Consider the following 72,089-nt stretch of genomic DNA (forward strand, 5'->3'; position numbering starts at 1 on the left):
GGTCCCACCACCTTCCTGGTATTCACTCTTTTAAATACTCTTCTCACATCACTCTCCGTGATGATGAGAGGGCGCTGTTCTATGGTGGGCTCTGCGCATACGCTGTTGGCTGTGCCGATAGCACCAGTAGTGTTGTTAGCGCTAGTGCTGTTAGCATTAGCACTGTTAGCATTAGCGCTGCTAGGTGTAGCCTCGAAGCGAGCAAAGAACGTGTTTAGCTCATTCACCAGAGACTCATCCTCATTCATTACTCTGGAGGGTGGGCTCCTGTAGTCTGTGATTCTCTGTAGTCCCTGCCACAGGGATCTACAGCCACTCTGCTGTAACTGTGACTCTAGTTTCCTCCCGTAGCACTCCGTATTACCGCCCTGCACACTCCGTATGCCGCAGACTTGTACTCATCCATGTTCCCACTGATGATCCCTGCGTTGTAGGCAGCAGTGCGAGAGTTCAGAGCCTCGCGGATAGTTTTATCAACCTAGGGCTTCTGGTTGGGAAACTTCTTAATGGTGGCTCTTGGAATCGTATCGTCGACCAGTTTCCCAATAAACCCCACTACTGCCTCCGTAAACTCACTACACATCATTAGTGCTGTGCCAGAACATATCCCAGTCTGCGTCATCCAGAGCGTCTTGCAGAGCGGCCACCAATTGGTCTGTCCAGCGCGCGACCTCCCTCTGAACCGGAGCTTCACGTTTCAGCCTTTGTTTATATTTTGATTTGAGGAACATGGCAGCATGGTCCGACTTACGAAATGGTGGATGAGCTAGTGCCTTATAGCTGTCCTTGTATGGTGTGTAGCAGTGGTCAAGTGTCCTATTTCCCCTGCTGGGGAGGGTTACATGCTGGTAAAGGTTGGGCACCACACGCTTGAGGTTAGCGCTGTTGAAATCCCCAGCCGCAATAAGTGCAGCATCCCAGTGTTGTGCCTGAAACTGTGTGAGAGCCTCATGTAGTTCACAAAGTGCAGTGTCTGTGTTGGCCTGGGGTGGCATGTACACAGTGTTGACGATGACCGAAGTGAACTCCCGAGGAAGATAGAAAGGACGAAACTTGAGGGCAAGCAGCTCCAGGTTGCAAACTGACATTCAACACCCACACCAGTTGTAACCAGTTACCACCGCATTCCAAGAAAAGAATTCTCATACCTTGTTTTTCTATACCATCCTGAGCCTGGTGGAGAGGTCATATATCTTACCCTGAGGTCCACCAAAGCCTACCCAGGATCCTTTGCTGAAGCCTGTAGAGGCCTCTACAGAGGCCCTGTATGCAAATCATTCTAAAAGGACAAAGACTGTCTATACTCCTTTATGTTTTACTTTATTAATATGTGTAATGCAATGTTAGGCCTGTTTGCCTGTTAACACTCTTTTATTACCTCAGTATCCTGCAATACCTTCCAGAAAACTCTTTTCCACTGGAAACTCCTCCAATGCAATCCCCAGCTACAATGCTTCAAATGACTTGAAACGACTCCACAAAAAAACGTGTGATTTACATTATCATCTCCTTTGGAGGAGTATGTGTTTTTTTATTTCACTTCTTTCCAGTAACTGATAAGTAAGGGGCATGTGATATTAATGTGTGTTACCCTTGCTTTATAGATACAGCTTGCTGAAGGTCACCAGTCAGATTGGCCATCAAGCATTTGAGACTGCCATGAAACACCTGCTGATAAGGGAAAAGTGGCAAGCACAGCCACTGCAGATCAACACCTTTGCATGCAGCAGACTGAGGTTGTTGTTGAATAGCATGGTTCTGATCCAGAGCATTGCTGACACATTTTTGAGTCATTGTTTGCATGTTACCATTCACACCCATTGTGATTGGAAGATTTGTATTTTTTGTTCTGGTGGTGGGCAAAGCAGACCGCACAAGGGAAAGCAGACCGCACTGGAGCTGGTTGTTCTCACATGGACAACCAAGAAGCCTATGACTTGCTGATTAAGTCACATCCAGTGACGGTGGATGGAGCTCCTTCTGCGCAGTCTTTGTACATGGCTGTGACAGTGGTGCATGCAGCATGAGCTCTGTGAATAATTTACACATATTTCTGACTGCTATATCCTTATTGCTGTAGTTAATATCTGAGCTTATGGACTAATTTTTTTTCATTGTCTACAAAGAGCATTTTAGCTGCCAGATACTCACAGAGTCCAGAGGTGTGGAGCACCAATGCCCCAGATGTGCTCTGTTGCTCAGGAAGTGGCAGACTGCTGGGGGAGGTTGACATTGCCCTGGATAATTCTGACCTCCAGAAGCTGGACTGTGTCTGGTGACATCCAGAAGTGGAAGTGTCTGGTGGTGTTAGAAATTGAAGTGAAGGGAAGAAGAGTTGTTACCACCAGGATATTCCATGAAGAGGAGATGTCCTGGAAGGAGGGCCTGAGTATCTCTAGGTCCACTGCTGACTCTGAGAATGGATACATGTTCTTTTACAAAGTTTGGCAGGGCAAATTAATTGCTGCCCATCGGGAGGGAGGTGCCTGCCATCCAGGTAAGCCTACCTTTCGTAGGCTTATAAACTACAAGATTGCTAAACTAAGGCCTTGGATTGTCACATCAAGTAGAAGGGATCTCATTCCTTTTATTGTACTGAGACCTCAAGAACAAGGAACCAAAATTCAGCCATGGCATTAAACAGAAGTCCTTTGCTGGGGATTTGCAGTAGCTGTGAATCTGCATAATTTCAATTTTGCAAAGAAATTGTGCGTAGATTATGTTGCGGGTTTTTTGAGTAAAATATAAAATGGCTGGTTTGCTGAGATTTGTGTTGCTGTGCTTTTCATTGGAGCATTTTGGGCTGTTATAGGCATGTGGTATTTGCACCCGTAGATCTTATGCTTGTTTCATATTTCTGATTTAAAGCAGTCAGGAAACTATGTCTTGGTCAACAAATAACCCCAAGTAGAATAAATGGTGAGTAGACATGCTGTGTAAGAACTTGCCCCTGTTCTATTTGGCTTAAGAGTTCTTGAGTGTAACAAGTCATCAATCCAACCCCAACTGGCAGATTGAGAAGGTGAGCCTGAAATCCACCATATGCCTGATGCATTTTAATAATTGGATGTATGAGGATCTTTAGGGGGAGAGATTGAAAAGGCATGTTCTTATACCAACTGGTTGTTGGACTCAATCTTATTTATATGATGTGAATTGTGTTTAAAAGGGAGTTTAAATGACAAATTATTTGTTAAAGGAAACAATGTGTTGTCCTGAAAGACAAAAATATCATTATTCATTATGAAACCATCCCAGTTGTAATACATTTGACATGATTAAAATATATGGGAATTGGACACTCACTTTGATATTTGTCATGAGTGCGATCCCTATCCCTATTTTACTTATGCCACTTGTAATATATTTGACATAGTATAAATATATTGTAATTGAGATGCCTAAATATAAAAGTGGGATGGCCTATGTCAAATTTGGGATTGAATCCCAAATCCAATATATTAAATCTAAATCAAATATATTACACATGGGTTTTGTCTCAATGCCAATATATTTAGAATCCCATTAAATTATGCTGAAGAAAAAATAGATTTGCAACGAATCATTAAAAATAAATTTAAAATGTTTATTAACGTATTTTAAACACACACAAATGAACATCAATTTAAAAATGAACATCAACTTAAAAAACAGTGAGCTTTAAGAAGTATATACAAGTTAATTGTAATACACAGAATTGATTGAAAATAAATTTCAAATGTTTTACATTTTTAAAAAGAATGAGCTTTAATAACTATATAAAAGTTAATTGTAATTGTAATGCAACTGCCCCCAGTGCATGACTACAACTTCCATCTTCCCTGGCGCAACATTATCAGATCCTCATCAGTTTACTAGTGTCACTTGTATCACATCTTTGCTATGCTATTTAGTCTCCCCTGCTCCGTTCATTCCCTGCGAAGTATTATCACTTTTCAATCGCAAGTACTGAGCACATCCCACTGAGCATGTCCCTGATATATCTCTGGCTATTACACTCACTTATTTCAGTTTACGATTCTTGCTTGATTTACTATAAAATAAACCCGGTTATCCGCAAGCATCTGGCCTGGTCTCAGATGTCACAGTAATACACAGAAGAATTGTAACACAATAAACCACACAAGAAACTATTAACATCAATAACCTATAAAAGTAAGGCTATGAAAGCAAAATATATTCGGCAACTAGGTGGAACTGCTCAAATAGGTTGTTTGTTTGGTATGAAACAGAGTTTATTTTGTTTTTATCTAGTGTGCATAGTGTCTGTTAGGGTTAAAATAAATATACAAATGATTTGAGCAGAGCTTGCCTCACAGTCTGTGTAGTCTTATGGGGTTGTTGTTGTTTTTGTTGGTTTTTTTGCTTTTTGTTTGGCTGTGTTCATTAGTCCCAGTCTTATTGTTGATGCCACTGTCACATTTATGGATGAAATCAATACAGTACCAATACACATTTAGGGGTGAAATCAATAATAATAATAAAATAAAAAATATATGTATATATATATATATATGGGGTTGGTGCCAGGCTGAGGCCCCCGCCAGCCTCCAGAGGGAAGCCTCGAATCAAGCACACCACTAATCAGGCTTAACACCCAACAGCCGGGCTAGAGCTTATATAAGCCCAGTGACCCAGCCATTCAGTGTTGGGTCTTTGCTAAAGTTTTGAGTCAAGCTCCTAGCTGGTAACTTCAGGTATTGAGGTCTGCGAGCCCTCGTACTACACCTCACTTTTTGCCTGCAAAGGTGTTTGTGTTTTTACACGTCCCCTCCCCTCTTCAGTTTTCCCTCTCGAGTCTGTCTCTCTCCCGAGGCTTCCCTTAGCCATTTAAGTTCCTCCCCGTTTTCTGGTTTTGTTTGGGAAGTTTTAGTTTGGTTTTCTGCAGTGCATCAGGGTTGCCATTTCTTCTCGTGGCGTCCTTTGTTCTCCCTTTTTCCACGCTCGGTGTGGTGTTTTTAGTTTTTTCCTTTTGTTTTACCTGATTCAAGATCTAACTGTTCTGCACACAGGCCCGCCATTGTTAGAGTGTGGTTGCTCACCCAATAGGCTGTTGGTGTCATCAACTAGCTGACCTTGTTTGAGCCCACCTTATTCTCTCTCTCTCTCTCTCCCCCTCTCTCTCTCTCTCTCTCTCTCTCTCTCTCTCTCTCTCTCTCTCTCTCTATATATATATATATATATATATATATATATATATATATATAAAATTATACACTGCCTGGCCAAAAAAAAGGTCACACACTCTAATATTTTGTTGGACCACCTTTAGCTTTGATTACGGCATGCATTCACTGTGGCATCATTTCCAGAAGCTTCTGCAATGTCACATTTATTTCTGTCCAGAGTTGCGTTAATTTTTCACCAAGATCTTGTATTGATGATGGGAGATTTGGACCACTGTGCAAAGTCTTCCCCGGCACATCCCAAAGATTCACAATGGGGTTCAGGCCTGGACTCTGTGGTGGCCAATCCATATGTGAAAATGATGTCTCATGCTTCCTGAACCACTCTTTCACAGTTTGAACCCAATGAATCCTGGCATTGTCATCTTGGAATATGCCCGTGCCATCAGGGAAGAAAAAATCCATTGATGGAATAACCTGGTCGTTCAGTATATTCAAGTAGTCAGCTGGCCTCGTTCTTTGGGCACATAACGTTGCTAAACCTAGACCTGACCAACTGCAGCAACCCCAGATCATTGCACTGCCCCCACAGGCTTGTACGGTAGGCACTAGGCATGATGGGTGCATCACTTCAGCCGCCTCTCTTCTTACCCTGATGCGCCCATCACTTTGGAACAGGGTAAATCTGGACTCATCAGACCACATGGCTTTCTTCCATTGCTCCAGAGTCCAATCTTTTTGCTCATTGAAGCCGTTTTTGCCGGTTAGCCTCACTGACAAGTGTTTTTTTTAAGGCTACACAGCTGTTTAGTCCCAATCCCTTGAGTTCCCTTTTCATTGTGCGTGTGGAAATGCTCTTACTTTTACAATTAAACATATCCCTGAGTTCTACTGTTGTTTTTCTACGATTTGATTTCACCACACGTTTAATGTGATCATTCAAGATTTTTTTTTTACCACATTCCTTCCTCGAAGATGATATTTCCCCACTGTCCTTCCACTTTTTAATAATGCATTGGGCAGTTCTTAACCAGATTTTAATAGTTTCAGCAATCTCCTTAGATGTTTTCTCTGCTTGATGCATGCCAATAATTTGACCCTTCTGAAACAGAATAACATCTTTTCTGCGACCACAGGATGTGTCTTTCCACATGGTTGTTTAACAAATGAGAAGCTGCTCACCGTATCAGTTAGGGTTCAATAACTTGTTGCCAGCTGAAACATAATCACCCATGCAGTAATTATCCAGTGGGAGGCTCTTCTTTGCTTAGTTAAATCCAGGTGGTGACCTTTTTTTTGGCCAGGCAGTGTATATTAGAGAGTTCGAGTAAATTTTTATATTTACATGTAGTGCAGCAGTAGAACATGCCACTGAACCACTTTCCTGAATTTCTATGTCCTCTTTGCTTGTCTCTTCTTCCAGATTTGCTCTTTTTTGGTCTGTATTTCTTTTTTCCACCTTCTTTTTCTTCTTTCTCAGATACTGATTCCTCCTCTTCTGCCCTCTGTACAAAGCATTCAGATATAGCCCTGTATATAGCTGCATTTTGACATTAAAATTTAGAGCATTAACTTTGTTGGATGTTGATGTGTCATGGCACATGAAATGTCAAAGCATTTCCCTTTCTTGTGGCCCCAAGGTATTCTTAGCCTGCAAAGGAGATCAAAATAAATCTGTCCAAAAGTGAATAATGTGCCAATACTATACACACATCGCAACACATACGTGGGTGGCAAAGGAACTCCTAATGTCTGTATATCTGGGCTTCCCTGGTATCTGCATCTTCTTCCATGCCTTGTGCAAATATTCATTGAGATTTTTGCATGAGGATTGCATTTGGGATTGAGTCTGAAAAGAAAAATGTAGAGATAGTGCCACCTATTAGCCTTTTCCTCATCTGCAGAAACTTCCTCATCCACCCTGATTCTTTGGCTGTGAGGAGAAGCTGGGCACCGAACGCCTTGTTCGTTTTATGAAACTAAATCTGTTTAAATGATAATGGACAAAACAAAAACAACGCATAATAAATTAGTACCTCTGAGGAAGAAACAATGGACTCCATTGTCAGAAGTATATCAATGCAGCATTGACTTTGCAGGTCTAATGTACTAATAGAATTAGAGGAAATAAACAAATGCTCTTTTATTTGACAAGCAGTAAAAAAAAAACAAGCAAACAGAACCAAATAAAAATTACATTTTGCATCATTTGAAGTGCAGAAAAGGGCATTAAACTGGTATATATCACCGTAAATCTCTGTGATTCTGGTGATGCTTCTGATTCAGATGCTGCAGGGACAAATCATAAGAAAACATTAGACATTATACATATTGGACAGAGGATTAGAGTAGTCAAATGTTTGACATTCAGTGGGATCTCTTTTAAATTTTCAAAGTTAAATATCATGCCATCTTACATCAGGCATAAACTTCTGTTCCTGAGGAGTTCTTGGGACGTAAGGCATGCTCCGTAATGCCTTTTTCTGAAGTTGTGTGTGTTCTGTCATCTGCTAAGCTCCACAGAAATGTCGATATATTTTTTATTGTGCCTTCCTTTGGCATGCAGCATTTTGGCATGGCTCCTCTTCTTCCTCCACTTCCTCCTCCTCCTCGGGGCATGTGGCAGCACCAAATTCAATATCCTTTAATTCTTCCTTCCGCTGCTGCTCCAAGTTGACAACAATAGAACAACTGGATTTGATACCCGGAGCTCAGCCAACTTTGCAATCATATGGGTTTTTTTTAGCTCATCTATGGCTTCCTTCTGCTGATCTTTAGAAAGCTCGCTGTGTGATTTTAGGTGCTGTTCCTTCAGGTTCATCCACCCTTATTGACACCAGCTTTAAAAGAATAGGCCTTTCTTCTTTGTGGGCTACACCATGGCAAACCTTAATGTGCTGTCTAACTGAACTTCTGACATATAGGCCATGCTTCTATAGCCATTGTGGAATATGAATCAGAAAGGGGACTGAAAATTGTTGGAGATGCATATTCAATGCTGTGCTATTCCATTATTATCCTCTACAAACAATAAAACATCCCAAAAGCAATATACGTGGCCTTCATATATGGACACTGGTATATCACATCCAGTATATAAAAACAAGTTCTACTATATGTAAATTGTTCGACTATAAAGTAAATATCTACTATATGTAAAGAGAGAAAATAAAAGATAAACTTGACAAAAGTCAACTTTGCCTCCATACATATAAATATAATGGGATCTTAGAGCCTGGGGAATAGAGAGTGCACACATTTCCTCCTCCCTTTTGAGATTTTCATGCGAGGGTCAGTAGATACTGTGGCTGCCCAGCATCAGCCTGGACAGTAATGGTTAGATGTAAAAATCACCAAGAACCACCACCACCACCACCATGTCCAAATTGAACAAAAATGTTTTGTCTGTGCTGGTTTGTACCCCTGAAAGAAACGTTTGTGCTATTATATTTCTCAAGTTATAAAGTGGTAATGCCTTGACAAGTGATGTCATACCACCATCACTAATGTTAAAACGCACCAAAATAGTCTCATTTGTGTTTCGTTTGTGCTATTATATTTCTCAAGTTATAGGTTAAACAATTATTAATAAATGATTGACATAATCCACCATCAACATGCAAATCATGCCAAAATACTCTAGTTCGTTTGTAATACATTTGTACTTATTTGTGCCATTTATTTTCACAAGAACATATAATATTTTTAAAAATAAAAGTTTTATTGAGAGTGATGAAATATTCCTCCCACGCAACTGCGTGAAAACACAGGTCTCAGGAGGCGGTGAGATACATCAGAATGGGCAAAACAAGCAGCTAACATGATCAAAACAAATCTTAGCAATCTATAGGCTTGAAATCCCTAATTGATGACCTGGAGGTTAAGGTTTAGAATACATTTGTTTTTTAATTGATTTCATGTATCCCTAGGTGAATATCATTATTTTATTTATATAAAATCATTTAAAAGATTAGTACCCCAATTAACCAATTATGACTTTGGATGAATGCATGGGAACATTTCTATAAGACAATTTACCTGTATCGGTGTTTCTTAATCCTGCTACTGGGGAGGTTAGGTTGCTTGGATACTGTACTGCCCTGTATGTATGTGTGTGTCTGTGCAGTGATGGTTGGTGCTCTGTCGTGCTCTTAACCTCCTCCCCTTCACCTGGTGCAGCCCCCAGGGGGCTGTGGTTTCTGATTGAGAGTATGCTGTGTGTAAATTGGCTGCTGCTTCTCATCAGGTGTGTGTGTGTTTGTAAAAAATTAAATTAAATTTAAAAAAAGCAGATATATGCCTGTAAAGTGTCCTTGAGTTTGAGAAAGGTGATATATAAATGTAACTAATACTAATATGATACTGCATGTGGTGGGCCATACCTTGTGGAAAGGGGAATGTACTGCCACACATGGTTTTTTAAGTTTCTCAGACAGCCGTATATGATTTGATTTTCTAGTGTAAAGTACCAAGATAAGTTGGAGTACCAAGATAAGTTAACCCATTAGAAACACTGTTTGGTACAATTGTACCCTCTTGAAACTAATTGTAAATGATGGGTTCCTATCTTTTCCTTGAGGATATATTTAAAAATCCATACAGAAAACAGGGTATTCTAAAGAAACTCTAGTCAGAATCCACTTGACAACACTTCCCATCCCACTGGGAATAGCCATATTTTGTGAAGATGAAGCCACAGGAGCACACAAGATTGGTTTAGCCTAATGTCACCCAGATTTTAGACTGATACCCATAATCAGACTGGTTTTTCATCTGTTTTTTGTCAATTTCCATTTTATAGTGTCTTCTTTGTTTCATCTAAATAATTAATACACTGTTCATATTTCAAAACATACTTAACATTTATGCTTGAATTTGTAATGAAGTGTGATGTTAACCCTTGAAGTGACTAGGCAGAGTCTGATCTGATGTTGGGCTCATACTTTATTAGAATTTCTTGGTTTATTAATTTGACCTAGATATTTTTAGTAGATTTTTTTTTTTCAATAAACATCGGTATTGATATTTTGTGTGTCTATCTCGGATTCCATTTTGGTGAGAACATACACCTGTGGGTGATATCAACCCCAGAAAAAAAATCTAATTCCACATATCTGACTCAAAATAGCAATATTTATTATAATTCATATTTCTAAGTGGAATGGATAACAGGTGCGACTAAGATGGAGGGAAACTTTTGATTATGAGCAGGCAGACAGTGGTAACTCTGTCTAAATTGCACACTGATTTCTTCAAAAAATGAATCTTTTCCAGGTAAATCCATGCTTAAAATAATATAAGCTTAACATGCAATATGACATAATACATTTGACATGTTTATACATTTAAGACTTTGTAGTCATTTTATAGTGAGAAATCTTTGTAAGTTTTTTTTGTATTATATTATTTTATTTATTAGTTTATAATTGTAGACTCAACATCAGAAGGAGTGATACAGAAGAGTACTGTTTACTATATAAAAATAACAAACATACATTAAAATATATAGAATGAATATTTGGTTTGAAAAAATGGTTAATGATCAGTACATGAACGGCTAGCCTGAGGGAAAAATTGGAAATGTATCAGATTGAGGCATCATATCAGGATCAGGGCTCATTGACACTGTATGTGTCAGTCATAGCAAAACAATTCACCAAGTCGCCCCTTTGAGTACACAAATTAATATAAAGGAAAAAGAAAACCTTACCCATATAAAATATCCTACATCCCACCCATGAAATTGTGTTACCCTATGAGATCAGGAAACCTACTTCCTCTTCCTTTATGGATAACCCTAACCCCAAGGCTTAGGTTTCAGGGGCCTGAACACCAGCCCTACAACCTGGATGTCCCAATCTTGGCAAGTTTACATTAGACCTAAATAAGATAACGTGTACCGAGATTGAAGTCTCTAGGTCAAAAGGTCTGCATATTCTGAATATTTCCATATGCTCCAATAGACAATGCATTTGAATAGGAATGGCTTAACTAACATTTCATGGGCCTAAACACTAGCTGTATAATGTAGGAGCCCCAAACTAAGCTGACTTAGATGAGGCCTTAGTGAGATGGAATATACCAGGTTTAAGTCTCTAGATCAAAAGCTCAGCATTCAGCAAACCCTTAAGTATTCTTGAATAGTCAATGCATTTGAATAGGAAAAGTCAAATAAACATGAGGGGGGACTATTCACCAGCTGTACAACATAGCTGGCCCATAGCTGCCCCAAAGGTCAGAGTTACACAATCACAGCATCATGATCCCACCAGGAACAGACAGAGGTAGAATGCAAATGCAGGAGGCCGTTTATTAAATAAGGAAACACGAACGGTAAAACAAATCGAGGCAAAGGGGTAACACTGAGAGTAAAGTAACACGCGACAGAAGTAAACCAAAGTAATGACGACAACAGTAACACGAGTATAACGCAAACCTGACAGAAGGACATAATTTACCACAGTAATCAACAACCAGAAGACAAAACCACAGGGCTTAAATAAGCAAGACAATCAGACACTAAACAGATACAGGTGAACATGAGAACAGCAAAAACTAAAACAAGGGGTGGAGTTGAGGAACAGACGGTGGCGGAGAAAACCAAAACTAAGGCATGGAACCAGGGAGTGCCGGAAGACCGGGAAACCGTGACATCAGGGACGTGAGGAGGGTGGCCATACATGACACACAGTAATAAGTATGGACACATCCCATTTGCCACATATTTATACTATGTCAACTATATTTATACTTTATGAGAGGGATCCCAGTCCAAATATATTTGGGTTATGCCAAATATATTGCAAGTGGGATGATATCTGAGCTATCATTTAATGGTTCTCCCACCATCCCACCAGTGAATATTTAAGACTCTATAAGGTGTATCTTACTAGAACACAGTTTGTGTTTGTGGTGGTATGTAGCTGATTTGATGGTTTGTCCATTGCTTTGTAACACAGACCAGTTCAATGTTTTTTATGGTTGTGATTTTTGATTTTTTAAAGGCATCAAATGCTAACCATACGATCTATCTGAATCCCCATTCAAAATGAAAGAGATCATTTCAGCCATGCAATGTCAGTTTTAGATAATGAGCCAGCGTTTTGAGTGAAAGGGCCATTTCCCTTTCACTAAGATAATCACTAAGATAAGTAGTTCTCTCAGCAAAACATCTGGTGTTGTAAATCAAGTGATCTGAGCCTATCCTGCTGTGAAACCCTTGAAGTTACAGGAGGGGCAAACCAAGAAACCCATCCTCTGCTATAATTATACAATGACATAATAGAAGACAGAAAGAAAAGGCAAGAACATAGAAATAAAAGTAAAGAAAACAACGGCAGGGCTTGAACCAGCAACCTATCAATTACAAGTTAAGTACCTTAACCACTGAGCTACCACTGTCCCCTTAACTGCACATCACATATCTGTATCTGCTGATCAAAGGGAAACAGCTGCTAATGTCAATCCATAGCTATTTTATATTGTCTACAAAAGCCTGCTTTATTTAAAATACTTCCTTACTTGAGCTATTACACTTAGATACTAATACCATGTCATTGAAGCATTTACTGAATGCGTTTATGGAAGCAGTTGTGGGATCTGTTGGAAAACCGGTAGACAATACGATTCCTGAAATCACCGTTAAGATGTTTCTCAGTCAGAAGCCATGGGTGGATAAAACCACAAAGCTTTAAAATCTCACATAGCTACCTACAAGGCAGGGTTCATCACCAGGAACATAGACAAGTACAAGGCTGCAGAATGTGAAGGAGGTGAAGCAAAACTACAGGAGGTAATCACACCTACAGCAGAGTGGCTGTAGAACCCTTTGGCAAGGGCTGCAAATGATGACTGATTACAAAATCCCACCCTCAAGACTGTTGAGTGCAGATGAGTCTCTGGAGAATGAGCTGAACACTTTCTACTTTTGCTTCAAGGCTGCAGTCGGCAGCACTAACAGTGCTAATGGCGATAACAGCGCTAACAGCACTGGGCAGCCAGTGGCGTATGCGCAACACTCATCAGAGGGTAGCACTCCCTCCCCAACACAGAGAGAGACATGAGGAAAACATTCAAGGGAGTGAACACCAGGAAGACTGAATGGGATCTGCAGTCGAGTTCTCAAAGCCCGCCCAGCCCAGCTTGCCCCAGTATTCACAGACATTTTTAACCTTTCCCTGTCATTGGGCATCGTTCCAACATGTTTAAACCAGGGCCAGCCTGCATAAATGACTACCACCCAGTAGCCCTTACATCAGTCACGATGAAGTGCTTTGAAAAGCTGGTTAGCGACTTAATCACCTCTTCATTGCCAGACTCCGCGGGCCCACCACCATAACCGCTCCACTGATGACGGTGTCACAAATCTGCTCCACACAACACTGACTCACCTGGATTCTGGATGTCTTTTTCATCACAGCTATAAAAAGCCATTTAGGATCCATTTCCGTTTTTAGGAATGAAATGTTATATAAATCGGGATATGAATGATATATGAACAAATCCCTCTTTAAAAAACATTCAGAATATGGACAGGAATAAAACTAAAGTTTGGTGTATGTAAGTGCTACTAAAGTGGTCATTTCTGGCTCAGTGTATGAAAAAAAAACAACTAATTTTGAGAAAACTGCCTTTTAAGATATGCATCGAAGTTGAAATGTACAGACTCAAATAGACAAATAGAGTAGTGTAGTAAAATAACCACTAAATTGTGTATTTTAACATTTTCTTCCCTGTCTGAAAGAATACATGTTATAGAAGCAAAATAATCCAAAATTGACCAGTGCCTGAAAAAACAATCTTTTTGCCTGCAGTGTCGTGCCTTAAGTTGCCAACAAGCTGTTAGGGAGAGCTCACATACCACATAGCCTGAGGACCCAGTCAGCATTTTAATTTGCTCAGTGCACACAACTTTTTCACATAAACAACTACAGTGGCCTCTGCCAGAAAGAGGGAGTAGACATCTGGAACCAACAAAACAGGTAATTACATTCATACAGGTAAAAAAGAGTATGCAGAGGATTCTATGCTACCTCTTTAAATTGTTCTAGCAAAAAAAAAAAAAAATGCAATGCAACATAGAAGTTACTCATTACTCTTTATTTTTTAATCGCAGAAAACCGAAACTGAAAAGCACAACCTTCCTTCTTTCCCGTTGTTCTGACTTCACTTGATTTCTTCACCAGAAAACAATGAATTCAGAATTATTTTTTAAGAAATAAATGCTGAATTTGTGTCAGAAGTGAACACAGCCCATCCCGTATCCAGATCCCACATGTCAATCACAACACTCAGCCACCCTCCCTATCCCCGTCAGCAGCCTTTCAAATCTTTACATGCACCTGTGCCTTATTTTCTGTCACAGAACGCACCCCCCCACGAGTCACGGTGGTACGGCCCACCACGAGCTACGTCTGTTTGTGGCCACGCCCTCTGTAAGGACACACCTGTATGGGGTTTATCGTTACGTTTTTGTCTGTCTATTTAAACCCCAGTTAGTGTGTGCCTTGGTGTGGGTCATTGTACGTGTAGATGTTGTTGTTAAGTGTTAATGTTTTGTATGATCACTGCTACTGTTACTTAGCCTTTGTCATCGTTATTAATGTTCATGTTGTTAATGTAATAATGTTCACAGTTACTGTTTTTTGTGTGAGTGCCATCGTTGTCTTGCATATTTTATGTCATTAATTGTCTTTCAACATCGAGGGGGTCCGTGTGTCCTGTTCTGCGCCCTACAGCACTCGGGCCGTCACATTTTCCCTTATTTCCCCTTCTCCTATCGCCCCTATTTATTTATTTAAACCCCAGAGATGCCATGATACTTGTTTTTCTGGGTTCACATCGGCCACAAGAGCACTGTCTTCCAAGGACTACATTACCCACAAACCCCCTGTTCGTTCCCAGTCACCAGATTATTAGTCTCACCTGTATCTCATCATTATGTGTCTCTGTATATAAACCCTCTATGTTAATTCAGTCTTTGAGTTAATTCATGTTTGCCTGGCTAACCTTTCTGAGCATTTTGGATCGTTATATGGTTTCCCTGGTTACTCTGATCTTTATCTGTATTGTTGGATTGCCCTTTTTGCTTGTTCCCTTTTGAAATTGTTTGACTTTGGTTATTTACTACTGCCTGTTTTTGACTATGACTTAGATTTCCCTTATCGGATTAAATTACTCTGTATAACTGCATTCGACTCTGCCTCTTTTCACCTAATGCTACACATGTCAGTGGTATGAAACCATTTCTCAAAAATACACATTTGCAAACCTTTTTATTTATTTATCTGATATTTAAATATGGGGTGCATCATCAAAACCCTTTAAACCATCAGGTTTTGAACCATCACAACAGGCATGCTGGCTCCCATTGAATACTTGGTCGAGTGTTTCCTTACTTTAATTTTCTGTTTTTGTGCAAGACCTTTTACTTAGGTGGCTCTCTACGGCTGCATTTTTTAAACTGAAATGCTGATCTCGCTTATTTTGTTAATATTGTTATCATGACACGCCCAATGCAGCTGGCCACCGCAGCCGTGCGCGCAGACCCGCCAGTATCTGCTGCGCCTCCGGGCCCGCCGCCGCTGAACGCCGCAGCCGTGCCTCCGGACACACCCCCAGCTGACTGCCGCGTCCCTGGACCCACCGCCGGTCGCCGCAGCCACGCCCGAGGATCTGTCGCTGACCGTTGCGCCCTCGGACCCACGGCTGGTCGACACGGCCGTGCCCGCAGACCTGCCACTGACTGCTGCACTCCAGTATCGACCACATAATGTCACAGCAGCATCTCCAGTCCAGCCAGGTCCTGCTTCTGATGCTACGGACACCTCAAGACCTGGTCCTCCTCACGGAGCGGACGTAGCCAGGCCTGTCCCCATGGTTGCTCCTCGAAACTCCCCTGTGGCTCCTGTGGCCGCTACAGGTGTGCCTCCAAGGACGTTTGGGACTCCCTCAGCCACGCCTCGTGGTGAGCCAGTGGCCCCGTCGGCCTCCCGGACCCCTACAAACTCTTTGTTTATGCCAGGTGTCACTTTCGAAACTCCTCTGCTCCCTGAGGCTGCTGCGCCAGCCCCCATTACTGCTCCCTGGTCTGCGTCAGTGTCTCCAGTTCCTGTATTGCCTGCTCCTGTTCCCAGTTTTGTCTCTGTTCCTATCTATACATCCATGCCTGTTCATTTCAACCTGGTTAGACCTGTTACCCTGCCTTGTGGCATTAGTGTTTCCTTGCCCGTCCCAGTGTCTGTATCCATGCCGGTCGTGTATTTTGTTCCTGTTCCTTTATCTGTTCTACTGAGAATACTTTCCTCGGCTCTTGCTTCTGTCCCTGTCCCCATAACTATTCCAAAGTCCGGCGTTCCTCACCTTTCCTCTCTTGTCTCCGTACCCGTCCCCTGTCCCGGCCATGTCTCAGATCCCGCTCCTTTTCCCCATCGTGTTCCAGTCCCTCAGTCGGTCCCTGCTCCCGTGCCTGTCAGTGACACAGCCCCTGGTCTCGTACCTGCTCCCGGACCCATCTCGGCTCCTTTGCTTGCTCCTGGTGCCCCGGATTCTGTGTCTACTTTTGAGTCTCCTGTTTCTTTGCCTGTTCCTTTGTCTTGTCTGGTTCCTGTCCTTGCTCCTCATCTGGTCTGCTCTGTTCCTGTTAGTGTACCTTGTCCTGCTGTTCCAGCTCCTGGGTTCTTTTCCGCGCTTGGGGAGTCTCACGTTAAGGGGGGGGGGGGGGCTACTGTCACGCCCGCAGATCTGGGCATTCCCCGTTGTCATGGCAACCTTCCGGGTTTTCATTCGTCTCCGTGGTTCCCTGTCTCCTCCCCTGTCACGCCAGCTATTTCGAGTTTTTCCGATTGTAGTGTTATAAAAACCCCATCCCCATGTATCCTGTTTGTCAGTCATAGAGTGTCTTTCATGGTTTCTGGTCAGTTTTCATTTGTTCTCCATCATTGTGTTTCTAGTTAGATCTCGTTTGTTCTGTGTTTAGTTACCCTTGCTGCATGTTGCTTTCCTTGTTTAGTTCTGTTACCTGTATCTTCGTCGTCAATACTGTTTGTTCATCTTACGTAGCCCGGTTCTATGTTATTCCCGTTTGTCTTTATGCTCATCGTTATATTTATTATTGTTCTCTGTTAGTCTTCGCTAAGTGTACGCCCCTTTTTTCCGGTTCACTTACTCGCCTTGTTAGCCTGTTGTTCTGTCTGTCCTTTGTTTTGCTTTTGGTTTGCACGCTTATGTTATTAAACCTAATATTAATTATATTCTTAGTCACGTTCATTAAGGCATCACTCATTAGTTCCGCTTCACATGCCATCCAGCGCGTCGGCACTTCGCAAGCGCGTTCGCACGTCACCCTCCCGCGTTACATCATGTTTTGTGCAAAGCCATACAGTCTTTAAATTACAGCAGTATCATTCATTTCTGTTGCTCTTCAGATGATTTCTAGCAGCTTTGGTACCCAAAACATTTTCCTTGCAGCTAGTATATCTTCTATTTCTTCAGAAGTGTCTATGAAGAAAGTATTCTATTGTGAGTTGTTTTTTTTGTTTGTTTGTTTTTTTCCATATTGAATGCCGCATCTAGAATGAAACTAGTAGGTCAGTATTTAAGTTGTCTTGTAATTATAATGCTGGCCCACAATTTACACTGAAGTCCTTGTTAATTAAAGGTTTTGTCAGCGCAATTGTGGCATTTTGTCCAAGGCTAACTGTACAGAAATATTTTTAATGATATGATCCTCAGATTCCTTATTATAAGAATTGAACACAAAAAGACAAAGCATTGGATGCTGTTGTATCAGCTTTTGATACAGAAGGTAAGTATTTTTTGAGTCTACTTCTAGCCTAGCAAATATATGGTTATTTCTGGCAGAGCCTGTTGTACCGCTCTGCAGTGTGAATGGTGAACACGCGCGAGCAGCATCAGTCTATGGAAAGACAAAGTAGCCAACCTCAAACCAAATGCGCTTTATTTATGAAATGATGGGAAAAGTGGAGATTTTGAGGTTTTTACACACCAAAATAAGCAGTTGTAATTCACTAAACCATAAAATATGCATTTTTTTCAACGCTTTTGTGTCCCCTCAATGGCATTAAAAGCGCTGCTTCATAACAAGGTAATAAGCTCCTCCTGACAGTTTGACAGCCAATAGCGTTGTACTTTCTTCACCCAATGCTCATAAACACGCTCAGACCAGACCAGTTCACTACTAATTTTATTGTCTGATAAACCAGTGTTTAATAATTGGTTATTGAAATTAGGAAACTTTAATGTGAAAAGATGGACCCCGGAAGATCTATCTATAGCAGGACAACTAAAAAGATAGAGCTAGAGGGAAACACAGGCATGAGGGCACCCTGGAACATCAGCACTCTACAAACAAACCTGACAAAAAAGAGGTGAAGTGGCAACATCATAATACTCCAGTTTACCATAACTCTCAATGCCTGTGGACCCCCAGATCTACACCTTTACCTAAGATGGGAAGTATTTAATAAAATGCCTCACTATACAGCTATGTTTTCTCCCTAGCCTTCCATATTGAGACTGTGTCTGAGCCTCAAACATCAACAGGAAGGTTATTCCAAACTGTGGGAGCTTTATAGGAATTAGTGGATACTATTAGTGGATATTCATGCTAGATACCAACATGTTGGTAATCTGGATACTGAGCCCATCTTGCAAGATGTAACATGCAAAAATTTGGAATAAACAAATAAAAGGAATGTATGTATGACTATTAAACCAACATACAAAACAAAAATAGTAGCTAGTGCTAAACTACCTGTAACATGGAGCAATCACAAGGTGGACGCATTCGCTGAGAAGAGCAAAATTTATTAGGGGCAAAACCAAAATCAGGGTCGACAGAACGGTCCAAGGTCAGGTAACCAACATGACAAGTATGGGAATACCTTGTAAAACATGACAGAAAATAGGCTAACAAAAGAATTACTTACATAAGCAGCGATATGAACACAACTAAGACAAGCAAACATGAACATGGTCTGGATTAACAATGACCAGCAATGAAACTTAAACACAGTGTATATATGCATGTACTAACACGAAATAAACAAGACACAGGTAAAACTCATGATGGGTGGAGAAATCGATACTAAGGAAGGCACCCAAAACAAGGACATGGAAGCACATGGAAAAGTAAACAGGGACATTAGAAAAGGTTGCCATGGTGACAGGGATGTTAGGGACAATCATGACACTACCATGCATTCCTGCCAAGAAACAGAAATATAATATAAGAATTTCTTTTCATGGTTTTACAAATGATGAAATCCTAGCATTACTTCCTGAATTGCATGGGACTGTCCTAAGAAAACACAAAACTGATGTAACTGAGATGTCAGCATGCATTCAACAGCAACTTCAAACCTCTGGTCAGTGTCATGGATTTAGATGGATGCACCAAAAATGTTGGCTCAGTAGTATTGTAACTGATAGGAAAATGGTTTGTGTTCTGCTGTGGTTACCAGATGGTGAAGGAGTTGACCTGAGTTCAAAAAAATCCATTGTGGAGGCAAGTTTATCAAACCTGTGATCCTAACTACATTTGGCATATTGATGGCTTTGATAAGCTTTAGCCATTTAGAATTGGAATAAGTGGACGTATAGATGGCTTTTCCAAGAGCCTTATAGCTAGCAGTTGCCATGAAAGACTGAGATTAGATTTAGTTTGCACTCTACAGAGGATCAACTGCAACACAGTTTACCTTTTTGTGCAAACACTGGAATCCGGTGTATTGAAAGATGTTAGCCTAGCTTGCATAGCCAATGTATCCAGGATACTTCTTATATACCTTTTTGGACAAATCACTGGTCCAGTTGTTTTCTTCTCAGAATCCAGGTGATCTTAATTTAATAACTGCCTAGTAGACATACACACTGAGTATGTGTTTCTTTCATAAATTTCACAGGAGACATTATATAACTTGTTTCAAATAATGAATTAATATCTTAAAAGGATGACAAGATACAAAGTTTATTTATATGACCTATCTTTGACCTATCAAGTTCAGAAATAATGGAGAATGACATGAATTAATTTTCAGTCAGCTATTGTATTATTTGCTTTCAGTTATGTAAAAGACCCCAGTGCAATGAAACCTTATACACTGCCTGGCCAAAAAAAAAAGGTCACACAGTCTAATATTTCGTTGGAGCGGCTTTAGGTTTGATTATGGAACGCATTTACTGTGGCATTGTTTCCACAAGCTTCTGCAATGTCACAACATTTATTTCTGTCCAGAGTTGCATTAATTTTTCCCCAAGATCTTGTATTGATGATGGGAGATTTGGACCACTGTGCAAAGTCTTCTCCAGCACATCCCAAAGATTCTCAATGGGGTTCAGGTCTGGATTCTGTGGTGGCCAATCCATGTGTGAAAATGATGTCTCATGCTCCCTGAACCACTCTTTCACAATTTGAGCTCAATGAATCCTGCCATTGTCATCTTGGAAAATGCCCATGCCATCAGGGAAGAAAAAATGCATTGATGGAATAACCTGGTCATTCAGTATATTCAGGTAATCAGCTGAACTCATTCTTTGGGCACATAACGTTGCTGAACCTAGACCTGACCAACTGCAGTAACCCCAGATCATAGCACTGCCCCCACAGGCTTGTATGGTAGGCATGATGGGTGCATCACTTCAGCCGCCTCTCTTCTTACTGTGATGCACCCATCACTCTAGAACAGGGTAAATCAGGACTCATCAGACCATATGACTTTCTTCCATTGCTCCAGAGTCTAATCTTTATGCTCCTTAGCAAATTGAAGCCATTTTTGCCAGTTAGCCTCTCTGACAAGTGGTTTTCTTAAGGCTACACAGCTGTTTAGTCCCAATCCCTTGAGTTCCCTTTTCATTGTGCGTGTGGAAATGCTCTTACATTCACTATTAAACATACCCATGAGTTCTACTCGTTTTTCTACGATTTGATTTCACCACACGTTTAAGTGATCGCCGATCATGATAACTTTTTTCCGACCACATTCCTTCCTCGAAGATGATGTTTCCCCACTGTCCTTCCACTTTTTAATAATGTGTTGGACAGTTCTTAACCCGATTTTAGTAGTTTCAGCACTCTCCTTAGATGTTTTCTCTGCTGATGCACGCCAATAATTTGACCCTTCTGAAACAGATTAACATCTTTTTCTACGACCACAGGATGTGTCTTTCGACATGCTTGTTTAACAAAGGAAAAGCTACTCACTGCATCAGTTAGGGTTAAATAACTTGTTGCCATCTGAAACATAATCACCCATGCAGTAATTATCCAATGAGAGGCTCTTACCTATTTGCTTAGTTAAATCCAGGTGGTGACCTTTTTTTTGGCCAGGCAGTGTATACATTTAATATACAGTATATCATATATCTTGATTGACTGGTAGTGTGTTAGAACATGTGAGTGAATTAGCCAGTGTGTAGTGTAGACTGAGTTCAGAGTTGGTAGACTAAGCACACCTAAATCATGGCTGTGGGACAAAATGTGCCTTGGGGGTAATCTTAGCTCCTTGTATTTACATGAAATCAAAATGTACAGTGGTGCTTGAACGTTTGTGAACCCTTAGATTTTTCTATATTTCTGCATAAATTTGACCTAAAACATCAGCAGATTTTCACACAAGGCCCCAAATTAGATAAAGAGTACCAAATCAAATGATCAGATAATTCAGAGATTGTAGTTTTTTTGTTTATTTGTTCGTTTTTTTTTGACAAATCAGGTGTTGTCAATGGATTTAATGAGTGGGTACACTGTTTTATTTATTTATTTATTTATTTAAACTGTAAAAAAAAAAACAGCAAAAATTAATAATTTAATGAATAATTTGAATTTTAAATAGAAAATATGTTGAGCTAGACTTGGTTAATATATAGTTATTCAGGCAATCAGACATATTTAATACACATTGACAAATGGCTCAATTTACCCTAATCTGTTGGAAAAATGTACACGTAACATGGGGCAAGTTGAGCCAAAATACTACTTTTTTGGGATCCCATATTTTGTTTTCTGTTTGAGTTAGGTACACTGCCAAGGTTTCAGTGGACACCACACATCCTGAACTTGTGTTGTATTCATTAGTTTTTATTCCTGTCTCATATTCTGTTGAATACAGGTCTACTTAAGTTTAAAAAAAAAAAAAAAAAAAAAAAAAAAAAAGACTAATCTTACCCCACTGTCCCCTATAGAGCGGTTAGAAATCATCCAATAGCAGATAGCGTGGCACATATTTTTTGGTGTAAAAATAATGGTCACATACAAAATGTACATGCTGTATATTAAAATAATGGTGGTGAATTAAGACTGAATGATGAATGTGAAGGGTGCAAGGAAGTAAAATTATTTAACTCCCCCACACCAAAGTCAGAGAAATCCAGATTAATCTTCAGTAAAAGTTTTAATAAAGAAGGTTTTTCTGCTGCACCTTGTTACTAACTGGTCTTTTTGGAGGGTTGCCCGTTCTTTCCTCCGATTAACGAGCTACGCTTGCTTACTGAGAACACAACGTGCACGCCATTGTCAGCTAATTTTTACATTCTGCAGGAAAGCCAATATGTGTATGCCATTTATATAATTACAGGACAAAAGTCACGATGAAAAAAACATTAAAAAAAAACATTAATTACGTCGAACGTAAGATCGACAGCAAGGCTGTATAGACTTACGGAAGAGAAACAGAGCGCGACACATGAGCCTGCGCATGCGCAGAGATGCTAAGTAGCACATGATGGATAGCACAACTTGACAAAACACCGGTTATTAAAAAACAAGCCTGATGCTGGCGTTAACATGCTAATCCCTCCATGTACCGAGAACTGTAGCTAAAATGGTTATTGGCAAACCAAAATCTGGTTGTACACGTCTATGACACCGAAACAAATAAAATATGATACGTTGATTAGATTAACTTTTTTAGAATAACTTTTACTTGAAACCGATTAAGGTGCGCTACTTCTAAACAACAAAGCATTGCCTCCGTGGCTAACGAAGCATTCAAATCTATCTTGATATTCGGCCAAAAATAAGGTGTCTAGTTAGGCAGCATATTTAAGGTATGTAAGAACTGAAACAGCCTTCATGTCAGGGGCGTGCATTCTAAGATGTAAAATACTTTCTATGTAGAGGGGTCAGTAGGTATTGAGACAGCCCTGATATGTCCATTATGTTTTTGTTTTTTTAAATCTAACATAAATACAAAAGGCCAGTAATCAAGCATACTACAGAATCCTTTAGCATGTAAAATACAGCTCCCAAGAGCCTTTGCGATTGGAGCGACTAGTGTCTACTAATTTTTTATATCTATATCTACATGTATACATACATACACTAACACTAACATTTTGCTTTCGATTTCTTCGAATATATCATACTATATTGTATATTAATAAGATAGTTTTTATTTCGTGCATGCAAAATTCAACAAATCAGATCCCAACATGGGTAGCTAGGCAACACCCTATCGGCTGCTTCATTGCCGAGGACATAAGGCTCTTGTGGGCACAGGGCACTGGATTTCCCCGATAACCAGTAGCATTAAATGAAGTTTACAAGTGTTTCTGAGCTTAGATTCAGGGAAACATGACATACTGCCTACCAGAGAGTCCATGGGAAAGGGATGTGTCGGAGAATCTGAAGACGGGATACTTGAAGATGTGCCGATGAAAACAAACCATCAAGAGAATGATTTCTCGATACACAAGAAGGCCTATATCACACAACTTAGAGATGTGAGTTACGAAAGGGGAACCTAACCTAGATGCGGATTATAATACCATTGATAAACGTTATCTTATATTTTATAGCTACGATAGATAATGTCAGAATGCTAGACGCTGACTTTAGGTTGATAGCTAGCTAACTTAGCAAGCTGTCGTAATCGCTGGCTAGCTAGATAACCTAGCTAGCTTCAACTTAACTGAAGGTCAATAGTTAACGATACCACAGGTCAGAATGAACTATTTCTGCTCTCCTAATCCATTTGTCATGCTATGTTTTGGCAATGAAAATTCAATGAGCAATAGGCAATTCATATATCTGCGATGTAAACCTGTCGTGGCTGGTCGATTCCCTCTCCTCATATAGTCGTGGGATATCCCGCAGTAGCCTGGACCACCGCCCGCTTCCCGAAAAGCCAGGCGATGATTCCATACTCCACCAGACAACCCTTCATGATCCACAGGAGGCTATACGTACCTGTAATAGGTAAGAGCATTGGGACTATACTTTAGTTTGTGTGTTTGGTGTATATTTCTACTTTGATTTCATTAGCTAGCTAATTAGCTTAACACATACCAATGCTCTCTGGATGCATGGGCTTTAAAATCTCTCCCTCTCTGTGTGTGTGTGTGTCTCTCTCTCTCTCTCTCTCTTTCACTCACTCACTCACTCACTCACTCTCTGTCTGACTTTCTCATTATTCATCATCTCTTTCTTTCTATCTCTCTTTTTCTCTCAGCTCAGCGGCATCTTCCATTACGTCTCCCATATCACACTGTCCATTAGTCACCACTGGGGATATGACCAGGTCCTGGTCTGGTATTCATAGCTACACGGGCACAGAGATCTCCACTGAGCCAAGCTCAGTCTTCTCCTGGGGATATGATGTAAGTGTGGCAGCCAGTTGCCCTCCCTTTTGTGGCTAAACAACAACATTGCCAGTAGTGGAGTGTAACACAGCAACTTTAAAATCATAAAATCCTATGACAAAAGAATAACTCCACTGCATTATTTGGAAGAATAGCATTTTAAATATGTGAGGGGAAGCTCATTTCAATAGATGTGTCTGCACTTTTTCACACTGCATTTGAACACATTAATTTGCATTTGGCACTGACACATTGCATAGCAGCTGAGGCAAATGAGTAGGCTTGTGTGGATCTGCCGGCTCTTGGATTATGCGAATAATTCACAGATCTCCTAGCATTTAGACCATGTTTGATTGTGCTGTATCCTGTGGCAGCTGTCCCAAGGAAAGAAGCATGAACAGTATTTAAATACCAGCCTGGCCTTGCACTACTGGCCATGAATAATACTTCTAGAGACTTGGCAATGACGCAACAAATCACAGTTACTGGCTCATGCATTAGGATAGCTACAGCTCATCATTCTGCCTTTCTCTGCAGTTACACAGGAGCTTTAATCACTCTCCGTAAACCTCAGTGCTGATCATGGTTTGGCTATGTCTTCACATGTGTATGTATGTATGTATGTGTGGGTGTGTGTGTGTGTGTGTGTGTGTGTGTGTGGATTACACTTGAAACCATACTGTGCAGAATCTAAACATTTTTATTAAAGCCATTTATCAGTGCAGTAAGTGTAGTCCAAAAGTACTGTGAATTCTTCTACTCTAAAGTTTCTTCTATCTTTGGCTGCTTTTTGTTCTTTTCCCTGACCAAGATGTCCCATAGTGCTTTAGATATGCTGAAGACAGGGCTCTGTTCTGCCCCGTCTGAATCTGTTTTGGAGATATGTATGTCTGAAAGAAGTCTTTTGCCAGTTAAAACACTGAGGTGTAGTTCTAGTCAAATTTATTTATACAGCGCTTTTTACAACAAATTTTGTCACAAAGCAGCTTTACAAATGTTTGAGTCCAAGCCCCCAGTGAGCAAGCAAAGGGCAACAGTGGCAAGGAAAAACTCCCTAGAGCATGAGGAAGAAACCCTGAGAGGAACCGAGATTCAAGGGTTAGGGCATCCTTCTCTGGCCGACCACGGTCTCCACAATATTAACAGTATAGACAATAAGGAGCAGAATAAATCCTAAAAGAGAAAAATAAATAATCTAATGAAAAAAATAAGCAATTAATATCTAGTCCAGTTTTCTAGAAGCCCTAGTCTGATGGTGTGTGTGTCCGAAACCCATGCCGCACAAGAATGTCCATCAAGGGCAACAGAGAAGTAGTTGGCTGGGGTGGAGGTGTGGTGGGCTACAACAGGGGACATCGGGGTTGGTGGGAGTAGCCATGGCAGCTGAGATGGAATGAGGCTCAGTAACATCATGACATCGGGTACGTGTACCTCAGCAGAAAGAGAGAAAAAACTAATGAGCATGTTTAGGCACGAGGGTGTGTAAATTGGGGCACTAAAATGTGCAAAGATGGACTGCAGCAGATCTAGCTATGGCAGCATAGCTAAAAGGATAGAGCCAGAAGAACGCTCAGGCATGAGGGCACCCTGGGACATCAGCACTACGCCACTTTCAGTCAACAAACTTGAGTGACCAAAGAGAGGCGAATTGACAGCATCATAACATCCCAGTTTACCATAACTCTCAATGCCCATGAACCCCCAGATCTACACCTTCACCTAAGGTGCCTCAAACATCAACAGGAAGGTTATTTCAGTGTGGGATCTTTATAGGAAAAGGCAGTTCTAGCCATCTTGCAAGATATCAATAGCTGTTCAGTTTTTCTTGCAGTTTTTAAATGCAAATATCTTAACCAATAAGGAACTATAAACTTTATCATTTTGTGGGAGGCCTAATATGTTTGCCCAGTACTGTATATGTGTTAAATATTAAAGATTACACATTATTGTTTCCTTCTTCCTCCTTGTTCCACATTTTCTCTCATTTTCTCTTTGTAGGAGTTTGATAAGGCTGCCTCCTGCCAGGTGCAGCATATGTTTGAAGAGATTGATGAGGAGCTCTATGAAGGCAATGTAGGAGTTCAGCACAGAACCTGGCAGGACGAGTGCAACCAGTGGGCATCGCGATTTCCTCACCTAAGGTAAACACGTAGTGACATGGTGCCTGAATCCCGTGCAATACCCAATCTGACAGCATAGCTGTATTGTTTAATAAATCTCAAGTATATATCATATATTTGAAGCAACCTCTCTCATAGGCAAAGTCTGCTTCCAGTTGGTGTATGTAGTGTACACACTGGAGAGAAATTTAAGTCAACGCATTTTGTTTTTGTGTGTATCAGAGTTCTTGGCAAGCAGTTGCTGTGTCCCACAGATGAAGGGTTTCGGTGGTATGCCACTTCATCCCAGAGTGTCAGCTCTGCCAACCCTGTCCAGGGGAAGGACAAGACTTGCAAAGAGTGAGTCTCTCTCCTCTGTGTGGGTGTGTGAGAAATGTTTAACGAGGATGAGTTGTTTCCTTGTACTTTGCAATCTCCTGCTGTAGAACACAGAAATGTGTGTTGTAGAACATGCATTTGTCAGCTGATGTGCAAATACATTTGCCTTGTTGGAGTGGTAGTTATGTTCCCTTCTTCTCTTCTGTGTCCACTGACATTTTGTAGCTCTGTGTGTGTGTGTCAGATTGTGTGTGGAGGGTTATAGAGCGGTGCTGTGTCCCCTGTCTTTGGACTTGCCAAACACTTCTGACCCACCCTGTTATTTGCACGGAGACGAGGTACCCAAAGTGATAGAGGCAGAAGGGTTGGTGGAGGAGTATCTGGCTTTTGACTGCACAGACCGGTGAGTGAGCATGTATGTTTGTGTGTGTGTATAACAGACAATAGATCAGAGCAGAGGACCATTGTACCTGCATTTCTATAATATACTCTGTTCTTTTTTTTTTTATCTTGTATCATCAATAATAGTCTTAAATAGTTATTAAGAAGAAGAATAAATATGTTGCAAATGAAACAGAATAAAAAATACAATTAGCTGTTCTTCTGTTTTGCTAGCAGTGTGTGTTCAGTAATTTCAAAATGCTTAGTTATACACGACTAGTTAAATGACCTTCATATGTGGTGAGTACTTTTGTAGTTAAATTTATGAAACAATATTCAATATGCATCACTAGGCCTCAGTGCATTTATTGGGCTTACAATTTTCTACATACATTCTTGAGCACTCTAAGCATTCTCAGTTATTTTGCAGTTATATGGCTAGGTCTATGATTCAACACTTGTAGTCACTATAGAAGTAGATTCTTCTTTAAAGAAGTATCACCATCTTCTAGTAGTGTTGGTGATTTGACATGTTGGTGTAAAGGCAGAACAAATGTGTGTGAACTCCTAAAGGAGACAGTACAGATGTAGTGTGTGTTGGGGGGGGGCTGTGTAAATATGCAGGGATGAGGAGAGGGAGCGAGAATGTGTGAGTAGGCAGAGATGCTGCTTGCCACCCATCTCCCCATATCGCTGTTGGCGGGAGGCGGTGCTTGATCTGCTGTTTGATGACGTATGGCGTGAGCTGATTGGCTGGATGGAGGAACTGGTTCGCAGGTTTTGGGAGGGCTGTGTGTCAGGTATGAATTGCTATCATTTGTTTATTTCATTTTTTGTGAATATATTTTTAATAAATATTTCAATAATGGACAGCAACAAATCACATAAACTACATCACAAAAATTACTGGGAGGAGACCAGATTAGTCAAACCTGGATGGTGAAATATCTGGATATTGTTGATACAGGTAAAACAGATAAAGGTAAAAATATTTTGAACATGATTTGTTATAATTTTATGTGCAATTTCAATATTTATTGTACGTTTTCACAAAAGAAAAGGTGTTGAACCAATTTTGTATGGTGGCTGAATGGGTTGATGCATTTTAGCAGTGGCTCTCTCCAGAACAAAATGTCCAAATAAAAGTGTGAAAACATGTTGGCCTGAAAGCAGAAGTCTAAAATCGCCTTCTTGACAATTCTAGTAGATTTTTTCTGTTTACATTCATGTGTGGAATCATTGCAAGTTAACAGTAAAACTAGATGTAAAAGAACAAGTTTATTCAACAAAATGAACAATATTTCAGCTGCACATTCTCAAAGACTAATTTACTGTAATTCACTGCCAAAACAAGTGCATAAATATGCCAATTGCACCTGACAACCATTTGGAGCTAAATTTATCATTGTTTAAGAATGTGCAGTGGGAAATGATATACATTCTGTGAGCAGACGTATACATATGTTGTGATTTGAAGATGGCCATGATGATGCTGATGAGGAATTGCTTTGTGATTTCATGTTCACCAGATGAGGAGAAGTGTGCTGTGGCGTTGAGTCCCACCCAGCCCCATTCCCACAATCCTCTGGTGCTGCTGTCCAGTATCCCGGCAGCACAGCTGCACCTGAGCCTGGCTCCCCACCGAGCTCAGCAGTTCCCCGGGACCTTACAGCCCCAGGTCAGTGGTCCAGTTATTCCTGCAACCTGGGTTAAGGAACCACCACCATGATTTAAATAAACAAGCTCAGCAACAATTCATGAGGAAAATAATTTGTGAAAATTATGATGATAAACATTCTGAATTCTGATTTGAGTCCCTATTTGATCCATGTTTATGTATTGACCTAATAATTTCTGCAAATCATGGGAGGTCAGTAACATTTATTACATAGTTGCATAAGAAGAAAAGAAAAATGCATCTAACATGTACATGGAGCAGCGTGTCAAGCTCACCAGGGGTCTAGAACTTGTCCTTTTCCATCTTTCTTGATGATCCATAGTAGATTGGTTGGTGTTTGACCTTCACTGCTTCTTGCCCTCTCTGTACACACATGTTGCTGATGTCATTTTCACTGCTGTCAATATATGTCTTGTCATCCTTTTTCCAGGATCTCAGTTCTTTAACCTTCTTTCTCTCCTTCTTGTTTTTCTGTTGTCTTCCTTTCTGATCTTCTGTAACATCACCACCTTGTTCCACCTCTTTTTCTATCCATTTCCTGCACCATCTTTCTCTATATCTCTGTTCTTTTCTGTCTCTGTTGCTCCATTCCTTCCCCCCCTTCTCCCCAAAGAGCACAAAGTCAAGGGGCTCAAAGCACAAGTCAAGACGGAAATCCAAAAAGCAGAGAAAGCCGTCTACTGTATGTAACTCAAGTGGTATCTCTTCTCCAAAGAGAGGAGTGTAAGAGAGCTTAGCTCTCATTTCCCAACTCTAAATCCGCTTGTGCTTGTCTATTAACACCCAGACCAAAGCCTGCTCATTAACCCCTCTATAACCTTTTGACTTTTATTTTAGGGATTTTTGGTTTTTTTCCCTTTAATTTATTAAGAACTGAAATCATACTGCTTGTATTTTCCCTTGTTTTTCAGTTCAGCACACAATTTTTGTTCAGTCTGTTTTATTTGTTGATCATTGCCTAGGTTTTCCGCATCTTGTTGCATGCTATATACTTTGTAGATGGATAGTTCTAGTGTGGTGCTGGATCATGTTAGCTGCTTCTTACGACTTTCCACACTGCTACTGGTTGACTGTCTAGAGAATGTGAATTCTCTGATTTTTCTTTTTTACCTTTCTTATTCACTCTTTTAAAATTTTGTAATGTTTTTTTCTTCCCTTCTCTCTCTCTCTCTCTCTCTCTCTCTCTCTCTCTCTCTCTCTCTCTCTCTCTCTCTCTCTCAGTCCAGTAGAGTGCCTGTAGGAACAGCAACTACACATCACAACCTAAATGACCTCATCACCATCCATGGCATTCCACTGCAGCAGCGGAATGTTGGAGTTCTTGACCGAACCGCACAGTAATCTCATAAACCGGTCTACATATATATATATATATATATTAAACACTTTAAGCTTTTACATTATGATTTATCTGTGTGTTTTCCTAGTGAGGTAAACTGTAGGAAGTCTGCAGGCCCTGTTTACCCTGCTGCCTACCCCCCACACACATTTTCTCACACTCTATGATTTCCACCTCAAATAGTGAAGGAGAGGAGAGGATGGTCCATTCTCCTGGTTCCAGCATTACTCCCTCCAAACTTCATTCTCGTCGCGCACTGGAGCAGAGTTCCTCATCCATGACACGCCCATCTCAGTCTGCACGGCGACGGACCTTGCCTCCTCGTACATTGGTGCCGTTGGCATCGAGTCTGACCCAGTCAAGCACAGCTGGCTGCATTGATGAGATCATCAGAGGAACACGACTGTAAGAGCCCTTTAATATCCTGCCTTCTCACCTCCCCATCTGACTTCCAAACATTTCTCCATATCCAGTGCATCTTTGTGTGTGTGGGTGGGTGTGTGTGTGGGTGGGTGTGTGTGTGTGTGTGTGTGTGTGTGTGTGTAGGACTATAGCCAGCGATCGTCTCTCTCCTCCAGTGACTCTCAGCAGGAACACATTGCTCCCGCCTATTGGCACTGGAGATGCAGAGCAGAGTTACTCTGGACATCATACACGGCTGTCTCAGGTAAAGCATGCACGCACTCGCACTCGGCTCATTCACACACAAAGGCTTTGTCTCACGCACACCCACATGAGGTCAGTTTTTTCCATGCTCTAACCATGTGCATCTCACAATGAAGAGTTTAGTAGCCAGCTAGTGAATAAGGTATATTGGAGAAGAAGGAATCCTAAACATTGCAAGTGGGGAACACTTAGTTAATGCATAGCAAACACATAACTAATGCATAATGACTTTACATTTGTATAGTGTAGTGTTTCGGGTATTTTTTTTGGTCAGGTAATTAACCATATCCTTAGGTAGATGATGGCAACACCAAGGTCACTGCAATATCCCCCTGGGATCAATAACGTTTTAATGTTCTATCTACCTACAGCGGGTGAAATGGGTATTAAACACGTCACCAATTTTCTACGTAAATTTGAAAGGAACTAAAGCTTAGAGTTCATAGAAGGAGCCCATGGAACCATCAAGATTTGAAGAGTGTTTGTGTGGAAGAATGGGCCAAAATCACACCTGAGCAATGCATGTGACTAGTTTCTCCATACAGGAGGCGACTTGAAGCTTCCATCACCAACAAAGGCTTTTGTCCGAGGTATTAAATAAATTTCAGTAAGTGTTCAATACTTTTTCCCTGTGTCATTTCTCATTATTACACATAATCTTTGGACATCTATGGTTTGATTTCTTTGCATGTGTGGATTGGATGGGTTGTTACCGGCATCTGGTGAGAATTTCATGTCGATAGCACCTTTAGAAATATATTTACTTAGAAAATTGGTGATGTGTTCAATACTTATTTCACCTGCTGTATCTTAACAGTTGAACTGAGTACGGATGGTTGGATGCTCCATGACTGATTAGCTGGAATTGTAGCACCCTTTAAATCTGTGCCATGTTGAGAAAAAACATGGGGAAATGCTTTGAGTGTATAGAGAACAGTATGAGCACATGGGCAATAAATAGCTAGATAATGTACCGGTAACAAACACTTAATGTATATGTAATACCCAGGCAACACATGGATAATGTATAGCAAGCATACTTGAAGCACATATAATGAGTAGGTATATGCATAGTTAATGTACATGTATTAAGCAGGCATTGCAGATGTAACACATAGCTAAATAGGCAACATGCAGGCAACCCATCAGTACTGTTAATTGCTATTATGCAACTAACTGATTGCTAATGCATAAGTGAAGCTGATGTAATGCATATGTAGTGTGCCCTTAAATTTAAAGTCTTTTGACATTTTAATGATCTTAAAATCAGATTTTTCTACTGACATTGATGGGTTTGTATGGGTATGGGTCAATTGGCAGTGTCAGAGAGGCCCCTCCAGCCGTGCTCACAGTGCAGTAGCAGATGACACAGGCAGCCTGCAGCCCAGAGACAGACTCCATCCGCAGGATATCTTCTCCAGACCCAACACCACACATACCTTTTGGGTAAACATTCATACCCATGCAGTGCAATAGCACAACTTGTATCTTTAAGCCATTAATACATTGCACACACGCACTTAGAGAATAGCTTGGGACCTAATTGCATCTTGTTTTGTCTTTGTACTGATGCGAATGTGTGTCTTTTTTTTTCTACACCTGCTGCAAAATGTGATAACTGCCATATGTGTGGCAGTGTAAAGAGCATTTTTGTGCTTGGGGAGAAGGCTGTGTTAGTTTATGATTTTATTCTTGGCAGGCTGGGTGTGTACATGTTTTTGAGTACAGCAGTCTGAGAGTATGTAAGTGTGTGTGTTTAAACTCTTCTGGCTGCGTGTGTGTGCATGTGTTATGGGTATATTATGAATGAGTGAGTATCATCTTAATTTTAATTCTTATCACTGTTTTCCACTATCCACTTGATGACATACCAAAAAAGTAACTGATTATTATTAGTAGTAGGAGTAGTAACCTTTATATGCCCTTCAGAAATAATAAATCAGAATAAATACCAGTGAATAAATTGCACTAGACAACTTGCTATTCTTTTATTGTACAAATGGATGTTTACACTTGAGGTAGAACTGTGCAAGCATCAAACATAAATAAAGGAATTCAATTATTCAAAAGGAAATTAGGGAAACATTTTCTCTGAATACAGAAAGAGATATTATGTTATGTAAGGATGTTGTGAACCAGCAGCATCAAAGCAAAATGTTGATTTTGTTTAATTAAACCACATGTAGTAACAATAATTTGGGTACCTATTCCTGGGCTATATACATATAGTAGAATTTACCTAAAGCAAGTATTACTGGATATTCACTTTAATACCAATATATTGCCAGCCTAGTGTGCATGTGCGTGTATCTGCCTGCCTGTCTAAGCTCTCCAACTGGAATGTGTGAGTGTTTGTTTGGTGCATGTGTTTTAAATTCGGGGTTGTATTTTAGTCGGACATGCCTTATCGCCGCTCCTACACAATCCTGGACAGCAGCGGGCAGGGGAGGCCAAGCAGGGCATCCCTGGGCACAGGTACAGGCTATGTATCCTGCTCACAAAAACTTTCAGTATGTCTGTAATGGGATATTCTGTCAAAACCCGCTTGTCGCTCTGTGTATGTTTGCAGACTCTCTGGGCATTGGTGTAACTGGAATCAGTTTGGGAAATAGCAGCTCTTCCTTCCTAGACTCATTTTCCCATCATCCCCTTGGCCACTTTCTCATTGAGGATGAGGAAGAGGCAGCTGCTCCAGCTCCTTCTCAAGGTACCCATGATCCATCTTCAGTCTTATAAAACTCTAGTTGTCCTCTGTGATTTTATGCAAATCTTGTTCATGCTTAACTGAGAATTTCCACCCCTCCCCAGGCTTACTGCTCCCCCAATCTGTTCCTGTACGCTTGCACAGCGGAGGCGGCCAAATGCCCCACAGCAGCAGACCAGGGCTTTAAGTTGCACGCACACACGCATATGCACACACACACTCACCAACACATGCGCTCACACACACCCCTCAGCCCTCATAGAGTTGTGCTGCAGGACAGTGCTCAAATGACACACTATTAAACAGCAGGACTTTTATACCACAGGCCTTATGGGCGTTTTATTTAATTCTTATTAACATTATTAATCACACAATTGTTTGATTGCCCTTTTTTTCTGAGCCTACAGCTTTATATAGCTGCCAAAGACAGTAAGTCCAGGTCAGGACAAAGTCCTGCTGGATGTACTATAGAGTAATAGATGTACTATCGATGTACATTAGAGTAATAGTTTCTGACAGCCCACAGGGATGCTTGCTTTGTTCTCCATGGTATTCTATGCAGTGTGCATAAACAGGGTATGTGACTGATCTTTTACAAACATTTGTAAAGTTCGAATCACTGTAAAGATGCAAGTGGTACTAATGGTTACATTCATAGCCACATGCCCAGCTGTTCCAATATAACTGCCACGCTGTGAAGTTGTTTTTGACTTCCATGTAAAAATGCATAACTATAGCATACACTGAGTAAGTTGGAGACTGTCATCCAAACTTAGTTTTAAATAAAACTTTTTTTTTTTTTTTTGGTAGGGTTTAGATGCTGAATATAAATGATTATTAATAATGTGCATGGCCCAACCTATAATGATGATCCAAAAAGTAGATTTGGATTTTAGGCTTAATTCTGGTCTAGAGATGAGATGCCGTTCAGTGTATTTTGTGTTTAAAGGCAGTTTTCAGTTTCTGTGGGAGTGACTGCAGACTGCAGCATTTTCTTACTCTATACAGTTTACATATGTGAGCCTGGTCCCTTGTCTTTATAAATTTAAATGTAGCTTCTGAAGAAGCTTTTCAGCCAATTCCATGTTTTTTTTTCTTCATTTCCTCATTTAACTGATTCCGTTTCTAAACCTATTGATAATAATTATAAAGCAATAATAGACCTGCTTCTCTCTCAACAATTTATACAGATAGTTTAATTTAGTTTGAGCAAGTTCTGTGATTAACCCTTTGCAGTCTGGGCCAATGTTTATAATGTTATGATTGCTGATTGTGCTGACAGCCAACTGGGGGACATTGTCATGTGATCTCTCAGTAACACTATATCTTCCTTTAGGAACTACTGAAGCAGTACTGTGGACGCACTACCACCTTGCTACCAAATGAACTAAGAGCAGGGATTTGATGTTGTAGATATGTGATAACACAGCTATACCATATCACACCAGTTTTGTATTGTGCGTAATGAAGTGAGGTCAAAATATTAAAAAAGGATTCTCACGTTTTACTGACTTTACATTATTAGATAATAGTATTTTGTATTGTAAATATAAACTTTGGTTTTGAAGAAAATGTCTTATTCTTAAGTTCTTATAATTTCCTCTTCAGTACAGCCTTATAGGTGATAGCAGAAAACTGAAATGTGTTCTGCATACAGAGATTAGTATGGTAATTTTGGATGTGACTTGGTCTATGAACAAGTAAAAGAACATGTTAGGAGTACTGCTATTGCACTACCACAAACTGGCTTGCAACTGTCATAAATTCCTGATTTAAGCTTGGTAATCTTCATATAAACAATGACCAATTTGTGAATAGGAGTTCATGAACACCACATCAGAACTGGAGCTACTAGTATAGACAGATTCTGTCTACCAGATACTTAGAGCTCGTATTGCAATCCTCTCTCTGACTATGTGGAGATGATAGCAAGGCATGAGATAGTTGTAGCATTAGTTCAGTGTGATGGATCTCCTCTGGATCTTTACCTCTGTATTTTATAATTAATAAAGTTATGCTTAAAGACACTATTTGAATATGTTGTAATGTGTTTTTATTTGTTATTATGTAGTGACAAAAGATGAAAACTGAAAAAAGCCATTTTAAACAAAAAAAGTTCCAACACACTAAATACACAGAAACACAAAAAAACTAGTTAAGCAAATAAAATGTCGATTTATGCATGCTCATAAATGGAAGCTCTCCAGAACACTCTAGATGTTACAATGCAACCTTATATCCAAGAGCTTATACAAATATCTAGTGGCTTTTTCTTAACAGTCTACCTTTCCTTGTACTCTTGGCCTTCCTTCTTTTATAGTATTTTGCATCCAGTGCAGAGAAAAGATTTGATGTTCTGTGCCCTGGCTTTCTGCCTTTGTTGAGACTGAGAAACTCCAGTATGGGAGCCCTACAGACTGGCACTGCAGTCCTGTAGGTAGAATAGGCAAAATCCAGTCTACCACTGTCACAAAAAATGTATGTTATCTATTCCAAAGATTTAGATCTATAATAATAATAATACACCAAAGGTTCTATTTAAAAGTAGGCCATTCAGCTTACTCAGATGTTTACCTGTTCATAAATCTATGAAAGTCAACAAGATCTTCATATAATTTTAATTATATTAACTAGACTTTTAAAATATATGTGGCCTGTCCAGTTTAACACTATAAATCTTATAATGATTCTTTGATTTCATATAACCTGCATAGACCCAAATTCCTATGGCTCCTTCAGTAATAAAGTTCAAAGTTTATTTGTCACATACATACTCATACACAGTATAACTGGCAGTGAAATGCTTTTTGTAACTGCTCTGCCTGTGGCCAAGGAGAGATACATAAAATACACAGAACAGGGAAATGGATGCAGATTAATGAATAAATAAACATGTCACGATGAATAATGAATGAAGAGGGAATGTATAATATGCATGTATACAGTGTACAGTTTTACAGTTGTTTTTTTTTATGATGTTATCATGGACATCATACACAGAGTAGTCCTATCAGTTCCATCAGTTGCCCTGATTCAGAGCCCAAATGGCCTGCGGGAAGAAGCTCCTCTTCAGTCTCTCAGTGTTGGTCTTCAGGGAGCGAAAGCACTTCCCTGACCTCAACAGAGAGAAAAGCCTATTGTTGGGATGGGTGGGGTTCTTCACAATCCTCCTGGCCTTGGTCTGGCACCGCTTGTAATACATGGTCTGCAGGTCAGGAAGTTCCGTATGAGTGATGCGCTCTGCTGAACGCACTACGCTCTGGAGTGCTTGTCTGTCCTGCTTAGTGCTGTTCCCAAACAAGACTGTGATGTTTCCCATGGGGATGCTCTCAATAGTGCAGGTGTTCCGCAGCACCTTGGAGGGCAGTCTGAAGTCTCTTAGGCGTCTGAGGTGGCAAACACGCTGACGAGCCTTCTTTGCCAGGGAGTTGGTGTGGCGGGACCAGGACAGGTCCTGCAAGATGTGAACTCCAAGGTACCTGAAACTGCCTACTCTCTCCACCGTGGTTCCATTGATCCTAACAGGTTGGTAGTGCCGCTTCTGCTTCTTGCTGCAGTCAGCTCCTTTGTCTTGCTGACGTTTAGGAGGAGATTATTTTCCTGGCACCAGTTCTCCAGGTGTTTAATCTCCCCCAGGTAGGCTCTCTCATTGTTGTCCAAGATCAAATGTATGCAAATAGAAATCTTTCCATACCATTAATGTGTAGGCAATTACAAATTACAGGGGCAAGTACCCCTGCCTACTGTGGCTTGTTTGGTACACACACGTCCTGCCATACCACACAATGACACAGAGGAAGAAACAATGGCAGAGATCATAAAGTCTTGGCATAAAATTACTTCTCACTAAATACTTAAAACCATCATCACCCCCCTGCATAAATTTTTCAAAAAGGCACTAAAGACACTACTAAAATGGGGAGAAAAAACTTTTTCAAATTTGTTTCATGTCATGAGAATATTTAATCTCCCTACCAATTTGCAAAGGATCTGCAAAAATTATATATGACCCTGGCTCCTTTCTTACACAGTAACATTTATCACACATACTGCCTTTTAAGCACTTACAACCTGGTTCACATGTAGATCTTATGTAATTTTATTGAAGATACTCAAGATAATCATATGCAAAACCTCTGGAAACTACCCTTCTTCCTGTAATCTACAGAGCGAAGTTCAACTATCAGACTACCACTATATGTATACCACTACATAAATGAAGTAGCTATGAGTAAAAAATCTTAACATTTTGAATTATGCTTAAAAACATATATGTTCTGTATTGTCAATGCTATTTAATTTCCCTTGGAATACATTATATATATATATATATATATATATATATATATATATATATATATATATATATATATATATATATATATATATATATATATATATATATATATATATATATATATAAAATCATAATCAACCCAAATTTAAAAAGCAAAAACCAGCAAAACAGTTTATATGTTTTTAATAATTAATTAGGCGTTATGCTATACAAATCTGTAGTTATGTGAACTCGTATTGACTGCTGTTCCTTTGCTAACGTTGCTGTGTTACCTACAGTGGCCTAGAAGAACCGTCGCACTGCAAGTTACTAATCATGCCACAAATGAGATTAAAAAAAAACGCTACAACTACACAAAACATAGTCATCAAAATGACAACACGTGCTACATATCAGAAATGCGATGCAAATTAATGAACGCATTCTTAAAACACTTTATTCAAAATTAAAATATGTGCGCTGTCACGATACGGCCCCTCCCCCTCCAAGTATGCGCCTGTGTGTGCGCGCCTGTGTTTGCATGGTCAAGCCCTCTCGAATTTCTCACCTGATCCTTGTTGTGTCATTATCGTGCGCGTATTTAAGTCTCTTGTCTCGTCGCATATGTTGTCGATGTTTAACCCCGATAGTATGCGAGCTACGCCATCTTTGTTGTGTGCCAATAAACGTGTGTCTTTATTTTACTCTACTCGTCCTCGCATCCAGCTCTGTCTCCTCATCATTACAGAAACATCAACCGCCGAAGGACGCCTGGGACGAAAGGAGGTAAAAGCCTTCCCACAGCCCTCGCAGGAAAATCCTCCATACTTTTGGGCACACTTCAGATTCCTACAACAGAGGAAAGTGCCGCAGGAGGATTTTTGGGGGGCCCCCGAGTGTGGTCCAGGGTCGGACTCGGCGGAGTTCTGCAGACCTGAGTCGGACTACCGGGACTGGTACGGTGATGGACTACCAGGAAGGCTATGCGGATCGTGGAGAGAGTATGGAGTATGCCGACGTTAGTTTCTGGTTGTACTCGGAATTCAGCCATGTAGGGGATCCGTTGATGGAGGTGGAGGAGGTCCTCCATAAGGATCCTCTCTCTGTTACGGACACCGCGCCAGCAGACTAGCGGCGAGCCTTCGGCACCCACGGCTCCGCCCAGGGTGTCTCGCTCTGGAGCCGGTAAGCTGCCCCGTGTGAATCGCAGAAAGGCAGCGTCATTCTCATCAGGATGCTCCCTCACCTAAGGAACACGGCCCCGGAGCTTGTGCGCCTACGCCTAAGCCTCGTGGAGGGAAGTGTCACCAGTGCCTGCCCCAGAGACGGGCAAAACGGCCGGTGCGCCTCCTGGCCAGTTTGCGTGTAAGCCAGGAAAGCTGCCCCACCTGAGCTGTCAAGGGGCCGTCCACCAAAGGCCAGTTGGACTTCAGGTTCCTGCTGGCTTCCCCTGACTTTCCATCGTGGAATTTTGTGCATTTACCTTTCCCTCGTCCTTGTCCTGGTCTTCCTTCCCTCTGTCCTGCTCGTGCTGGCTCGTATCGGTCCTCCTGCCTCACCGTTTGGCATCGGTTTCAGGGCTGTAGCCCGATAGGCTGGGGTGCCGGGAGGTGGGGAGGGGCTCTGTTGAGGAGAGATGGCCCCTCTCCCTCAAAGGTTTCATGTTTGTATGGCCATGCCCTCTCGTGTTGCTCACCTGATCCTTGTTCCGTGTCGTTATCGTGCATGTATATAACGCGCTTGTCTGGTCATGGATGTTGTTGGTTTGTTTAACCCCGATAGCCTGCGAGCTACGTCTTCTTCGTTGTGTGTTAATAAACGTATGTGTCTATTGTACTCAGCTTGTCCCAGCATCCTGCTCTGCCTCCTCAGTTACATGCACTACATTTCAGAAACGCAGTGCAACATACAACTGAAAAATCCAGTCACAACACAATGGAAGTGGTGTTTCCAGAACATGGAAAAGGGATGGACAACTGCAGATTCTTCATACACTAATCTGAATTTGTGAATGTGTTTGGTTTATTTGAATGGTTGTATGTTTATTTCGTTTGGTTGTGTTGGTTTCTACTCGGGTTTTCCCTAGCCTTAGTTATAGCCTGCTTCCCCGTGTGTCTGTTTTTGTTACTCATGTATCCCTGTGCTCTCCATGTTGGCTCTTTGACCCTGGACTGCGACAACTACTGATTTTGGATTTGCCCATAATAAATTTCGCTCCTCTCCGCATGTGTGTTCGCTTCCTTACTGCTCAACTTTACACTATCGAAGTTAACGTGAAGGCACTTCAGTTAAATTCAGTCTACTTAGATTTGATTGAATTCTGTCCCTGAAGTTTTAAGCTGCTGTTATGAAATCAATAACTCTGTGTATATCAGTCTAGTTAGTTCCACTCAGAGGTCAAGGTTTGTTATACCTGCTTTCTGGAACAGCTCCTGGTCTAAGTTACCCAGGCTATGCATGGCCGAACATTAGCTGTCAAGAATATAAACAATACCAAGTTACATCATCTTGGCATAAATAATAATCAATAATAAATAAACTTTAATGCAATCTCTGCCACTTTTCTAAACAAATTTAATTCTGTAAAATGCACTAGCTACTCTAGCAATAGCTCTCTATCTAGATAGCGAGCAAACTTGTGGACCAATTTCACATTTAGTCAATAGCTACCATGTAAGCTAACATTATACAATAGATAACCTAAATAGCTAGTGTTTAATACAATCTACTAACTAGCTACATTTTGTGTCTATAATAAACTCCTCCTAATATTAGCTAGCTGTCTAAAATATAAATGATAACTAAATCATCTTGGTCTGTAAGCTTTAAAGAGCCATGCTAAATAACAAAAACTTTAAATACCAATTATTTGCCACTTTCTTAAATGAATTTAATCATAAAATGCATAAGATACATTTGTATTAGCTATGTATCTAGCCAATAGGTATACTCTAGCATTAGCTATCTAGCTAATAAACATGCGTGCCAACTTTAGACGATACCAAGGTTATAAAATATCTAAATACATTTAATGCAATTTTTAATTTGCTTGCTAGCTATATTTTGTGCCATCATGAATTCCAACTAAATATCAATGCTAGCTTATTAAATTAACAAGAGACAGTAGGCTAAAGTTGAGTTTTTTTATGACCAGTGTTATTATCCTGTTACAGGCTTTGTGACTCCCCCAACCTGGATGTCTCCTCCCACCATGTTCATGTGTTCCACCAGGAGCTATAGCTATTTCTCCTTATACCTTGTTACCTGCTATTTGCTTCTTTGATTGTGTGTCTCACTTTTGTCTAGCAAAAGAAGCCTACTCGTACATCAGGAAGAGAGAGAGGGTGTAGATTGGATTTGTCTTTGAGTATTCTGGTAGTTTGCTTCTGGTAGTTTGTTCGGGTATTTTGCCGTTTGCTTGTTAGACCACTCTTGTTGTTTGCCTTTTTATCAGATACATCTGCTGTTCTTATATCTTGTACATAGTTGTAACTTGGTATCTTTATAAATTTGTACGGTAGCTGGGGAGTAGGCAGTCTGATGTTTATTACTTGATGCATTTCGCTCTGTGTATTGACTAGATCTCAAGCATGTAACTTTGCTAATGTGGAGGACTGGTCCAATTCATTTTTGCGCACCAGCTTCTCAGCGAATCAGCACACTGAAAGTGAGCTGAAAATGGACCCTTGTGATGATTTAGGTTCCCTTATGTTGGTTGGGATGAGCTCAGATATGCACAATGGCATGATGGTACATTATCTCAGTGTTTCTCTGTTGTTGTACATAAGGCTAATAAACACTCATTCAGTGGTTTACTTCATAGGTGATGGGATTTTGATGCGGAAACACCTCCTGACTCAACCCCTGACTGAGTGGAAAGCAGTACATAAGTTAGTCATCCCAAAACATTTTTACTAACCTATGGTGAAAGCAGATGTGTCGCAATATTATAAAACAAATCACATGAGATTAGGATGATCTGTGTCAAAAGCAGCTGAAAGGTCTAAAGGTCTACAGTGTCAGTAGTAAATAACTAATAACTAATCATTAAAAACCTTTCAATGTACAGATTTAGTGCTTTGGACAGTTTTAAAAGCAGATTGGAACACCTTGAAAATGCCATGTTTGTTAAAAACCTATTGCGGATGTGTGAGTTCAAAATATGTTTTCTAGAGTTTTTTGAAAGTAATGGGAGTTTAGAAATTGGCCTATATTGGAAGGAACTGAGGTATCTACATTGGATTTTTTCATTAGTGTTTGCACTGTTGCATGTTTGAAATTTGATGGTATAACATCTTAGACAAGACTGCTGGTCATAATATCTTGGATAACTGGCCCAAAAGACTCAAAAACCCCTTTATAAAAGGGGGGGGGGGGGGGGGACGACATCATCTTTTAAAAGTGAAAGAGACACAGGCTCAAACTGATTCACAACAACAGAGCAGGTGGCAATATTAGGTGGGTCATAAAAAAGGGGTTAAATGAGAGTTCTAATACTTGCAATCTTGTCACCAAAACATTTCACAAATATCCAAGGAGACCTCAAGACAGGTGGTACTGAGTGAGGGTATTATGGATTATCATTAATAGTATTAAATAATCCTAGAAACCCTGAGCCTTACCTTATCAAGCAGAGAAAACACAGGCACATTGGTTGGGCCAATTTTAGGCACAAATACCTGTTACCTGTTGTAGATGGTTAGAGCCAATAAAGTCAAAGTCAGAGTTGAATATAGTTCTTTTTACAATAAGAACAAAGCACAAAGCAGCTTTACAAATGTATGGGTCAAAATCCCTAAGGAACAAGTCATTGGAGACTGTCAAATAATACTCTCACAAGCATTGAGAAGTAGGCTATTCGGGGACTAAATGTAATGCTGATTACAATTTTTAACTGCATGCATATTTGTATTATATTGTTCTACAAGGACCATAAAATGTTATGTTTACTGTTAACAAGAAAAAGAACTGGACGTGAACAAAAAGAACTGGATGTGAATTGTCCGATCCCGTTTTGTAGGCCTGTATGGATCCTGTTTTGTAGGCCTGTATGGATCCCGTTTTGTAGGCCTGTATCAAGTGTCGACACAGATACTGATACTATTGGCAACAGCAGTGAAACTGGTATTCTTATTGGAGCATCCCTATGTGTGACCAGTTGGCTCAGGAACATGTTCTTTTGACCAGGGTTATTACTCTTGTCTTTTATTTTTATTTATTGTACTTGTTATAAACATTTTTCAAAATTATATCCCATGTTTTCAAAAACTCAAACTAAATTCATAAAAATGTATTTCTTTCTGAAACAAGCACAGGAATGACTCAAATCCACGTTAACTTTGCTCATAATGAACTTTTGCCATAAGAGGTCTATCAAATGCATCAAAGCTCCATCAAATGCACTGGGACTGCCGATGATCATCTAGACACTGAAAACAGTTATCAAGCACTGTAATGAATTGGTTTGTCTTCATCATTCTGCCTTCCGAGAATTTTAAACACCTGCTGTTTGTTACTTCTCAAAATCTGAACTCTAAAGTGCACACTTGCCCTTTTTTCACTGAGAGTACTTATAGTAGCTATCTTTCATTCTTGTTACTCATGTTACTCATTGGTTGACTTATTATACATACTTTTGCCTCGCAGCTTCTTGCAGAGATTGGTGAAACTGTAAAAAGTGACTGCAATACAAAACAAAATATATATATTTAAATATTTAACCTATTCATGGAGATCCAATGAGATTTGGGGACAAAAATACAAAACAATCCATAAAGATTCAAAGAAATAAACATCAGCTATACAGAACGGAAACTGGACATTTATTCTGCTGCGATATCCTGTCTTTGTGAGCAGGCCACGGGGCTACATTTAAAACAAATAAAAACTATTGTTACAACTAATGTTGTTCTGAATTATAAATGTTAGTAATGAACCTTTATGTGAAACTGAGAGAGAGAGAGTAATGATCATGAGAGAGAAAGGTTCTGGTATTCATTGAAGTTGGCATGGCTCTACAGACACAAAAATGTACAGCTATAAAGGCAGATGGGGAGAAAAAATGGCAGCAGAGGGTGAAAATGGAGTTAAAAATAGAGGAAGAAAAGATGGTATTTATAAAGTTGAAGGCTTTATGGTGCACTTAGATGTTTTTCATAGTTTATGTGAAGGCTGTGTGTGTGCTGTGTACAGGCATCCATGTGTGTGTATGCATGCTCACGTGCATGTGTGTGTGTGCGTGCGTGCATACGTGTGCATGTGCATTCGTGTCTGGGTTTTTGTGATCCTGGTAATAGCAGTGTAGTTTCTCAGAAGTAGTAGATGGGAGTGGAGAGAAGGAGAGATCTGTCCTTTTATCCACAGAAAAAAGCAACAACAGACAATCAAACGGATGGGGGGAAAGTGACGATAGCAAAAGAGTGGCTGTCAGATGAAAACCACGACAAACTGAAAAGGAAGCAAGAAGAGAAAGAAGAAGAAAATCTGGTAAGAATTTCACCAACAATTTCAGAAAGCAGAACAGGCGTGAATAACAGTATCATTGCATGGCCTCACTCAGGTAGTGCCAAACTACCTGTAGTCATGTTTCAGAGTTATACTACAACATCCTAGTGGCATGATCCATGACTTTTTATTCTAGGATTCTAATGAGCCCTCTAGGGCTTTTTGCTGCAGTCTAACCTCCAAGACACTCACATACTTAAAGGAAAGAATGCATGAACATTGTGAACTGACTTTTTTTAAAGTTTGTTTTAAAAATGATTGGAAAATATTTTAACATGATATAGTTAAGAACAGATTAGTAAAGCAGACAGTCCAATGAGTTTGTTTTAAAGCTGCTTGCTGTGTTTTTACAGGCCAACATTATAATACAATACAACTTTATTGATACAACATATCTTTATTGAAGTTACACAACATATCTTCACTGATTTTACACATAATGCTTTCATTTGTATGAGTTTGTTTGATTTTGTGTCCACACAATGTAAAAGTTGTCTGCATAAATCTATGCTGCTAAACATTTTGAGTAAGAGTAAATATATAAATTTATATTTATTGCTGTTCTGAATCCATCAGTGGATAAACTAAGTTTGTAATCATCCACATACACCTGAACCATCATGCGCATACTAGTGTGAAGTGTTAAAATATCCTGTGTCGCTCCTTGAGATCAGGTGATATCCCCTGTGCTACACAATGAAACTACACCTACATCTGCTTTTCCTGCTGCTTATGACCCTTCACCTCAACATAATTCTGGTAAGTAACTATGGCAATAGCTTGACATGCACTGATTGTTTATGCTTTTGTAGAAATGTAAACCAAGATGTATTTAACGACACATGTGAGAGTGCAACTCTTTCAGGGAGACAGATGCTGAAAGATGACACGATTCCTAAGATTTTCTTAATATTCTCACATAATATCTGTCTGCATCTCTCTAAGTTCAATTCAGTTAAGAGAATAAGCATATATGTGATATTTATATTGCTTAAGCTTATAGGGTTGCTGAGTTGTTTTGGAATATTAAAAAATATAATAAGAAAGCTCAATAGGAGCTTTGAATATTCTAGAATTTGGAAGAAAATGAAAGCTTGTAATGAACAGAAATACAAAATAAAGGAAGAAAAGTCTTTCCTTCTGTCCTCTTTACACACAAACACAGATATACGCATGGCTATCTTCAGAAAAAAAGAAAGATTTCACAACCCGCCCCCAACCATTCCATTTTTCTGCACACATGGGCTCCAGTACTGTAGTCATTTTATGGAATATGCAACAGTGAAGGAAAGGAATTCTTAAAGGTAGCTATTTAGATCATTTAAAGGCTAGGGTTAGATCGGTCATAGGCTCCTGACCAAGCATTTTCCAGAAGAGTCAAAGTATATTACAATACAATTGTGAAAACTTATGGGTGTGTGTGTGGGTGTGTGCGTGCATGTGCATATGTAAGGGAGGGAGAGCCCAGCGCAGACAAAGACAGGCAGAGAACTTGCTGAAACCATACTTGGGCAGGATTAACCCTGGTAAGATATTATATTTATCATATTCATTACTATCAACAAGAAATGTAGCAGGTAAAATAATTTTTAGTTTTCATGAATCACCTGTTCTGACAATATACGTCTGTACGTTTAAATATCTTTCACTTAATGTGAAGATTTAAACATTTACAGGAAAAACTATTTCAAAGTACATATTCCTAATCCAAGTAAATTCCCCAAAATGACAAACTTCCCATATATCAATGAGAAAAATGCATCTATGTTCTTCCCTTGAACTTCTCACTTAAGCAACACTTAGGCACAAGCCTACCCACTTAAAAAACAATTAAGGGAAGACATACCAAATAAAGGTGTGTACAAATTTGGAAATATTTACAAATGCTTTTATAAACATAGAGTCTAGTTCAAGTTCAAGTTCGGTTTATTCGTCACATACATAGTCATACACAGTATAACTCGCAGTGAAATGGTGGAGTCTATATGAGTTCTTTGGTCAAATGAATTGACACAGTTTGGCGAATAAAGGCAGACCATGCTGTCAGAGTTGAACATTCTTATACATCATTTACTGCTTATTAAAAAGCAAACACATCTGAAAAAATATAAGCTATTCACTTCAGTTAAATTTTGTCTTAAAGAATGTAAGGTGTGATTTAAAAAATAGTAACAAAACCACATTCATTTTAACCTGGCACACAGACTGAAAGCACTGCGATTTTAGTTAACAGAACCCAGCCAACAGACCCATCAAGGTATCAGTGACTAACATTTGATGGCAAACTATCACAAACTATAGATAATATTTGATGACATAGGCAAGCTATCTAACTTTATCTACCTCACATGCTCGAATGGAGGCAGCACTATGTAACACAGAATAAAATGTAAAAATATCCTGTGCCAAAACATTAGAACATATAGGGCCCAGCCCACTCTCATCATACCAGCAACCACAACATTGCAAGCTCTTCACAGAGGTCATCAGATAGGCACCTCTTTTCAGCTGTGTTTTGCTGAATCAATTCCACAACACCTGCAGAAGGCTCAACAGTAAGGTCTGTTGTCTCAGCCCCACCTCCCTCTAAGCTGCACCGCTAAATGTAAACCCAAACTGGTTTGCCTGGTGCATATGGCCATACCCAGACCCATCAATGCCATCTGTACATGCTCAGTGTCATCGATTCCAACTGGGCACTCTGCCTGTATCATAGAACTGTGCTGCCCCCATGCAGCCAGTCATTTTCTAACCCATAAAATCCATACTGGCCTCCCCAGTGACTAAGGCCATACGTAGCCCCACTGGCACCATCAATGCAGGCTCAGGGCCATCAGTATCATCTGGATCTACCACAATACACAGTGACACAACACAACACTCCACTCACCTGGCCAGTCCTCCATGTACCTGAAACACTAAACACTGAACATTTCCCCAGTGTGTCTATGCTCTCCTTATCCACATCCATTGGCTAGCCCTTTCAGCTACTTCTGATAGCTCCTTCACAGCTACCCTTAGTGTACACCTTCTAAAACCAAACTGCATAAGCAATGATGTGGCAGTCTTTGCTACAAATTTCATCATGCAAGAGCACCTGCAAACAAGGAGCTGTTCTCATATGAGAAGATTTTTGTTGCATCGTATGTCTATAGACTGCTTTTTTCCTGTAAAATATATTTATAGTGCTGTACAAAAATTTTAGGTAACTGAGAAAAATGAATTTAAAAAGATTATCTAGATAGTAAGCATTTATTTAATCAGACAATTCCCAAAACTTGAAAAGGGAAGTATCACAAGAAGCGTAACCAATCACGCAGCTGCACATGCAGCACCAAGAGCGGAGAGCTCCCACACATGCTGCAGACTGTTCCAGAGCTTGCTACAAGGAAACCCCAGATCACCGATTTCAGAAGGACCAGATACCGGTGTTCTGGACCACTTCCGGGCTTGAATACAGCTTTCACACTTGACCAAATGTACCGAACTTGTGGAGCAAGCAGACCTAGGTCCGGAAAAAAGCTCTAGTGTGAAAATTCCCTTAGAAGCCCTATCATCTCCATCACCATTGTATTGGTGAAATAGTACAACTAGCCATATCATTGAACTTGGTTGTTTTCCATTATATAAATAAGTCACAATACTTTGCTAACCTAGAAAAGGGGACTAATGTAAAATAGGTTATTAACTATGTGGGTAACTTGGTTTTCGGAATTTTTTATCTGTACCTTGGCTCTGTCGTTGGATTACCCTATGAATTGAATGAGATGTTACAGAAGACTTTGCCTATATTGCAGAACCCAGCAGAATTCCAGAATCTACAGACATCATGCCTAGCATGAAGAAATATCTGCTATATGCAGAGAATAATGTCACGCACAGTAGAAATATATGTAGGCTTAATCCTAAATTTCAGGATGGTGTGTTGTGCACTGGTGGGTGACTTCTTCAGTCAGCTATGCCAGATGATTGTTATCAGACTTCCATCTTGTCCAAGAACATCCACATTGTTGATTTAATCCTGAGGATAATTCATGAAGACACTGGACATTGGGTGAAGAATCACATGCTTTCTACGCTGCTTTTCGACACAGAAACTTTGTATTGCTGGCGCCAACATAACCATGAGAAAGGTTCTCTGCAAATGTGTTTGCAAGATGGCATATCTTGAAGTCACACCAGGTGATCCACCCTTCTTTAGAGTGGGTGTTTATTTGAAGTGAAACATGGAACAGACTACTTGAAGTAAAACATGAGAAAAAAGTGGTTTGGAGTCCTTTTTACATGTTTAGCCACACATACATATTGAGATTGCTTCATGACTCAACACTAATTAATGCATTGCCGTTGTAGGTTGCATAGTGTTACAGTTGAAAGTCTTCTAAAATATTTGCTAGGTCTTTTTGGGATTATTTATTGGTTATACACTGTTTTGTGAATGAATGAATGAGACATTTGGATCATGGCCTGTGCAAATGTCTGCAGGCTTTTTTTCTTTTTTTTTTAATAGAGCTTAATTTGTGTTAAACTGCCCTGAACTCTGTAAAGCACATAATTGACTGCACTGCTTACTTGATTTCAGTGATCAGCTTGTTGTCACAACACATCTTCAGCCTTCTGAGACTAATCATTTTATGATCACAAGTGTACATTTCATTCTGGAAAGGGTAGGAAGTACACTGAATTTTGATAATTATTAGGAATAATTCTTTTTTCTTTGAGAGCTAATTTGGCTTATATTCTTTAAATTACTGTTCTTTTTTTAAACATTTATTTATTTATTATGCCCAAGTAACAAAATAATACAAAATATGTATTGTATTTTGTATTAGTGATATTAAATATTGGTACTACTGTTATTTACATAGTTATTAGATACCAATAATACAAATATTTAACTTATTGATATTGTATGTATTGTGCTATATTATAAATAGCAAATTCAATAGATTATGGATTTGGTAGAGTTCCATCAGCATGAAGTGCAGTTAGTTGGTTGGGCATAGTAGTACAATCAGTATAGCAAATTAGTGTCACTAAAAATTTGTAGTTTCATGTGGAAAATGGAGTGATGAAAGAAAGGATGAATAAAAATATAAAGTGTAATTAGTTGCTTGGGGTCAGTGGGAGTCTTTACCAGGTTTGATGGTTTCAGCTTGAAATGTTAAGGAGTTAAAAAAGAATGGGGGACTGAGGAATGAAGGACAGGATGGAAGAGACAGTGCTGTCATTAGGAAGTGCAGTTTGGTTCATTTTATTCGTGGAAGTATTTTTACCAAGTTTGATTGCTGTATCCTAAACTGGGGGGTTTTCAAATAAGTGGGTTTCTTTGGGATGATGGAAGGATGAATAAAAAGTAAATATAAAAGACAATATGAAGTATAAATTTGTGCTTAGGGATAGCTGTTGAATATTTTTACGCAAGTTTGAGACTATAGCTTGCGCATTTGGGAAGTTACAAAATCAGGCAGGATTGGATAGTTATATAAAAGGATATAAGGGGTTGAAAAGATGTGTGCTGTCAATATGAAGCAATTTAGTTTTGTCCTTGTATATAAATATGTACAGCAAATTTGGGGGCTCTAGCATAAAAACAGAAGGGCTATCCAAATCAATGGGGTCCTATGTGAGGATAGAGGACTCAATGACAGTACAGAAAGGTTAGATAGGAGAGTGTCAAGTATATGGCTCCAGTGTTTTTCTTTTTAACAAGTTTGTAGGGTATCAATTGAAATTTTAGGGAATTATAAAAATAATGGGTTTCTTTGAATAGATTGAGGGATGAATGAAAGAATAAAAGGAGTAGATAGAGGAGGGCCATCAATATGAAGTGAAGGTTGGTGCTTCGGATCAGCTGTTAAGTCTTTTTGTCAAGACTGAAGTCTATAGCAGTGGGTTCATTTTGGAGGATGTATGAAAGGATGCATGAGAGGATCGATTTTACACCAAGTGCCATTAATGTATAATTCAATTTGGTTCTGGGAATCAGCTGTTGAGCATTTACACCAAGTTTAATAATTGTAGCGTAATATTTTAATGAGTATCAAAATCTGTAGGTTCCTATGAACAGACTGATAAATTGGCTAGATGGGGTAGATAAATGAGTCCTTATATACAAGTTTCATAGGTGTAGCTTGAGTTATAAAATCGACAAGTTTCAATGAATAAACTTAAAATTATATAGCTCCTTTCATGAAATGAATGAAATGGGTAGAAAGGATAGACACAACTAATATGAAGTGCAGCTTGGTACTTGAATCTGTATAGTAAACCCAGTGGGACTAGCTTAAACTGTACCAGTATAAAAATCAGTGGTTCCCAGTGGGAGGATGCAAGAATGAATGAAAGTTTAGATGGGTGAACAGACAAGTACCATCAGTACAAAGTTTAATTTGGTGATTGAAATACTATGTCCAATCAGTAAAACAAATTTAATGGCTCTAACTTGAAAACTGAAGGATCAAAATCATTAAATATGTTTGAAGGGATAAAGGGATGAATGGAAGAAATGCTCTCTCCTTACTTCTGCTTTGCAGTAATGCTTTGTGCATTACTGAAATGCTACCTTGGGAGACGTTTGGGGGGGTGGGAAGCGGAACAAATTGGGGCTAACAAACTACTATCCGTGGCACTATCCCCTAAGTCTCACTTTCCGGGAAGTCATGGTTGAGGGCTAGCTAAGGTTCAGAGGAAAAGGTGGAAAACTAATGAGTCCATAAATCAAAGGATTAAAAGGAAAACAAGTTGTCTCACCCCCCCCCCCACCAACCCCCCACCCCCAAAAAACAAACCTAATGCAGGCACTAAAAGCAGCAAGACTCAGAAAAGCAAGGAAGCCACTCAAGAGCTCAAGAGAGATCATTAATGATTAATTTACCAGCTGAGTCATGCACACAGTAAGACAACTAAATATTGAGCACAGAAGTGAGTAACAGCTCCCCTTAAGTAAGAATGGCATAGGAAGTTGCCACTGATTACTAAGGATGAACTGTGTGTCTTCTGGTGGTCACAGTCAGCCTAGAAAAGAACCCAGCCCCAGGCCAGAATATTACAACTCTGTGAATAAAACTGTGTTTAGGAGTAACAAAAAGAGTTTAGGAGATCTTCAATCATATTTCTGAGGTGAATATTGCCTAAAGTTTTGCCAAACGTTTTCTTTTTTTGGTGAAGAAAAATTTTGTGGACTTGTGTGTTTGTGTGTTCGCAAATGAAAAAAGAAATTCATATGTTGACATTCTTGCAATTTTTCATGATCTCACATCTTTGTAAAGTTCAGTATTTTTGCCATGTCTTAATGTATATATCTTAATGTATATAACGGTCTCTCCTTACTTTACAGTAGCCCTCTGTGCATTATTGAAATGCTACAGTCCTATTGGATCCTGGTGTCAGGTGATAAAAAATGGAGAGGTTTTTATACCAAAATGTGTGTGTCCGACATCCTGCCCATGGTTAGTCCTCCACAAAAACATGTTAATCTGATTGCTAGACAGCTACAAAAAGGTATATGAGAGTGCGTACACCTGAGCCTACAAAAGTGTTATCTGTACATAAGGTATAGGGGCAGCCAAGTATATTTTAATTCAGGCACAATACATAAACTTGACAATGAGAAGAAAATGTAACTACTTTTGTAATGAAAATGCATATTACGTATAGGACTGTTTAAACAATGACAGACATAGGAGCACTTGAAATGATCTAAGAATAATGGCTAGCTTGGTTTGTCAAACAACAAAAGGTTTAAACTCTGAAGCAAAAAAAGATACCTTTAGCAAAGTATTTGGCTAATGTTAGCAAATTGGCAGCTAGTGTTAGCTGTACAACCACTTCACAATTAAAAGGGTACATTGGATTACATTACAGTAACAAAATTTCACAATAATTTTGCTGGCCAAGCCAATGTTTATTTTGTTCTTAGCTCAAGCTCTGTTGCTCTCTCTCTTAACTGTCGTCAGCTCTACATATCTTTGCTTTGACCACGGGTGAGGCAGCAGAAGACAGCTTATTCCCTTATTCAGCAATATCACTAACTTTCAGTGCAGTATAATTAACACTTTGAACCATGCCCCCAGTAATATTAATAAGGTAACCAACCCATTGATCTGTCCGTGCATGTGACATTCATAATACAGATGTACATTTACAGCATTTAACTGATACTTTTATCCAAAGCAACTTACAATTATGACTGAATACAATTTGAGTAATTGCGGGTTAAAGACCTTGCTCAGGGGCCCAACAGTGCCAAGTTGGTGGCTTGAATAGCAGCAGAAAGACATTCAGATGTTTTTGCTCTTTACTCATGTAATGCAACTTCTTTCAATTTAAACAAATTAATATTATATAAGATTCATGTTTAGTCTTCCACCCACATAATATAGCCTAATGCTTTCTTGAATCAAGCTGTAGCATTTAATATTGCACAGAAAGACATTGCAGGCTTGTGGTTGTATGTGTTGAATGTATAAGACATATTTTTGATTGTCTCTTGTAAATTCACTTCATGATTCTTTGCAAATGGCCCATTTAGCCTATGCAGTGCAGTGGAGTATATGATATTTCTGTCTTTCATGACAGTCACTATGTCAGATTATAGCCAGGAAGAGCCTTCTCCTATTGTAATGGTGAGCAGTAAGGAGGCAAACGAATGTGCGGTGAAGAGCGAGCTTTATTATTGGCAAATCCGTATTAATAGTCATTTTAATGGTCCAGGGTCATTGAACCAATATGGAGAGTATAGGGATACATGATGAACCAAAAACAAGAGCACACGAAGGCAAACAGGGGAAGCAGGCTATAACAAAGACGCTAGGAAAAACAAACGGCTTGAATTACAAAACAGGCCAACAAACGAAGGTTTTGAAATACAGACAGGCTTTCAATAAACTTTCAGACATACATACAAACAACCAAATGTTCAATCAGTCAAACAATGAACAGCAAAAACACAGGGAACAAGACAGGTTTTAAATACATGAATTTAACAAGACTAGAAACGAGGAACAGGTGAAAGCATGGAAAACAAAATGAGGAGTGGAGAAAACGAAACTAAGGACTTGAACCAAATTAACACCCATGACAGGAAAACCATCAAAGTGAAGAGGGACAAACCATGACACCTATAAAACCCTTCAGTTATGGAACATCTTTACAACCTTAATCTGAGACTCATTCACACTCCCAAATTTTAAATCTAGGTTAAACACTTAAGCTTGGATCAGACTACATTAATTAAATCCAACTTTGACACAGTTTTGTCATAGCTGACAATTTTCCAGTGTTGCAAATGAGGAATGGTCTTGCAATGTGACATAATTAAAGAACAGTGATTTCTAGGATGCCACATGAAAACCTGACAAATATCTTAACACGTCAGAATTTTATTTTATTTTATTTGTATTTTCTCGCCCAGTCAGACATCTCGTACAACATCTCTGCTTGACACTGACCAGTAAAATGACAAGAATGCTCTCAGATGCGCATATGTAAAAAATGGCAAAGAGAATGAAAGGCCCTGCTGTTCCAGCTAGGTGGAACAACGAAACAGAAAGAAATGTTTTTTGAGCTGTGGCAAAAATGCCTTTTTTGACATTTCATCAAGGGAGTACCATGACAGTTAAAAACAGATATATGTTGGTGAGCCATGGCAGCACTTACGCAACCTGGTGCATAGCTAGTTATTATTCCCCAGTAGTTGAGCCTATATTGTTCTCTTCATGACACAAATGAACATTTCCACTTTTCTTCTTTTTGGAAAAAAAGCAGCGTACAAATGCTTCTTTAGTCACGATCGACAACTTGTTGATCCTCCTCTCCCATGGCCTACGAACACTCACAATAATGTGAACAATGATTTGGTTGATTACAAATTTATTTTTTAAATATATTTTTTATTGGTTTTAAGATTTAACAATCTTTCATACAATGACAGAACCACATGCATAGCACAGACTACAGACACTGCACTTGTTAACATATCAAGGATAAATGTAAAAAGAAAGGGGACAGAACCGTTTGCACAGGCTAAAATGTAAGTGTACATGTACTGCATATAAACTATGCACAAGTAATGGAAAAAGCACACCGAACAAACATGCTCTCACTTTTTCTAATTTAGCAAAATTTAAGAGATTTATTAATGATTAATAGTCCATTCTCAACTCATGAAAGTCGCCAGTTCCATAAATGATTATTCCTCATCTACTAAATAGTAGAATATAACTCTCGACTCACAGTCATAATAAACAAAGTATTTTTATTAAATATGCATAGATCGGAAAAACATGCACAATAATCATTGACTAAAATTGTACTAATGACCAGGAGTATTAAATTAGAATTGTTAGAATAACAATTGTTAGAATAACAATTCTAACAAGACAACTAAGCGAAATTTAACACAAATAATTTGCAGGGGATAATGACAGCTGGCCAATAAATTAGATAGAGTATTAAAGGAAGGGGGAATGAAGGGGAAAAAAAGAACAGAAACTTTATCCAACCTCTAGGAATGACTAACCGGGAAATCTGCTCATCAGTCAAAGGAAACGTATAAATCAGATGCAATTTGTGATGCAGGCATTACTGAAATTTCTGAGGCATAACTGAAATTTCTGAGGCATAACTGAAATTTCTGAGGCATTACTGAAATTTCTGAGGCATAACTGAAATTTCTGAGGCATTACTGAAATTTCTGAGGCATAACTGAAATTTCTGAGGCATTACTGAAATTTCTGAGGCATTACTGAAATTTCTGAGGCATAACTGAAATTTCTGAGGCATTACTGAAATTTCTGAGGCATTACTGAAATTTCTGTTATGATCAAGTCATAAGGGGAAGGGGAAGTAATTATGTGTTGATTAGGCTGTATCACAGATGCAAGGGAGGAGTTAACTAATATAATTCAATTAATAACCAATAAAGTTACTATTGATACCAACTAATAACATAAATAAATTTTAATTCCAGTTCTTACAAGTTGCTGGGTGCGACACTGTCCAACCATCTGAAGGGCATAAGAGAAGCGTGTGTTTCATTGGCGTTGTTCGGATAGCCCTGAGAGAGAATTTCAGTTTCCATCACACAGCCAGATGGCTCATGCAGAAAGAGTTCGTTTCCTTGAAATCATTTCAATGGACGTGCACGAGCTATGAAGGCCAATGACGATGAAAGGACCAGGATTCGTGGACCCGGGGATTGGGTCCCCAGAGCTGGCTCGAAAGGGAACCATATAGGCCTTCGCAGGCAAACCTTTCCCATTTTAACCAGATGAGATTGCTCAATATAAGACATGATGGGCAAAATCCGATGTATAAACACGAACGATAAAAAATTAGTAAGCTAATAACAAACAAAAAAAACCCATTAAAATACAAATTATTCCCCTGATGAAACTTTGACCTCGTCAAAGGGGGGCTCTTTGGGCCAGACCCAAGGACCCGCTGGTGCTTTGAGGCTGAGCAACAAAGCCATAAATGTCCTAGCTATCAAGATGGCCTGGCGTTCTGATCCTCAAGCCCCTCTCCTTTGATATGATAGTCATGGTCGAGAAGGAAAAAGCTTACCAGCCGGGTTATAATTCAAGAAACTGTGACCATAAATTCCACAAGACTCAAATCCTTGCCAGGACAACCAACTTTTCTTGCCCCACAGATTCACAAAGTAACAACTTGCCATTTAATCCCTATAATATCAAATAATAATCAACCAGTAATGTATGGTTATTCTAATATAATCTCTAAATTGTGACATTTGCTCCTGTTATTTTATAAGTATCTGTTGTTGCATTATTCTGTTCATTACTTCTTCTTTATTAATTTGCATTATTCACCCAGATTACTTCATTTTTATATTGCTTACCTCCTGCATGCGGTAAACAAATTGTTAATAATTCCTAGATGTATTCACCAGAAATCCTATATGAACCATTTAGACAATATCTTAAAGTTAGTAGTTTGTAACTTCTAGGAATTAGGAAAATAATTACATCAATTATCCAATCGTTCTGCAGCTCCCTGGGATGGTTTACAAATTTCAGACCAGGGGGCAGAAATAGGTATTAATTCATGATTTTCTTTATTTCTTCTTTATTTATTTTCTTTATAAGTGATTATGGAGGATCCTATTGGGAAGATTCTATGTATTTATATGTCCTTGAACTTCTGTGAGGTTAGACAAAGGCTTTGATTTTTTATTTTCAGAACCAAGTCAATAACCTCTAACTAAACTGCTATAGAAACTGGAATCCAGGCTACCTTAGTTTGTTTACCATACTTTAATTTTAATGTCTTTTTTTGTTTATTGGTTGACTAGTTTCTTATCGTTAGCATGTGTTCATTGGAATTTGCTTACCCTGGCTTATGTTGAGAAAAACTCACCTAGATAGGTTGATTGAAACTGGAGTTTCATTGTACTGCCGGGAACCCAAAACTACAGCTTTGGAGGAACCTGCCCGCGAAGGTCTGTGGCACTGTTTGAGCCAGCTCTGAAGGTCCAAATTCCTCAGTCTAAGAACTCTGGTCTCCTTAGACCAAACAACATAAAGGAACAGCGAACTCTCTCTTAGAGCCATCTTACAATTTCAAAGAAAGGACTCTCCTTTCACTGCCATTCGGGCAGTTGGACGAAAGACCGACCTTAACTTCTAGCACACTAACCCGGTGCCTTGAAGTTAAACAGAATCTCCCTCGCTCTTTCTGTGCGGTCAAGAGGTTCCAATGGAACACACTCATGCATCTCCAGATGGTTTGATAAGAACTGCTATTTTCCTCATATGTTACCAGTTTGGTATCAATAGTAACTGTAGTGTTTATTAATTAAATTAGATGAGTTAACTCTTTCCATTCAGCTATGACACAGCGATATTACTGCTAATTTGTTCCCCATTTCACTGTTCACAATGACTAGCTTTCTCTCCTAATCCTCCTATTAGACTGTAGGCACACTTTCATTACAAATTTATTAATTAGTAAGTTTCCTTTGTTGCTCTCATTGATCGATAAGTAACCCACTTGGTTACTCCCATAAGTTGCTTAAAATAACCTGTTTACTTTTGTTTCTATACTCTTTTCTTTATTATCTTTTCTAACTACCTGCATGCACTACTAATAGTTTGTGTTAGATTTTGTTTTTTTACATTGTTAGGATTGTTATTCTAGTTATTATAGTGAACTAGACATGCCTGGTCATTAATAGAATCTTAGTCAATGGTTGTTGTGCATGTATTTTCTATCTATACATATTCAATAAACATACCTTGGTTATTACGTCTGTGAACCAAGAGTGATATTATAATGTTTGGTAGACAAGAAATGATCACTTAGTGAACTGGTGACGTTCATGTGATGAGGCTATCACTAATTAATTAATTAATTAAAATTAATACATTTACCAACTGTAACTGACAATTCATTAAGAGTTTTAATCTGCTACACATTACAGTTTTGTCTGTTGACCATCATAATTCCTTCCTTCTACTTGCCTGCCTCTGTACCTTATATACAGTAGAGATAACACTTTTGAAGGCTTAGGTGTTCCCACCCTCATATTTTCTATACTTGTTCTCTAGTATGTACTCTGTGGATAGTATTAACAAACATGCACTCTACAATCATGTGGTATAATGTAAATGGTAATGGCAAAATGAGAAAAATATGAAAATAAGATGTGTGTATGTGTAGGCAGGGGACACCAGTATGCAGTGTCCTAGGGAAGACCTACAGGAATGAGTGTCTGCTTCACAAAGAGGCCTGTCGCAAGAAACGCCGCATTGGAAAGGCACACAATGGATCTTGTTACGGTATTACAGTTACATATTCACAATTCAAGAACTATTTAATCATATGATAATCATATCATAATCATATTTTAATAGCAGAAACATTAGTGAACACAAAGGTAATGTGGATTTGAGTCCAGTTTGAAGCATAAATATCCCGTTCAATTTATTTATATTTCACTGATGTATTGTTTGTATGTTTAACCTTTAGAATGGGAAGATCCAGACTGTATAAAAACACAGTTCAATCAAAATTTGTTCAGAAGTGCACAGTACTGATGCACTGACTAGTTCAACTACATTGAGTGCGCATGTTTGTGTAAGTCAAAAATGAAAATAACAAAATGTATTTATATAGCACTTTTTACAATAGATGTTGTCACAAAGCAGCTTTGCAAATGTCTAAGTCCAAGCCCCCAGTGAGCAAGCCAAGGGTGACAGTGGCAAGGAAAATCTCCCTAGAGCATGAGGAAGAAACCCTGAGAGGAACCAAGACTCAAAGGAGGGGGGCAACTCCTCTGGCTGACAACGGTCACCGCAATAACAATTATAGCAATGAAAAAATAAGCAATTAATGTCTAGTCCAACTTTCTAGAGGTCCTAGTCTTGTCCCGATAATGTGCATGTGTCCAAGACCCATCCTGGAGGAGAACGTCCATTAAGGACAAAGGAGACGTAGTTGGCTATGGAGGAGGTGTGGTGGGCTACAAGAGGGCACATTGGGGTGGTTGGGGTAGCCATGGCAGCTGAGAAGATGTGTATGTATGTGTGTGTGCATGTGTGCGTCCATGTATGCGTCTGTGTGTGTGTATGTATGTGTTTGATGCAGTGGCTGCAGAGAAGTGCTCGGAACAGGAGTTAGGGCAGTTTCCGTACCGGCTGCTGGACTGGTTCCTTGTGCTAAGCAGAATGGGACAAAGTTATACTGCAGCTCCAACACAGAGCTGCCTCACACACTCACAGAGAATTCAGCTTGCACAGGTAAAAAAAACACACATATACAATGCATGAATCTGGTGCAGGCTATGAAAGGATACACTATCTGTACTAATTAATATACATTAATAATGTTAATAAGTTCATGAATACAGGATGTTAGTGACAAAGCAAACCAATCTGCCAAACGAGAGACGGAAAACTTCATTACTTACCAGAAATTTAGATGTTCTCACATGCTCATGCATGCTCTCACATGCTCTCACCAACACTCACAATCACTCTCATGCTCACGCTCTGGGATTGGGTGTCGTTTGGGCTTTTAAAAAAAAAAAACCTTACTTTTAAAGTGGTGCCGGTGCCTGTTGTAGTATAGTTACGTTATCGCGGAGCTGAGAAAGAGAGCGAGATTAAGAGAGAAAGCTGGCTACAAGATGATGGTTCCTACATGCTAATAAATGATACTGGATGGACTGCTTGTTTATATAACAACACAACATTTATGGTGACAAGGATAGTTTGCGAGTTACAGTGAGCAGAGTGAGCAATACAGCATTTTTTGTTCTTATTTGTATTACATACGCAAGTTGCACTGTGAGGTAGTTGCGCAGAGCTAGTGGCATCAAGATGGATTTGACTACACAAGCCGTGGCAAATCCGGGTGCAGGAAGTACGCACAATGCACAGCTGTCATCCCCTGCGCCGTTGAACCTCAGTGCATTGGATTTGTGCACTGAATTCATGCTGTTTATGGAATCATATGAGTTTTTCGAAATAGCCAGTGGAACAGTACATGCACAGAGATACAATACTGTACTGTATTGGAGCACCAGTTCAGAGCATTTTCTCGAACCTACTGGGAGAGAAAGGTACTTATGCACAAACAGTGACTGTGCTAAAGGGGTATTTTACACCTCGAAAGAACATGGTGTTGGAAAGACATAAATTCAGACAGAGAATGCAAGCTCCAGACCAGCCTATTGATGCTTATGTAAATGCACTAAGCGAGTTAGATAAATCATGTGAGTTTGGAATGCTTGAATCGGACATGTTGAGGGACCAGCTTGTGGAAAAGTGTACGCGTAAAAGACTATGTGACAGATTTTTACAAGAAGAGAGATTAACATTAGACAGGGCTCTCACAATTGCTAGAATTTTCGAGTCAGCTCAGAGGGAATCAAAACTGCTGTCCGATAATGACATGACCAAAGATATTTATGTGAATCACACGAGAAGTGCAAGAAACTTAGGCCATCTGAAAGTAAATGGGTACTGTCACAAAATAACAGTGGGTGAGTAAATTAAACCTGAAGCTGAAGGTTTGAGACATGTGCCTCATGTCTGTAAACCAGGCTGTAAATCAGGGACTGGATAAAATGTTGGAAGATGGAATAATTGATGAAGTAAATGAAGGATCCGAGTGGGTTTCTAACATTTTGCTAAACTCAAAGAAGGATACTAAAGAGATAAGACTATCTGCAGACCTGAGAGAACCAAATAAAACTATGATTAGGGAAAGACACCCGGTACCAACTATAGACAGCATTTTGCAAGCAATGCAAGGAGCAAAAGTGTTTGCTAAACTGGACGCACGGATAGAATTTTGGCAAATTGAGCTAGCTCCTGAATCCAGACATTTGACTACTTTCATAACACACAACCCTTTGGGTTGTCTATTGTGCCAGAGGCGTATCAGAAGGCAATATTCAGTATTGTGTGACAGGCATAGTCTATTTAGATGATGGTATTTAGATGATGTAATTATGCATGCAGAAAGTGAAGCTGAGTTGGAACAGAGACTTAGAAAAGTCATTCAGACATTCCAAGACAGAGGATTAACTTTGAACAAGGACAAATGTGTTTTTGGACTCAGGCAAATTGACATACTAGGTCATGTAGTGTCAGCAGAAGAGATGAAACCTGATCCAAGAAAGGTCGATGCCATTTACAAAGCAGCACAACCTGAGAATATAGCCCAGCTTTGGTCATTCTTAGGAACATGTGGTTTTCTGATGAAATTCATTTCAGATTTTGCAAGCATATCAGAGCCACTTAGGAAGCTCACACGAAAGGGAGTACAGTGGGAGTGGATTTTAAAGTGTGAGAAAGCTTTCAGCAAACTGAAAAGTGAATTGGTGAGTGAACCGTGCCTCGCTTACTTTAATTGGTGCACTGACTGTGGTTATTAGTGATGCTAGTCCAGTAGGACTTGGAGCTGTTCTGCTACAAAGGCAAGAACATGCTTGAGCAAAACCAGTTGCGTACGCTAGTCATTCACTGACCCCCACTGAAAGATGGTGTTCACAGATTGAACGAGAAGCCCTCAGATGTTTATGGGCAGTGGAACACTTCAGGACATATTTATGGGGCAATAAGTTTACGCTACAAACTGACCATCATCCCCTTATCTATGTGTTCAACCCAGAAAAGGCTACCATGCTGCCTCCATGAATTCAAAAATTGGCATGGAGACTGCAGCCATATGATAATAAGATACCAAGATAACATTTTATAAGATAGGAATTTTACAGATTTGTTGTCGAGGCTTCCTGTGTCACCTTACTATCCCAAGAGTGCTGGTAAGAGACAGAGATTTCACAGATATCTCAAGAAGGCCTTCAGAGCAGCACTGGAGAAAGGAACTACAGGAGATCCTCATAGCATATCGCCCTACACCACATTGAGCATCAGGATAGACGCCGGCTTACCTTATTGGAATGGCCCAAGTGTCGCAGAGTGTGGAGCAGGACACACAGACTCCTTCGACTTTGACAGACCTTTATTGACACATAACATAAACAGTTAACATGAATGCATGTAACACTGGCATGAACACTAAAGATGGCAACAGGAACGTATATGTTTAACATGAATACACGAAAGACTAGCAACATGAACAAACAATGACCAACACTGATGCACACACCAACAGGGGTTTAAATACACAGACACACAACATTAAACCAGGTGCAGGTGTGTGCTATCATGGGGTGTGGTTACAAACAATACGACGTGACTTTCACTGCACGTGGCGGACCATACTATGTGACCAGTGGCAAGGGGAGCGTTCCATGACACTTATCTTTGGAAGGGATATTCGTACAAAACTAGCATACATGTAGGAGGAGGACAAACCACCAGACATGAGCGAGGAGAACAGAATATAAAAAGACATCAAGAGTCATCATAGAGAGTACAAAGAAAAATCGAAACAGTATGCAGACGAAAGAAACCATGCAAAAGAATATGATTTTAAAACTGAAGATATTATATATGTTGCAAACATGTTAAATGGAAAGTTGGAATCTATCTACAAGGATAGATGTTATGTAGTGCTTTGACCAACCTCAGAGACCTCTTTTGAACTTGTGAACACAGAAGATGGAACACTTACCACAGATGGTCAATTGTTTGAAGTCCAAATCTTTAATTTAGAACAAAAACTGCTAATGTTGATCACAATCACTGGAAGTCAGCCTTCATAAATGCATGCTCAAATGTCTCTCAACCCAGTCAAACTGCATTCAGGTCTTAATAAAGGATTCACTGACTAGTTGATGTGTTAACAGACATAGTATGATTTACCATTAAGTATAACAGTGAATAAAAATTTCACTACTACAGTGACCTGGATAGGAGTTGGTGGACTATCTTATTTACAAAGGATAATTTACAAATTATCCTTCCTGTTGAGTTCCAGTGAACGTTAGTAATATTTGTGTGTGTGTGTGTGTGTGTGTGTGTGTGTGTGTGTGTGTGCAGCTTCTGTTCTAAATTAAAGAAGCAAAATCTTGGCCAGTCAACTCTAGCTGAGGTAAGTGAAAAATAATGTAAATGTAATTTTTCACAAAACTATCCCTTCGAGTAGCACCGAAATGAAGTAACAAAATCTGCATTGCGATTCGGTTTTGAAGATATCGATCATATAGGAACTGGTGTATGAGAGGCCGTTTAAGGCGAAATCAATGAAACACTATTGCAAGCACACTACTTCCCCCTAAATATGAAACACTGGCACATACATTTGAAACAAATTCACATACACACATACAACTTACATACACATACGTTAACTAGCACTCTCAAACTCTCTCACTCACACTCACACACTCATTCACACACTCATTCATTCACATTCACACTCAATCTCATGTACTCTCACTCACTTTTATTCACTCTCTCATTTACTCAATCGCTCAAATTCTCTCACTGTCTCTCACTCACTTTGTCACTCACTCTCACTCACTCTCATTTACTCAGTCACTCTCACACAATCTCTCACTTACACTCTCACTTACATCACACACTCTCTTGCACTCCCACACTCCTTTTCACTCTCACTGTCTCTTTTTTAGTAAACTTTATTTGCATGACTATATAGAGTAACTACAAAGCAGTATTATAGTAAACATTTACATTTACATTTATGGTATTTGCTAGATGCTCTTATTTAAATCGGCTTACAAAAGTGCTTTGTCATTTACTCATAGAATACATCCTAGTAGGTTAGAGTCCAAGATATCAATTAACTAGAATGCTGTTTAAATACAGGGATCAATGCTGATGCCTAGAAATGCAAAATACATAAGCTCTATCTCAGACAAAAAACAGTGCAATAAACAATAAGTACTAGAGTTTCAGTTAGGCAACAATAGAGCAGTCAACATAAGTGCAATCAACAATACCCTACAATAAGTACTACTTTCAGTTTGTCAACATAGGAGCTTGATCAGTGGTCGTTTAAATATTCCCCAAATAGATGGGTCTTCAGTTGACATTTGAAGATTGCAAGGGACTCTGCTGTTCAGACAGAAAGCAGAAGTTCATTCCACCATCTAGGAGCCATGACACAGAATGGTCTTGATGCTTGTCTTCCATGAAACTTGAAGCATGGTGTTTCAAGCTGAGCTGTACTTGAGGTTCAAAGTATTCGAGGGACGGCTTGGGCCATTTTTGACCATTGACATCATGTATGGAGGAGCTGGTCCATTTTTGGCTTTGTAGGCAACCATCAAGGTTTTAAATCTGATGCGAGCAGCTACTGGAAGCCACTGAAGGGAGTGCAGCAGTGGAGTGATGTATGAACTTCAGAAGATTGAAGACCAGTCATGCTGCTGCATTCTGGACAATTTGTAGAGGTCTGATGGCTCTTAGGGGAAGACCAGCAAGTAGTCTAGCTTTGAGATTACAAGAGACTGCGCAAATACCTGGGCAGCTTCCTGTGAAAGAAAGGGCCGAATTTTTTGTATGTTACAAAGAAGAAGAAGGGCAAGAATGGGTCAGATTTGAAACATGAGTTGAGAACAAAAACTGGTTGTCCAAAGTTATGCCCAGGCTATGAGTAGCTTCAGATGGTGATACCAAGGGGTTCTCGAAGGAAACCGTGAGGTCATAGTAAGGGCTGGGAGTTCCTGGGATGTAGAGAAGCAGAATTTTACTGGGGTTGATCTTCAAGTGGGTGGGAGAAGGGTGGGGGAGAAAAGAAATAATTGGGTGTCATCAACATAGCAGTGGTAGGAGAAGCCATGGGAAGATATTACATCACCAAGAGAATGAGTATACAATGAGAAGAGAAGAAGGCCTAATACTGAGCCCTGGGGGACACCGGTGAAGAGTCTACATAGATTAGATGTAGAGGCGCTCCATGTTACTGGATAGCACTGTCCCTCCAGACAGGGCCGAAACCATTTCCAAGAAGGGCCAGTCACACCAAGGCTGGAGAGGACAGAGGAGAATGTTGTGTTTATGGTGTCAGAGACTGCCGAACAGTCCAGAAGAATCAAGACAGAACACAGTTTGGCAGCTTTAACAGCATGAAGTTTCTCTGTCACTGGTATGAGGGCTGTTTCTGTTGAATGTGACCATTTGTAAGGATCATGCAGATGGTTCTGGGTGAGATAATTGATTGATTGTTAATTTCTCATTCAAGGGCTTTTGAGAGGAAAGAGAGAAATGATACCGAATGATAATGAAAGAGAGATAATTGATTATGTTGGAGCCATCGACTGTGGCTTTCTTGAGGACATTCACCTTCTTGGCCTTCTTAAACAACATGAATGAACCTTTGCAATTAAGGAAATTAAGAATTATATGTTAGAATAATGAATTTGAAAATAACTAATTGGTATGAAAATGTTTCACATTCAGTGAGAAAGTACAGCTCTGTCTCTACAGTGTCATTATTGCACTGCTGGCAATGTTTCTGCTCTTCGGGCACCCATGAGTTCTTATATTGGCCAGTCCCAATAACCAGGCTCTGTTCTCTGAGTCTGTACTTTGCCAACATGGTTCTGTGCTTAATATCTCTCTCTGTGAACATGTAATCTGCTACAGTGTACTGTCATTTTATGGCCAGATAGCATTGCATTTAGCTTTGCACTTGTGTTTGTGTGTTCCAATGGGTAATGTAGTTTTGTTTTTGAAGTGTTATAATTTGGTTTGGTCTGATCTGGTGTGAAACAGTATTAGTGTTTGTTAATGAACTCTTGTCAGGACCAGCTGAACATTCACTCTAACACATTCTCACTCACGCAATCTCTGACACTCTCAGTCTTGTCTCTTTCACTGTGTCACTCACTTTGTCTCACTCTCTCTTTCTCACTCTTTCACATTCTCTCACCCTCAGAGTAGGTTTGCTCTGCTGGATCGTAACAGGGATGGAAAGCTCAGTAGGAGGGATCTAAAGAAGCTTCACTATAAGAGGATGCCTCTGGAGCACTGTGCTAGTGCATTCTTCCAGTGAGACACACACACACACACACACACACACACACACAGCATTTTGTCATAGTGTTGTTCTATCTCCTCCGGAATAACCTTATACAGTATGTGATGACAGTGTTAATCCTCCCCAATAATCCTCCTCAGTCTCAACTCTTGAAAGTTGGAAGTTCGACAATGCGATTATTTCTCTACCAAAAATCAGAATATCGCTCTTGACTAAAAGATGTCATAACTAAGGTATGTTTATTGAATAAACAGAGATAGGAAAACATGCATAAAAATTATTGATTAAGATTCTACTGTTGACCAGAGGTATTAGTAGAGTTCACTAGAATTACTATAGTAAAACAAATGTAACAATGTAACTGTAACATGGAGTGAATGGCAGGCAGATACAAATGCTGAGAGGAGCAAGATTTATTAAGGGCAAATCCAGAATCAAAGTCAGGTTCAGGATCAAAGAGCCAACATGGAGTCTAAGAAAATATGGTAAAACACAACAGAAAACAGGCTATGATCAAAATTAAAGCCAACGTGAAAGCAGAGTCTACAGATCAAACAGCTACATAGAGTGAACACAAATGAGGCAAGGATTAACAATGACCAGCAACAAGACTGAACAAACACAGGGTTTAAATATATGGGTTAATGAGAACTAAACAAGACACAGGTGAAACTCATGAGGGGCGAAAAAAATGAAACTAAGGAATAGAACCAAAACAAATAAGCACATGGAAACCAGGAAGTAAACAAGGACATTAGAAAGAATCCGGGAGGTCCAGAGGCAAGGCGGCGGATCTGGGAGGTCCAGAGGGGTGGTATTGATCAGCGGTGGTGGGTCCAGTAGGTCTGGAGTCCTGGCCACAAGAACAGACCTGATACTTGACAAAGGCACAAAAACAGACAGAGCAGCGTGTGTTTTGCCGGAAACAGGCTGGGCTGGCGTCTTTCATGCCAGGATCAGGAACTGGCAGAGCATCATCTTCCATGCCAGGAACTGGCTAGGCAGCTTCCTTCAGGCCAGGAACTGGCTAGGCAACTTCCTTCAGGCCAGGAACAGGAACTGGCTGGGTGGCTTGCGGGACAGCTGCTGGTACAGTCGGGGTGACCCTGGAGGAACACACAGATACAGAACCCACACAACATCTCTCAAGACTCATACAGGCTATGGGGAGCTCACAATTGCGCTTGAGCACATATCTTCTGTAGAATGGGTTATCTGAGCATTCACTCCACATACTCACATGTTGTGCTGCATTTTACTTCTACCTGCAGTATTGATCAAGACGAGCAGGCTCATGGGCGCTTACCTGAGACAGAGTAACTATAGTAACAGACATGCCCCTAACATAAACACATTCCATTTGAATCTGATGAAATTTATGGTCACAGTTCCTTGAAGTATACCCAGGCTGGTAAGAGGTTCCTGCATTCTAATCTGTGGATTTATGACACCTAAGAAGAAGGGGAAGGGTCAGAAGCCAGGCCAACGTGATCGGCTAGGCCATTTTATGGCTAGGTTGCTCAACATTATGGTGCCAGAAGGGTCCTGGGGGTGAAAGAAATCTCACCCTGACCAGATGAAAGTTTCATCAGAGGAATAATTCAGATAAGGGAGTCAGATGTCCTTTGATGTTCCTCTTGTTTATGTATAGCATAACTGGCACAAAAGTATATCTTGTGGCTGTGGTATATATAATTGTGTTTGACTTTAGACTTCTAAACTGCCTTACTAGCTGCCTAATTAGTTACACATAAATCAAATTAACACAATATTTTTAGATAAAAAGCATTTTTATTTTATTAATATTAATCACATGGTTTATATATAATTATTTTTTCTCAGGCACTTATCCACATTGGTCAAAAAAGTAACCACATTCTCTTACCAGCCAACATAGCCTTATATTGGGCCACATGTAGTCATCAACAATGCAAAGAATATTTTCCCTGACAATACAGCATGGGGAAAAATCTCTGGTGATAGCTGATCCAGCTGTGGCAAACTAGTGCTGTGATTGCCCTACATATCTGAGCGTTTAAAAGTGGAATTTGGTCATAGGGATGATGATCATATACTTTCCATTTCCCAGTAGAAAATAGGATTCCTCAATAGGATTGAGGAATGGGGAATATGGAGAAATTCAGTAGACATGCCTGGATGAGCCCTAAGATAGTCCCTTACTGCAGATGTGTGATAGCATGAAACATTGTCCCATATGACTCCATAAAGTTGGCCACTGACTAGAAGTAGAAGTAATAGTAGAATAGTAGTTAGTAGTTAGAATAGTAGAATAGTAGTTGATTTGGTTTAAAGTTAGATTTGGAGGCAGTAGTTAAGCAACTGCAAATCGGGCCCAATTTCAGGAAGTGTTTTGGATTGTTAATTAGCAGCTGCAGCCATTATGTTATGATTTGCTTTATCAGACAATTTCATGTCATTTTGTGTTACCAAACGATCACCATGTCTACTGCCTACTGTTACAAAAGGTCCATTAGGAATGGAGGCTGATGTGCAAGCAATAACAAATTGTTCAGTGTTTGCTGTTTTGCTCTTAAGCATTTGAAATGGACAACATGCACTGAAGGCTTGGTCAATGCACTTTATCACCTGAAGAAAATTGTAATTGCATTTACATCAGAATATTTACATCAAATCACTTTACTCTGATCCACCTGCAAAGAGGTATGAAGTAATTTGCTCATGAGTAGTTAGTGGTGCCACTCAAGATAGAAATAGAGCTGTATTTCTGCAAAAGTACTGCATGCTTTGGGTCATCAGCAGAGCGACAGTGTAAAACTGAAAGTTGATTGGATATTAAACACCAATTTTTCATTTATATTATGGCAGATTGTAATGGAAATCATGTATGTGTTGGTCTAGAAATGTATTGCACTACTTTTGCACATTCAGATGCATTACATGGATGACCATGATTTTTGTGTGCAGGTCATGTGACAAAAACAGGAATAACAAGGTTACTCTGAGGGAATGGACTACCTGTTTGGTGAATTGCTCAGAGCAATGGTTCCAGAATTTCATGTGTAAGTGACAATCCTTTTTGAATATTGTTGTGTCTACTTTTTCATCATTGCTTTTACTGAACCTCATCTCTTCCACATAGCTGTGAGAATGGGCTCTCCTAAGCTCTGTCCTTGATGGTGCAGCAATTCTCTGCAGAGAAGCCAGGACCTGAAGGACGCTAACGGAACTCATCAATTTTCTTTAAACTACATGAAAAATTGCTACATTTATTCTACAAACCTTTAACATGCACCTTAAAGTCAATTGAATGCACTATAAGGTAAATGCACCATAGTTCTTGGACAACATGATTCTTTAAAGGCCCTCATGATTTATTTTTTGCTATGGTTCAGTGGTAGCTCAGTGGTTAAGGTGCTTGATTTGTAATTGAATGGTTCCTGGTTCAAGTTTCCACTGTTGGGTCCCTAAGCAAGGCCCTTAACCCTCAATTGCTCAAGTTGTACTCAGTTGTAATTCTAAGTTCCTTTGGATAAACGTGTCAGGTAAATGCAAATTCTGCTGCATTTCATCACACTTCATGTTCCTTTTCCCAGCTTCTAAACAGCCATTTTGGTTACTGTGTATCTATATGTGTGTGTTTGCATGTGTATTTGCTAGAGAAAGATTGAGAGCGAGAGAATGGGGAATGCATCACACAAGCAGTAATTATTATGGAACTTCAATTATTATTGAAGGATAAAGTAGATGAGAGAATGCAGGACAGAATGAAAGAGAAACTAGGTAATATCCCTATAGGATGTAAAGAAGACAGATTGAGAGGTAGTATTTAATCTAGGGATGGAGATTAATAGAGGGATGGTGATTAGACATGAGCAGAGCAAAAAGAATAAATGTAACAGATGAATACAAGGTGGGGAGGCATGGGAAAAGTCAGAATTAATCATATGAAAAGATTAAGCTGTTATTCCTCAGACTGCAGGCTTTAGTTTTCTTAAATGTTTCACCTTAAATTGTGTGTGTTCATTTTTTTTCAAAGTTGTTTGAAAAATTATATGAGGTCCACAGGGAGACAGGATTTCACATTAACATGTAAAACAAACTATGGACCCTGTTCCCCAAATGCATTTTTATTAGCTTTGTACCACTAGACTCAGCCTTCTAACAGATATTATACTGTTCCTTATATAAACTCTATGTGTTTGGTGTGAGGTGGCACTCTTATTGCAATGTCCCAGTGCTTATGTAGCATGGATGGGTTCATGTCATGTGTCATCAGAATGCCAATGTGTAAAATGTCAAAATGACACACAGATCTTTAGTCATCAGGTTATATCATATTTGCTACTGGGAATCATAAACAGCACAAACATACCGATCTTTAGTAAACAGGTTATATCGTATACATAGGAGAACATAAATGTGTTAATAGAGAGAGACAATCACTTGCAGGCACAAAGGAAAAGAGCCACATCCAGTTTTCTGTCTTCATTCTTCTGTTTATGTATCATGTAATTCATTATAGCTACTGTGACTTATAACTGTCTCTGTCTTAGTGCTACATAATAAAAGTATTCTGATGCTATACAATGCTGCAGTTTTGGACAATATTTGCTTCTGTAGCTCTTAATCTGAAAACAAATTATATTTAACATTCGTTCTTTATGGAACAAAAGATTACATGAGTTACTAATGAGATTAACATTAGATTTACTAATATTTTAATACAACATGTGAAGGGAGTATGTTAACACACAAACACACATAAACACACTCTCTCTCTCTCGCTCTCGCTCTCTCTCTCTCTCTCTCGCTCTCGCTCTCTCTCTCTCTCTCTCTCTCTCTCTCTCTCTCTTTCTCTCTGTGTGTGCATTCTGACAGGGTACAGGAATCCAGTAAACGGATGTGAATTAATTAAGTAGTCCACTAGAAAACAAAAATGCTGCAAGATCAGAAGAAATAACCAGGCCAGAGAGAGAGCGAGTGTGCCAGGAAAACAACCCTGGAGGAAATACGGTCATGTCTGCAGTGGGGATGACTGTGCCAATTTTAGTTTTTTTTTTTTGGAGAAATCCAAAAGTGTTATTAGTCAAATCTCATACTTTATTATGGTAAGCCTGTGAAACGGTGCTCAGGTAATGTAGGCCATGCATATGAATGCTTATGTGAAATGAGGTATGTATGTCTTTTCGGAGCTGCAGTAAACACCATTGCTCATTGGTGTTTATTAAACATGAATAGTTGTATTTTGTTCTCACTAGGAAAGTCACAGAACACACCCCTGGAAGTGGCTGGCAAGCAAGCAAGCCATCGACAGACCAAGAGGCTTGACCTATCTAGGTTAGTGAGACAGAGATTGGAGAGAGATGCACTGCCAGCTATTATATTAATAATAACAATGCAAAAGACAGGGATCTTAGGCTTTGCAGATTGTTTGGAGCATAGCAGTATGATTTGGCATCAGATTCAGAAAGCAAAGAAAGAGCAAGGGATCAAGTTGTTTTCCTTGATTTGGCTAATGCATTTGGCTTGCTACCACATAATCTTTAATGCAAGGCATTTGGGTTTGTCCAGGTACTATATAGGATTATTAGTCTGGTTAAAGCTTATTTTGAAGATACTCAGTTTTGTTTTATTACAGGAGAGTATATTATGTAAAATAGATGGTTGCTAGTGAAGTAGCCAGTGGTTTCTAGAGAAAATAAATGATAATCTTAGGTGGGCAAGGATGAAAGTTAAACATAATAAGTCTAGATGTTTGTCATTTGTAAAAGGGAACTTGTGCATGAAATATTATTGATGGAAAGAGACAGGATAAGCTTCTGTGTTGGGGAAACCAGTAATAGTTTTGGTAGATGTTATTTTACAGCAGTGAATGATAAAGAGCAAGTTGTGGGGCTGAAGAAAGGGATGGTGAAGGCCATTAATAGCACTCTGACATTTTTACCAGGTAAA

At 39.6% G+C, this 72,089-nt stretch overlaps 1 protein-coding gene across 3 annotated transcripts; it reads left to right on the plus strand.

Annotated features, from left to right (window-relative positions):
- The first annotated feature begins 23,619 nt into the window (after positions 1–23,619).
- Positions 23,620–35,967, plus strand: fam149b1 (family with sequence similarity 149 member B1). 3 transcript variants are annotated; one of them, XM_027029539.2, is made up of 16 exons: positions 23,620–23,867; positions 24,223–24,342; positions 24,596–24,743; positions 26,724–26,866; positions 27,068–27,184; positions 27,408–27,566; positions 28,169–28,344; positions 29,074–29,222; positions 29,836–29,904; positions 30,444–30,559; positions 30,745–30,966; positions 31,108–31,228; positions 32,548–32,673; positions 33,621–33,702; positions 33,797–33,934; positions 34,036–35,967. In XM_027029539.2, the coding sequence occupies exons 1-16, from the start codon at positions 23,821–23,823 to the stop codon at positions 34,116–34,118; spliced, it is 2,016 nt and encodes a 671-aa protein (XP_026885340.2). In that variant the 5' UTR covers positions 23,620–23,820; the 3' UTR covers positions 34,119–35,967. The 3 variants fall into 3 exon arrangements, with proteins under 3 accessions (XP_026885340.2, XP_026885341.2, XP_026885342.2); XM_027029540.2 differs by lacking the exon at positions 29,836–29,904; XM_027029541.2 differs by lacking the exons at positions 32,548–32,673; positions 33,621–33,702; positions 33,797–33,934; positions 34,036–35,967 and adding an exon at positions 31,599–31,707.
- The last annotated feature ends 36,122 nt before the right edge of the window (positions 35,968–72,089 follow it).

Source organism: Electrophorus electricus, chromosome 13, assembly GCF_013358815.1.
Source record: "Electrophorus electricus isolate fEleEle1 chromosome 13, fEleEle1.pri, whole genome shotgun sequence".
NCBI lineage: Eukaryota > Metazoa > Chordata > Actinopteri > Gymnotiformes > Gymnotidae > Electrophorus > Electrophorus electricus.

Bases quoted from the DNA above. Each gene is read 5' to 3' on its own strand.
- fam149b1 (XM_027029539.2), top strand. From the start codon at position 23,821: ATGATTTCTCGATACACAAGAAGGCCTATATCACACAACTTAGAGAT. The intron at 28,345-29,073 runs GTATGAATTGCT...CATGTTCACCAG, and splicing joins TTGGGAGGGCTGTGTGTCAG to ATGAGGAGAAGTGTGCTGTG. The intron at 29,223-29,835 runs GTCAGTGGTCCA...TTCTCCCCAAAG, and splicing joins CCGGGACCTTACAGCCCCAG to AGCACAAAGTCAAGGGGCTC.